At 39.7% G+C, this 70,477-nt stretch overlaps 6 protein-coding genes across 10 annotated transcripts in view; 3 read left to right on the forward strand and 3 right to left on the reverse strand.

Moving 5' to 3' along the window:
* The first annotated feature begins 15,907 nt into the window (after window positions 1-15,907).
* On the forward strand, window positions 15,908-19,379 carry glulb (glutamate-ammonia ligase (glutamine synthase) b). Its single transcript, XM_028586939.1, has 7 exons — window positions 15,908-16,107; window positions 16,525-16,705; window positions 16,820-16,981; window positions 17,067-17,213; window positions 17,967-18,094; window positions 18,234-18,433; window positions 18,554-19,379. Exons 2-7 carry the CDS (start codon window positions 16,540-16,542, stop codon window positions 18,870-18,872), a joined length of 1,122 nt encoding a protein of 373 aa, XP_028442740.1. The 5' UTR covers window positions 15,908-16,107; window positions 16,525-16,539; the 3' UTR covers window positions 18,873-19,379.
* A 12,071-nt stretch (window positions 19,380-31,450) lies between these two features.
* znf648 (zinc finger protein 648) lies at window positions 31,451-34,978 on the forward strand. Of its 3 annotated transcripts, none has more exons than XM_028587926.1 (4): window positions 31,451-31,466; window positions 32,183-32,300; window positions 32,428-32,493; window positions 32,834-34,978. In XM_028587926.1, exon 4 carries the CDS (start codon window positions 32,914-32,916, stop codon window positions 34,414-34,416), a length of 1,503 nt encoding a protein of 500 aa, XP_028443727.1. In that variant the 5' UTR covers window positions 31,451-31,466; window positions 32,183-32,300; window positions 32,428-32,493; window positions 32,834-32,913; the 3' UTR covers window positions 34,417-34,978. The 3 variants fall into 3 exon arrangements, with proteins under 3 accessions (XP_028443727.1, XP_028443725.1, XP_028443726.1); XM_028587924.1 differs by lacking the exon at window positions 31,451-31,466 and adding an exon at window positions 31,905-32,103 and having other exon boundaries at window positions 32,167-32,300; XM_028587925.1 differs by lacking the exon at window positions 31,451-31,466 and adding an exon at window positions 31,905-32,103.
* Window positions 34,979-41,619: 6,641 nt separating this feature from the next.
* Window positions 41,620-55,661, reverse strand: sec16b (SEC16 homolog B, endoplasmic reticulum export factor). Its single transcript, XM_028587721.1, has 25 exons — window positions 55,596-55,661; window positions 54,762-55,506; window positions 54,050-54,147; window positions 53,858-53,960; window positions 52,628-52,842; window positions 52,385-52,536; window positions 52,210-52,271; window positions 51,419-51,557; window positions 51,069-51,299; window positions 48,407-48,504; window positions 46,495-46,576; window positions 46,255-46,372; window positions 46,055-46,166; window positions 45,749-45,854; window positions 45,511-45,648; window positions 45,272-45,385; window positions 44,054-44,138; window positions 43,736-43,904; window positions 43,458-43,618; window positions 43,320-43,348; window positions 42,990-43,097; window positions 42,825-42,917; window positions 42,629-42,743; window positions 42,130-42,179; window positions 41,620-42,044 (listed from the first exon to the last, which is right to left on the reverse strand). Exons 2-24 carry the CDS (start codon window positions 55,040-55,042, stop codon window positions 42,163-42,165), a joined length of 2,826 nt encoding a protein of 941 aa, XP_028443522.1. The 5' UTR covers window positions 55,043-55,506; window positions 55,596-55,661; the 3' UTR covers window positions 41,620-42,044; window positions 42,130-42,162.
* A 913-nt stretch (window positions 55,662-56,574) lies between these two features.
* gadd45ab (growth arrest and DNA-damage-inducible, alpha, b) lies at window positions 56,575-58,770 on the forward strand. Of its 2 annotated transcripts, none has more exons than XM_028587378.1 (4): window positions 56,575-56,762; window positions 57,317-57,418; window positions 57,528-57,735; window positions 57,973-58,770. In XM_028587378.1, the coding sequence occupies exons 1-4, from the start codon at window positions 56,713-56,715 to the stop codon at window positions 58,084-58,086; spliced, it is 474 nt and encodes a 157-aa protein (XP_028443179.1). In that variant the 5' UTR covers window positions 56,575-56,712; the 3' UTR covers window positions 58,087-58,770. The 2 variants fall into 2 exon arrangements, with proteins under 2 accessions (XP_028443179.1, XP_028443180.1); XM_028587379.1 differs by lacking the exon at window positions 56,575-56,762 and adding an exon at window positions 56,803-56,901.
* Window positions 58,771-61,504: 2,734 nt separating this feature from the next.
* On the reverse strand, window positions 61,505-64,245 carry gng12b (guanine nucleotide binding protein (G protein), gamma 12b). 2 transcript variants are annotated; one of them, XM_028587906.1, is made up of 3 exons: window positions 64,046-64,245; window positions 62,557-62,677; window positions 61,505-62,471 (listed from the first exon to the last, which is right to left on the reverse strand). In XM_028587906.1, the coding sequence occupies exons 1-3, from the start codon at window positions 64,048-64,050 to the stop codon at window positions 62,346-62,348; spliced, it is 252 nt and encodes an 83-aa protein (XP_028443707.1). In that variant the 5' UTR covers window positions 64,051-64,245; the 3' UTR covers window positions 61,505-62,345. The 2 variants fall into 2 exon arrangements, with proteins under 2 accessions (XP_028443707.1, XP_028443706.1); XM_028587905.1 differs by lacking the exon at window positions 64,046-64,245 and having other exon boundaries at window positions 62,557-62,782.
* Window positions 64,246-70,476: 6,231 nt separating this feature from the next.
* LOC114561589 (uncharacterized) overlaps window position 70,477 on the reverse strand; it is a 3,054-nt gene continuing 3,053 nt past the window's right edge. The window contains exon 7 of the mRNA XM_028587649.1: window position 70,477. This exon is cut by the window's right edge and continues 128 nt beyond it. Within this exon, the coding sequence (XP_028443450.1) occupies window position 70,477 (1 nt within the window).

A 70,477-nucleotide genomic window follows, 5' to 3' on the forward strand; every position in this document is an offset into this window, starting at 1 on the left:
ACTAGGGCTGGGCAACGGTTAAAAGTTTTAATCGCGATTAATTGCATGATTTCTCTGATTAATTGCATTGTTATACGCAAAATCCAATGAATTCAAAAGTAGTGTATAGCACAATTTTATTTTAAATGTTCTGCCATATGAACAAAAGTGCCATAACATTTGTTCTGCAAACACTTAACATCAGCATTTTGTTTATACAGTAGCAGTTAAATCAAATATTTAGTGTAAATCTCAACTTAAACAATGTAATCAAAGCAAATACAAAATTAAAGCTTATTGCCACTGCCAGGGCATTCATGTTATCCTGTTTGTTATATATATAAAATAAAACTGCCCACAAAATCCTGAGCCACAATCATAACATTAAAACAGACAATTTCTGAGATAACAGCAGAATTTTGTTTTTTTCTTTTATCAAGGAGTAGCATAACCAGTCTATGTTCAGTACCAAATGTAAAGTTGTCGCTTTTGCGGTCCTCTCCTTTTCATACAACTCGTGTATTCTGCTTGTGATGGTGCATCTTGTAAAATCTCTTACCTGCCGTCATTTGTTGCGATTCTCAGAATGTTTCTCAGACCGAAGTCCTCCACAACACTAATGAGCCTGCAGTCTGTAGCTATCCACTTCGCTACGGCATTTGTTAGCTTCTCTTGCCTTTGTTTATCTATACTTCTCCCACACGCTGCATCTAACGTAGTCTGCCGAAGCCTTTGTTTGTTTCGTTGAATGATTTGCTGGTATCAACGGTGTCTATTGCATGTAGGTGATATTTCAGACTGGAAGTACTCTGGTGATAAGAAAATTCAACTTTGCAGTGGTTACAAATAACTTTGGTTCTGATGACTGCGCCGTCTGGAAGAACTTTAAAATGAAAATGGCCATGCAAAAGTACTGTACCCTTCTCCATGTTTGTTGGTTTGTTTATCCGCTTTTCCTTTCCATTTCCTGTAAGCGCGGCAGATGTCAGCACCAAGGGGGTAAGCTTTGCTTCAGAACTCGAACCTCGTATGGCGCCATTTTGATGCTACAAAGCAATCACCCGTTAGCATTCCACTGACTGCCATTCATTTTGACGTCACTTTGACAGCGAATAACTTTACATCTGAAGCGTTTAAAGACTCTATTTGTCCATTGTTTATTTCTAAAGAAACACAACAATGTATAAACGGCTCCATTACCTTGTACCTCACATTATGGCTCCGTAGCAGACGTTTTTGTAAAAATAGGCTAACAACTGTGTCATAACCAAGCGACTTACTGTCGCATAGTAGGGGAATTACCATATAGTACAGGAGAAGCTCGCAGGCAGTTTCGACTGTGCCCATGTTATCTCCTTACATATACCTACACTCTCCGTCTCTGCAAGATTGGGAATGATTGAGATTTCTCTTGGCACAGCTACCAGAAGACTTCCAACTTTCAGACAGGTTGCTCACGTCACATTTACGTCTCTGTCAGTTGGAGGCTGCGCAGTAACGCTCAGCGCTCACCGGAAAAGTGCTTCTAACATCCTTCACTGGTCTCCGTCTAGAGCAACGGGCTCTGTTGGTCCATTTTATATATGTCAATGACATAGACTTTTTCAAAATAAAAGCCTGTGAGCAACAGACTTTTACAATAATAAAAGAGATACTAAAAACGGCGTTAATGCGTGATAAAATAATTGTCAGAATTAATTAATTAATGAGTTAACACGATAACGTGGAAATGTGGAAAAAGTGAAGCACTGTGAATGCTTTCCGTATGCACTGTATGAAGCTGGAGCCAGGACATAGTTAACCTAGCTTAGTAAAAATACTGGAAGCAAAGGGAAACAGCTACCCTGGCTATGTCCAAAGGTAAAAAACGCAACCACTAAAAGTTTACAGGGATTGTTCTGATGGACAATTTCTTGGTCGGGAGCATTGACTTGCTAGCGTTTTGTCGTCAATTTGAGGTTGCCAGGTGGAGGTTTTTATCCTCCCTTTAGTTATCTGAGCATAGCATAAAGACTAACTCCTTACTGTAGTTTTTCATATTTAACTGACAGATATGAGAGTGGTAGGCTGTACATTTTCCCATCTAACTATAGGCAAAAAAAGCAAATAAAAAAGCGAATAAGCATATTTCCCCAAACTGTTCCTTTTAATACAGAAATTTGCAAAACACAACAGAAACATTGTAATTGTACCAAGTGCAGTCAGGATGATCCAGTGTATCTTCGCCATGTGTACAGTAATTCTACCTAACTAGAGCTAATTGTACTGCCATTTAAGCACTGCACTACCAGCATGCTGCCTGTGCCTGGCTGCCTTATTACAGGCAAAGGCCGAGCAGATCGGCAGAAAATGTCTGGAAGCCCACAGGGTCTCTACATATTAATGAACTTCTCCTCACACGGGAATAGCGGAAGCATCTCCTTTTCTTTTTCCCTCCCTCCTTTATTATGCTCGTTTGTTTAATTAAAAAGAGTGTTTTAGGGAAATGAGCTGCTGTCGACTGCCTCTGGGGTGGTTCCCACCAGGAAGTGGGCTGCTGACATTTAGATGGAGTAGCTGGGTGACATTGATCAGACCTGAGACCTGCTAAAAATTGTATTGTTTTTAGCCATGTACACCTCATTAGTTGGCTTATAATTTGATGGTCTGATTATTTAGAAATGTAGGAGACATAATACTAAAAGCTTTTTTGTCATGAAGCAACTATAGGATTTTTGCAGGAGAAATATAGCCCAGCTACATAAAAAAATGGCCTGAGGCAGCTTTTAAATTCAAGCCACACAGTCCTTGATCGTTAATAAGAGCGAGGTTTCAGATAAGCTCATCTCTTCTGTAACAATAACATGAGTAAACAGGACTTCATATGGCAAGAATCATCTCTCCGTTATAGCTTCCAATTTCTCCATTCGACAGAAATGAGCCCGAGTTAAACAGATAGTAGACATCCAGCTTTTTTATTTCCAGTATATAACAGTGACAGGTTTGTGGAGAAGACGACCACGTTTGAATCCCTGTTTAATTGCTTTTCAACAGTGGTAACAAAGGAGTAATTTAGACCACATACAATAGCATTCTCAGCTGGCCTGCCCTAGTTATTTCAGAAAGAAACTTTTAATTCAAAGTGCTGTGTAGATTAATTTTCTGATATGTTAAACATTGTTCTGCATACTAATTGACACCATTTTTTATTGTGTAAAGCAAGTCTTTTCATGAAGGCGTAATTAAAAGGGTTGGTGAGGCTTTTATGGTACACGTTAGAACAGAAATTAGCCAATTACCTTTTCTGTTTGAGGGGTGAAATGACCATCACTGTGCTCTCATTTATGTTGCCCACTTAATGGTTTTTTAAATCCCCCCAAATTTAGTATTCCAAGCCAAAAGACAGAGACAAGAGAGCACATTACCAAGCCAATATATGTCCTCATACATGAATTATTGTAAAACACAACTTTACATTTCTCTCAGAGCGTGGCAGCACAATATGTTTTTTCTATATGTTGTAAAGGAAATAAAATCCATGATGTTATTCATCTTATTTTATCATCACTCACGTCACAGCAAAGCACAAAAACTTTTCTGCATGTTGGGATGTGTATATTATGTTTTTGGCTCTCATCAGTCTTTCAGAGGAGTAAGAATACTGTATGGACTACAGGTGGAGTGATTGTGCCACCCTGTGGAAGAAATTATTACAACATGTCAAGAAGTGTGTTTTTCATATTGTTACTTCACTTAGATGTTTGACTGTGCAGAATTATGTACGTGTGAGTTTGTTTTCACATTCATCTGCTGAAGGTGTTCACCTTGGTGCGACCCCTGGCCCATGCAGTCTACAAGTCAAACTGTCAAGACACAAGGACAAGGCACCTTGTATGGCAGCCTTGGCCACCAGTGTGTGAATAGGGTGAATGGTGCCTGTAGTGTAAAGTGCTTTGAGCAGTCGTTAAGACTAGAAAAGTGATATATAAATGCAGTCCATTTACCTTAATTCTCAGTTTGACACCCGGACGTGCAACTGGTTTTGAGCCAGTCATGGTCCAAATATGGAACTGAAGTGTGATGGGAACTTTAAACCCATACATTAAGAATGGACTTAATGGAAGTAGGAGACATCTTGTCGCAGAAACTAACACACATCATCCGGTTCCTCCCAGGAGGCCTACTGAGTGTGAGCTAACCACTGATAGTTCTGTCAGCACTATTGCTGTTGAGCCATTTTGGCTCAGCCACCTCCATGTTTGCTGGTGATGTCAGAGGCGAGAGCCGTATGCAGGCAATCCTGGCCCCGACCCTGGATATCGTATATAGCCCTTTCAAAAGCAAAACATTTTTAATTTTGTTATCTTTAGGTATCTACTTAAGTCAGACATCATGTTAGTTACTTTACAATGCCTCCCTGTTTGATGACCTTGTACTTTGTACATCAAACACTGTGAGGCCCAATGCAATATAGACCATCTGCTGTCAGAGTCAGATATGCTGTATATATGGGTGATACGTTCATGGAAAAACTTCATGAATTAATTCAGACACACATGGAGAATATGACAAGGAGCACTGAAGCTAGTCAGGGTGCTTAGAGTAATAAACCTTACTGTACTAAGACACTTTGTGTTCTTTACTTTGTTTTTCTAAAAGTTGAGACCAGGGGCCTGTTTCACAAAAGCAGAATATATAAATCCAGGATAACTGATAAAGCGAGGCTTGACCTAGTCTAATCTGTGCATCCTGGCTTGGTGCGTTTCACGAAGGCCAAGCCAGGCTGAGGAGGAGCGACTAGGTCGAGCCAGGCTGAACTAATTCAGATAGATGCGCGTCCACGGATTTCCTCAAAAGACCGCGAGGTCGAGCACAGATTTACTGATGCCAAAATGGAGAATACGCATTGTACATAGACTACTTTATACAGAGTGAGCAGCAGCTTCTTGTGGAAGTATGATGACGTGAAACACATTATTTGAATAAAAAGAAAATAACACGGCCGCTGTAGTGAAACAGCGAGAGAAAGCGCAGCAGACGATCACGGACCGACTGAATGCGTAAGCAGCCTAAATATATACATTAACTGACCACTGCTCTGAATGGAAACCGTCATAATCCTACCATTCAATGATTAGGCTACTAATCATTTGCACAAATTAACAATTGTACGCTTTGCCTTAAAAGTAAGCAGAAGATAACTCAAGAAATTTACCATGAAGATCTATTTTCTAAAACGCTAGAATATGAAGCGTAAATATCTCTTTCACTCTGTTCCTCCCTCTCTCTCATTGGCTAAAATATTAATTTCCTAAGTAATATTAACTTCCACTACTCGCTTTTAATGCAAAGTGTACAGGTGTTCGTTTTTGCAAATGACAAATGACACATTGAATGGTTTCATTTAAGAGCAATAGTTCATAAATGTATATTTTTAGACTATCATTTAGTCGGTCCGCTATTATCTGTCACGCTTTTTCTCGCGTTTTTTTATTTTTTATAGAGGACGAGTTTCCTTCTCTACATATTATATGCCTTGCTCCCTGGTATATATGGACATAGAAAATAAAGACACTGAAAAAATTGAACTGTAAAATCTAGAAACTATAAAGATAATAAAGTGATAAATTCCATGCACACTATAAACATGAATGGAACAGAGTATATTCATCAGTTATTTCCCCCCCGGCAAAATATAAGGTCAAAAACCATTAAGGTGTCCTCTCCCTGTTGTTACATGAATGTACAGTAGCCTACATCACTAGATAGTTACTGGTCCAGTGAACTACGTCTATAATTTGGGAGGATTGTACAGCTAGGATATGTTCTTAAAATTGTACAATCCTCCCAAATTATAGTCCCAGTTTACTGGACAACACAAATTGTGTGCTAAGAATGCCAAATATAATGCACATGGAAGCAGAACAAACATGATCCTTATTGTTAAAGAATAAAAAAAGAAATGATACACTAAAATAATTTAAGGTGCATTGGGGAACTATAGAAATGTACAGCATTGTATGGATTGCCCTTAGTAACAGACTTCATTTAAAACTCATTTGAAATTTTATTAGCCTTTTCTAATTATCTCAACAACTGCCATAATATATTCATCAAAGTTCTTACAACAATATGAACAGCAGTCTTCATACAGCAATATAACAGTAATAATGACAAATTTATAATTATAAAAAAAAAATAATGGTCACAACTTTAAATAATAACAGTACTTAAATGAACAGCAATATGCACCTGTTGTATTTTAATCCAGGTTGATAAGAAAAGGGTAAAACCACTGCTGAGTGAACAGAAAAGGTTCCAGGATTAAATAAATCCTGGCTGTTAGCCTGGTCAGGACCAGGCTAGCTGCACAGAATAAATCTCCATGGTGATTTATGTGCCTCTGCTTTTGTGAAACCGAGTCAAGCCTAAATTCATCCAGGATAACCAGGAAATCCCGGCTTAATCCCTTATCTTGGTTTTGTGAAACAGGCCCCTGGACACAAACTAGCAGGGCGAGGAACACAAACTCACACAGGTAGGACAAAAGACACAAAAGAATCTGACAAGACGCAAAGGGGAACACATAGGCTAAATAAACTAGGTAACGAGCAAAAACAGGAAAGGGCAGGGGAACAGGTGGAGCACATTAGACAATCACACAGGCGGGAAAACACAGAAAGAAAACTGACTATCACAATAAAACAGGAAGCAGAACATAAAAAACAAGACTGAAAATCACTCAATGACAAGGAGACAAACCCCACAGTACAAAAACAATTCATAGGGACATACATTAAACAGAAGTACACAAATAGGGAAAAAGAACCTAATACGAAAACAGGATTACACATAACAGGGAACAGAAATACAAAGCAAAACACCGAAACCATGACAAAATGTTCCAATTAATGATCCAGGCAGCACATTCTCGTCTCCCTCCTTCATTTTACTGTCAAATGGTGGCTAGAACGGCTCTCACTCAAAGTTCAATATGGAGTGGATTAATCTGCGTTATTTTATTTCTTTTTTATAAATTGATCGAAATTAACGCGTTATTTTGACAGCCCTAATATAAAGACAAACGATTACATGTAAAAATATAGTGCCCTTTTTGGTCTTGATTGCAATATATTTTTTTATATGTAGGATATCAATATATAAACATATATGGTATATGCATATATGGTAATATATTGGAAAATATAAATATTAAATCACATATATGGGAATATATTGCCCAATATATCACATGGGATTTTTCAATGTACTGCAATATATTTTGGTTTCGTAAGGGTAGGTTTGGTTGCAGTGCTTCATATGCAGGATAAATGAGGTATTTTGCCATTTGGGTGTGTGCGTTTGTGAGTTGTGTTAAGTATGTTGATAAAACCAGGCTAGTTTGCACAATTGTGTTTTAGCAATTGGAAAAAACTGTAAATTGCAGTGCGTTTGCCACTGTCGGCCACCGTACTCAACAGCACACAAAGCTAACAAGCAATTGTCTGCTCGTCTGCATTTTAGCCACTAGATGTCACTGCCTGACCATATATATCTTGTTGCTATCCAACATATGTTGGTGTAAGGAGACTGAAAGGTTTTATAGTTTTAGATAATTATGTAATTGAGCATGTACCTTTGATTTGAAGCATTTTGTGAACAGCATGTGATACAAAGTTCTATTTATGAAACAAAACTGGCCAGAGAGCTGAGTGACTAATAGCCTGTAGGAAGACTTGCCTTTCTGGGACTTTAGGAGAATGCTGTAGGTCTGCATAGACAGTTTGTTAGATGAAATATACAGACATGGACCCCTTTGCCTGTGAAATACTCCGGAATCTCCTGCCAAAGGCTCAGCACCTGCAGTGAGGCCTTCAATCAACTAAAAGCAAAGGACACAACCAGACAAGTTGTCTGCATGTCACCATAGTGAAAATGGTGGGTTGACAGAAAGGAACAAACAAAGGGTTTTATCCTGGTGTGTAGAATATCTGCCCCTGAAAAGGGGCTCAGCCTGAAACCATCTCTCTCGTGAGCTTATCCAATTCCGCAAAGTGCCATGGCATTATACGCGCTCAGAGTCTGGCTACACTCTCCAAAGCAAAAAAATAAGAAGGCCTTACACAGTACACAGAGTTGGAGCACATGTTTTTGGTAACACTTTACAATAAGGTACACAAAAAAATAGGTAGTTAATGATTAGTTACTGTTTTTGAAAGGGTAGTTACCCTTTTTCAGAAGGGTAGTTACCCTTTTTCAGAAGGGTAACGAATGGTTAGTTACCTTTTTTCAAAAGGGTAGTTACCCTTTTTCAAAAGGTTAGTTACCCCTTTTCAAAAGAGTAGTTACCCTTTTTCAAAAGGGTAGTTACCCATTTTCAGAAGGGTAGTTACCCTTTTTGAAAAGGGTAGTTACCCTTTTTCAGAAAGGTAGTTACCCTTTTTGAAAAGGGTAGTTACCCTTATTCAGAAGAGTAACGAATGGTTAGTTACCCTTTTTCAGAAGGGTAGTTACCCTTTTTGAAAAGGGTAGTTACCTTTTTTTCAGAAGGGTAATTACCCTTTTTCAGAAGGGTAGTTACCCTTTTTCAGAAGGGTAGTTACCCTCTTTCAGAAGGGTAACAAATGGTTAGTTACCCTTTTTCAGAAGGGTAGTTACCCTTTTTGAAAAGGGTAGTTACCCTTTTTCAGAAGGGTAACAAATGGTTAGTTACCCTTTTTCAGAAGGGTAGTTACCCTTTTTGTAAAGGGTAGTTACCCTTTTTCAGAAGGGTAGTTACCCTTTTTGAAAAGGGTAGTTACACTTTTTCAGAAGGGTAGTTACCCTTTTTCAGAAGGGTAGTTATCCTTTTTCAGAAGGGTAACGAATGGTTGGTTACCCTTTTTCAGAAGGGTAGTTACCCTTTTTGAAAAGGGTAGTTACCTTTTTTCAGAAGGTTAGTTACCCTTTTTGAAAAGGGTAGTTACCCTTTTTCAGAAGGGTAGTTACCCTTTTTCAAAAGGTTAGTTACCCTTTTTCAAAAGAGTAGTTACCCTTTTTCAAAAGGGTAGTGACCCTTTTTCCGTTGTTTGCAAAACTTTCCTCCGCTCCGTTAGCTAACGTCTAGGTATTTGTTGTGCTAACGGCTAGTTAGCCTGCCTGCTAGCGGGATGTAAAGCGGACCACTCAGGATTTTGCCTCCTTGGAATTCTATTCTATATTTTGGTAGCAGTAACGGGCTATCCACAGCTTGCTAACACAAGCAGGAGCACCTGCATTGTAATTCGACTTGTGAAAAGGGATCGGTTTTAGGAGAAGGCCTCCATCAACGTTGCTACTAGCTAAACTAGCAAGCTACACGATGCCCTCTCTCAGCTGTTCACCTGGCTGTGACTCGTGCCTCCTGTTCAGCCAGAAGATAGTGAAACTTGAAGCCAGAATATCGACTCTCCACCAGATCAAGGCAAGTGAACAGTTCCTCAACTCCATTATCCTTGGAAGTTCCCCTCACACACACACTGTCGGATGTCTTGATTCCACTGTGCCCTGCAATACTCTCACCCCACCACGCACTAATACAACCTCTGTCCCTGTTGTCTCTCCTCGGCTTCTGCCGAGGACCCAGCCAGCTCTGCTTACCAGCTCCACTCCACACCAGCCTGAGCCATTGCGTGTAAGCAAGCACCAGAGCAGGCGGTCAGGACAACGCTCAGCCCCAGCCCAACCCCTACAACTAGAAAATCGCTACAGCATTCTGATGAACGACGAGGAGTTCCCTTCTTTGCCACGTCCCCACGCAGCTCATACTGGTCTATCCACACAGTCGACGCGCCCATTGAGGGCGGACTCTCCCCCCTCGGACTCATCAACCTCCACGCTGGTCATCGGAAGCTCCATGGTAAGGGACCTCCACATTCCCCCTTTACCTAGCGGTCCCTCCAAGGTCTACTGCTTCCCCAGTGCCAAGGTCCGTGACATCCAGCACAAACTTCCCGGCATCCTCGCCCGCCATGCCAAGGTCGACAACATCATCGTGCATGTGGGCACAAACGACATCAGAGAGAGACGGTCGATAGCACTCCAGAAAGACTTCACTACTCTCCTCTCTACCCTGATGGGCACAGGTAAACGGATTGTCATCTCTGGGCCTCTACCTACCTACAGGAAGGGTGCGGAGAGATGGTCCAGACTGTTCTGGCTCCACACCTGGCTGGAACCACTCTGCAATTCCCTGAGCATTCCCTATCTCGACAACTTCAACTTGTTCTGGGAAATGCCCCGCCTGCTGAAGCATGTTGGTCTCCACCCAAACCGACACGGAGCCAGGCTGCTGTCTGACAACATAACAACCACACTGAAAGGCAAGTATTGACATTCTGTTGAAAATATCACAGATTCATGTCCCCCAGGTATTGATCCTGATAGCACTATACAAGTGGATGAATCTGAAAATGTTTTCTGCAGGATAACATGTAGTACTAGTATTATTCCAGTAACATGTAGTACTAGTGCTATTCCAGTAACATGTAGTACTAGTACTAGTCCAATTATAATCAACAACAGACCATACAAAGTGGTGAAGCCCCTAAGTAATAAGAAGTTGACTGCAAACATAGTCAATTTAGCATCCAGTTCACGCCAGCCACAGCCTGTCCCAAAAGAAAATGAGACGGTGTCTGTTCCTCGACTAAGATCAGTTAAATCAAAGGTAACCAAGAGAGGGCCAATACTTAACAACCTAATTGGAATTAAAACTAGCACTGCAATGATAGAAAAGGATAGGAAAATTAGATGTGGATTACTAAATATCAGATCTCTGTCTTCTAAAACAGTACTAATAAATTAATTGATCTATTCTGTCTTACTGAAACCTGGCTGGGCCATGAAGAATATATTAGTCTAAATGAAGCGACTCCTCCCAGTCATATTAATACTCAAATTCCTAGAGGCTCAGGCCGAGGAGGGGAAGTTGCAGCCATATTTGATTCAAGCCTGGTAATTAATCCTAAACCTAAACTAAATTATAACTCTTTTGAAAGCCTTGTTCTTAATCTTCAACATCCAACACGGAAATCAGTACAGCCAATTATATTCGTTGTTGTGTACCGAGCTCCAGGTCCGTGTTCTGAATTTTTATCTGAATTCTCAGAGTTTTTATTACAGTGTAGTCCTTAAATCAGACAAAGTACTTATTGTAGGTGATTTTAATATCCATGTGGACGTTGACAGCAATAGCCTTACTACTGCTTTCAACTCACTACTAGATTCTATTGGCTTCAGTCAGAGTGTGCATGAGGCCACGCACTGTTTTAACCACACCCTCGACCTCGTGCTGGCATATGGTATCAAAATTGAAGATGTATTAGTATTCCCGCAAAATCCTTTATTATCAGACCACTTCTTAATTACTTTCGAATTCTTAATACCCGATTATACGAAATTAGATAAAAGCTACTATACTAGATGCCTATCTGACAGTGCTATAGCTAAATTTAAGGAAGACATTCCAACAGCAATAAACTCATTACCTTGTTTTAATACAACAGAGGACCTTTATGTAAACTTTAGTCCCTCTCAAATCGACAATTGTGTAGATGGTATTACGGCCTGCCTACGGACTACTTTAGACTCTGTTGCTCCACTCAAAAAGAAGAAGATGAAGCAAAGGAAACTAACACCTTGGTATAACTCCCAAACTCGTAAATTAAAGCAAAACTCGCGAAAACTTGAAAGCAAATGGCGCTCCACCAAAATGGAAGAGTCTCGTTTGGACTGGCAAGACAGTCTGAAAACCTATAGGACGGCCCTCAGAAATGCCAGATCAGACTATTACTCATCATTAATAGAAGAAAACAAGAACAACCCAAGGTTTCTTTTCAGCACTGTAGCCAGGCTGACAGATAGTCATAGCTCTACTGAGCCATCTATTCCTCTAGCTCTGAGTAGTGATGACTTCATGAGCTTCTTTAATAATAAAATTATAACAATTAGAGATAAAATTCATCACCTTCTGAAAAAGGGTAACTACCCTTTTCAAAAAGGGTAACTACCCTTCTGAAAAAGGGTAACTACCCTTTTGTAAAAGGGTAACTACCCTTCTGAAAAAGGGTAACTACCCTTTTCAAAAAGGGTAACTACCCTTCTGAAAAAGGGTAACTACCCTTTTGTAAAAGGGTAACTACCCTTCTGAAAAAGGGTAACTAACCATTCGTTACCCTTCTGAAAAAGGGTAACTACCCTTTTGAAAAAGGGTAACTACCCTTCTGAAAAAGGGTAACTAACCATTCGTTACCCTTCTGAAAAAGGGTAACTACCCTTCTGAAAAAGGGTAACTACCCTTTTCAAAAAGGGTAACTACCCTTCTCAAAAAGGGTAACTACCCTTTCAAAAACAGTAACTCATCATTAACTACCTATTTTTTGTGTACCTTATTGTAAAGTGTTACCGTGTTTTTCATAGAAAATATTGTAGCTAGTGTAGCTATTCTCATTAACAACCTTACACTTATAAAGTGCTGCACTTTTTCTTTGACCACTCTGTCTGCCAACATTGTGGCGGTTTGTTAAGGAGCCCAAAAGCATGGAGGATTTGTTTTGAATACAGGGGCAGCATATCTCCTGCCAGAGGGCAGAATCAGAATCAGGTTTATAGGCCAAGTAAGTATAAACACATACAGGGACTTTGACCTCAGCTTTTTGTTGCTCTCAATGTACATACACAGAAATACACATACTGCTAAAATCAAGGACAACAAATCTGAACAAGGTGAACTATAAACCTTAAACTACTATTTACAGATATGTTTGTATATAAAGAGTGAATACATACATATGCACATGCACATAAACATCCATACATACACACATGTAAACGAACAGCACTATGCGGACAGTAATACAATAGGGCAATGCAAAAGTGCAAATTGTGCTGGAATAAATAAAGCATTGTATTTCTTGCCTCAAAAGTAAAGATCTTTCGTCTGACAGCAGCGCTCTGGAGTGCTTCTAGTTTGAAGATAGATTTGTTGGGCATCACTGTATGTCTTGCTTTTATACAGGTGATTCTTCTTTCCTTCCTTGCAATGCATTTGTGGTCAAGTTTGTGCATGTTTTCCTCCACTGTAAAAGGTTTCATAATGTGTTGGTTGGTTATTTGGGAGCTATCTGATGTTAAAATATTGAGAGAAGTGAAGACCTTTCTCAGGTTGAGAGATGGCATTGTATAGCAAAGACAATCTGTAATAATTAGAATTTTACAAGCAAATGAATACCTAATTTTGAATTATATATTTGTTTTTTGTTTTTTTATATTCCATCCAAACCCTCTTTGAACATTTTAATTAAAACGATCTTCTGGAAAGAAGTCGTTCTCAGACAAAAGTCGTTCTCAGACAGAAATTCTATGATTTTAACACAATATTCAAACCTCAGACCTGCCCTGCTTAAGCAACCTTGGGTAACTGATCGTTGTGTTGCTGTGCAGGGTGACACGTGAAAACATATCGTGCCATCTTTTCATAATCTCTATAGCTGTTGTCATGCAAGACTTACAATTAAAAGCTTATTGTTGTTCAACCAGCTCTAAATGTACAAACTTGTTTTAGAGGTGTCAGTCTGCTTTCTGGTAGAAAAGCCTGGATCTCAGCCAAGGTTTCCTGACTAATCCTGTTTGGAAATGTCCTTGTACAACTGCCAAATATAATGATAAGTTCACTACCTAATTCCCTGTTCAAGTCTGGTACATGTGGTAAATATGTCATAAACAAAGCATTTGTGCCAAATACATTCAGCAATAAAGACTTACAAATGAATATATATATATAATAATAATATATATATGTTAGCTTAACTCCACTATAGCGTTGCCTGGGTATACTATATCAAATACTATACATTTAGTATAGTATTGTATAATAGAATGGTGGAAGGTGACTGTACATTTACTCTACATGTTCGTGGAAGATGTATAGTACTTTGCTTTAGTATTTTCGTTTTATGCTACAACTTTCTACTTCTAAAATATCACAATCCAAAGTGATATTTTGTAGTTTTATCTTGACTGCATTTATTTGAGACTTATAATTACTTGTTACTTTGATTATGTGTTTTACATATATATAAGATACAAAATATATGTTCAGATTTTAAAATATGATGTATTATTACTGATTAAACTGACCAACATTAAATAAAGAAGTTAAGATTAACTCAAGCTCAAACAGCCACAACATTACATGCTGCTTACATGTTATATCAGTAATAATCATCCAGTCATAAAGTATATACAACAATATTTTAACACTGGCAGGGGCCATTCAGCTGCACCATGACACATTTTACTTTTGATTCTTTAAGTAGCCTACATTTTGAACTGGTTGCAGTTCCACTCTGGTTCCACAGGCGAGTGCAGAATACCCTTCAATATACCCCTCAAAATCCACTTTTCTCAGGATATAATTTTTTTGTCTAGTAATTTGAACGTTGCATTCGAAAGGGGAGGCTAAGAAAATACATACTGCTGGGTGTTATATATTTTTAATACAATATATGTTTAATATACGTTTTAAATGTCAATGACGTCATACACATCGTACAGCCAGAGATACTATTTTACGGCAAGCTCTGAGCCTTTTTTCTCTCGAGGCATCGACAACACAGCTGACAGGTAAGCTCTCCCTGTCAATACACATGCTAGAAAGAGGTTTGCTAATGTTTTAAAGATCATGCCGAAATATTCACGCTGACATTCTGGTTCTGCTTCGGATGCCGTCAAGCGGAATCTCCAATCGTAATCAGTCCTTCACTGACCAATCAGCATTCATTAGCAGAACGCTAGCGTGTTATGGGCAACAATGACTCAACCTGTAAGAAATAGAAACTTTCGACCTATAATCCATGTTGAACTTGCAAAAACTACAATCAAATCTGAGATTTCTCAACGACAATCAGGCAAAAGAGACAAATTTAGCTATCTAGCTCCATAGAGTCCCATTCATTTTGCAGTGGACCACGATCACCCCCAGTGGAACTCTGGTGGAACTGCAACCAAATTCGGTACAACAGGGCTGAATAGGGAGTGGAAAGGCTTTCCGTAGACAGGCTTTGTATTCACTCTGACATTCTGGTTCCGCTTCAGATGTCATCAAGTGGGATCTCTGGTCGTAATCAGTGCTTCACTGACCAATCAGCATTCATTAGCAGAATGCTAGCGTGTTATGGGCAACAAAAACTCAACCTGTAAGAAATCAAAAGGACATAAGTAGACCTACTCGTTCATTCAACTTTCGAACCTATAATCCATGTTGAATTTGCAATCAAATCTGAGATTTGACAACGGCAATCAGGCAAAAGAGACAAATTTAGCCATCTACTGTAGCTCCACAGAGTCCCATTCATTTTGCACTCGCCTGCAATCACCCCCAGTTGAACTCTGGTGGAACTGCAACCAAATTCGTTACAATGGGGCTAAAGAGTGAAATGGCTCTCCTTAGACCGGCTCTGGTTTGGTTTTAATACTGGTTGGACATTTTTGTCAGTTGATGCATATGTTGTCATGAAATATGTATAACTTACTTAAAACAGCTCTTGTGTTATGTGCATTTTTCAGGTGTTTTCAGTTCAGTTTTCAAGTGATTTTTCACATTTTATTTTGCTAATGTAAATCTGACACTTTTAACATGCACAATTTGCATTTATCAATTTACAGTAGTTTTACCTTTACGTTAAGTGTTTGCTGACATTTTAAAACATAATCTTTAACGCTGTCCTGTCTTTTCTATTGATTTGAACTTCTGGGAACAAATTGTTCTGTTTATAAGAATCATGTTTTATAAGAATCAGGTTTACGTCACTAGAGGGCGCACCACGTGTTTTTCACTCTTAGTGAAAATGTGTCTCTTTCTCTCTGTCTGTGTCACATTTAAATCCTGTTTGTTTTGTTCTCGCTGTTTGATTTGCTCTCGCTGACTTGCTCTGCGGGGTTTCACCTCAGTGACGGACTGATCACGTTTTTGTTCGGCCAATCGGAAGCGGCGGAGATGCTCAGCAGCGCTATAAATCCAACATGAAAACAGCGAAGGAAGCAGGAATGAAAAACAATAGATACCTTCACAAAGACCACGCATCCAGAGGCTCTTATAGTCTTTTGATATTTTCTTACACTTAACATAAGGTAAGAGCTTTTTATCTTCTGCTGGATTTATTCCTACACGGATAAATTGTTTTCTATTTGTGTGCTTCTGAAATTTTCCCTTTGTTCTAGGCTACCTGTTTGTTATGTCAATGTGTGGATGTTGACTTTACTCTAACGTTACCATAAATGCTGTGTAATGTAACGAATGTTGATTTCCACTAATCCTGTCTCATATGAGCATCAGATGATTAAGCAGGTTGTAGGCTGGAGCTGTTATTCGTTCAAAATGTTAATTTTCCTTGTCAAAAACATTTAATTGAACCTTTTCTGTGTCAGCTTTTTTGTGCTTTTCCGTGACACCCTTTCTTGATGTACACAGTATCTGTGTATGTGCATTGAGATATAGTGGCTCCGCTGTGCTTATCAAGGCTATCGTCTCTTCTCTTCACTCTGTAGGATTTGGTCAAGAAAATGGCCACCTCAGCAAGTTCAAAACTGAACAAAGCTGTTAAACAGCAGTACATGAACCTCCCTCAGGGGGATAAGGCCCAAGCCATGTACATCTGGATAGATGGCTCTGGAGAGGGACTGCGCTGCAAGACCAGAACTTTGGATTCTGAACCCAAGACGATTGAGGGTAAGATCTGGCTCCAACGTGAACAACTCTTCCACATCCGCTTGCAGTAAAACATGATATTTTTAAGACTTAGAGTAGAGTAGATAATTGATTTCAGTTGTTTTTCTGTGTCAGATCTTCCTGAGTGGAACTTTGATGGCTCCAGCACCTACCAGTCAGAGGGCTCCAACAGTGACATGTTCCTGATCCCTGCAGCCATGTTCAGGGACCCGTTCAGAAAAGACCCCAACAAGCTGGTGCTCTGTGAGGTGCTCAAGTACAACCGCAAGCCAGCAGGTAAGCAGATAAGAACAAACCTGAAAGTGGTTGCAGTTAAAGCTGTTATGTATTTCAGCTATACTCACTATTGTTGTTCCAACAGAGACCAATCTGCGCCAAACCTGTAAACAGATCATGAGCATGGTGGAGAATAACCATCCATGGTTTGGAATGGAGCAGGAGTACACTCTCCTGAGCACGGATGGACACCCCTTTGGCTGGCCCTCCAACGGCTTCCCAGGTCCACAAGGTTAGTATTGGTTCTCTTGCTTGTCTTAACTTACATGCACATTTTATTCAGGTTTTTGTCCTTATTCTGAAAAAGACAATATTTTGAAAAGTTGTTTACATGACACTACTATTCCTGTTTACATGCAGCTGTGCTGTGCACAATAGAATTTTTACAAAGTTTTCCACCAGTGGCAGATTTGTTCAACCATATGAACACAACAGCCTCTCTATTTCCTTCCATCAACCACCTTCTTGAAAATTTTGGTTTTATAGTTTTTAAAAGTAGGTGTGTTTCTTCTTACGACCATAGATACAGGCTTTTCTTTTGGTCATTCGTCTCTACACCAGCCTTGCCAACTGTTGGCTGGTTGGTTGGTGAACAACAACCATAGCAACGCACAGAGCTGACCATAACCCGTAAACTGTCGCAAACTGCGGTAAATGCCCTGATTGAGACTCTTATTCCAAATGCGCATTTGGCGGGCTCGGTGACACTGTGACCTGCTCTGTACGTGTCAAAAGAATGCTTCTAATACCAGCATGTCCCATATATCTTAATCGGAAATGTTATATTCAGAAAGGCATTATTCGGAATATCCAAACGGAATATTCTGTTTATTTGACCTGTATCAAATTCGGAATATTGTCAGATTCAGAAAAATAGTGGAATATAAGTGTGCTTGTAAACCTACTCGGTTTATTTAAATATAATACATTAGCAATCTTAAAGGTCAGATCAGTGAAAATATTTGGTTACCTTCCACCTCATTAGGGCCTTATTACTGTGGAGTGGGAGCAGATAAGGCATATGGGCGAGACATAGTGGAGGCGCACTACAGAGCCTGTCTGTACGCTGGTGTTGACATCTGTGGCACCAATGCTGAAGTCATGCCAGCTCAGGTATTGTCCCTTTTTGTCTTGTTATTTTTGTGTTATCTCACTTTCATTTGTTGTCAAATTGTGGAATACCAGATGATGATGATGATGATGATGATAATGAATTAATTATGTCAATAATCTAGTCCCTGATGTGTTTCAGTGGGAGTTCCAGGTTGGGCCTTGTGAAGGAATCAACATGGGGGACCATCTGTGGGTTGCTCGCTTCATCCTTCACAGAGTGTGTGAGGATTTTGGTGTGGTGGTCTCTTTTGACCCCAAACCAATTTCAGGGAACTGGAATGGCGCCGGTTGCCACACCAACTTCAGCACAAAGGAGATGCGAGAGGATGGCGGACTGAAGTAAGAATGCATTTTTGTTGTTTCAGTTTAATAAATAACTGGTATGATATTTTATTTTTCTTTTTTTTTTTTTTATTTGGGATTTTGAGTGTTTTCTAATTCCTTTTTTTTTCTTTACAGAATCATTGAGGAGTCGATCGAAAGGCTGGCAAAGAGACACATGTATCACATCCGTGCCTACGATCCCAAAGGCGGGCTCGACAATGCCAGACGTCTCACCGGCCATCACGAAACCTCGAGCATAGACGAGTTTTCGGCTGGTGTGGCCAATCGTGGTGCCAGCATCCGCATCCCTCGCTCGGTAGGGCAGGACAAGAAGGGCTACTTTGAGGACCGCCGTCCATCGGCCAACTGCGACCCTTACATAGTTACAGAGGCGCTAGTGCGCACATGTTTACTCAAGGAAGAAGGAGAGGAGCCCACAGATCACAGCAAATGAGCGGTCTTAAGACCAAGTGTCATTACCAGTACTGTATTTAGCCATCTTCTTTCAAGACTTGGATTGATCTTTACCATTTTTTTTTTTAAATTTTTACTTGACAGATGAAATAATAATTGAGGTATTCTTTGTGCATTCAGTTGTATACAGCAAGTCTTTACCTCTGGCTCAAACACTGCCAACACATTTTTATCATGGTGTCATGATATCTGATAACATGTATAGAATGACATTATTGTAATGTATTTAACTGGTACTAATGGAAAAACTGTCTGTAGATCTTGTAACTCTAACCCAAAGGATCCCAAAGGCATTTGAATGTTTTTAGTAGTCTTGGCCTGTCACAATGGTGGTTTTATCATGTTGTGGATAGATACAGTAAGGTCACTATGTAAGGCAACATAGCCAATCTACTTTTGTCTTTTATTTTATTTTTTAATGATGCATGTCTGTTTTTCACTTGTTATTGTCAAAAAATAAACTCCTAACATTTTAGATCTAACTTAACTCCAGTTTATTCCCACATGTACCCAGACTGTCAGCTGATATGAATCTCTGAAATGTGACCAGCGTTAAGGGAAAATGCACTGTAATGTTCAACAAATGGATGTTAATTAAGACATGGGAACATCCACATCCTCCCTCTATTTCAAACAGCTAAACAGACCAAATGGCTGCTTCAATAGAAATTCAACATGACGTCAAACCTTAAATGCTTAATTTGTCATTTTGTGAAGGCAGTGACAACATGCATGTGAGCGCACTGACTTTGCTGACTACTTGGGGCTTGCTCCTTTTATAGTGCAGGTCAATGAAAACAAAGTGTGTGTAACTGTCTTTATGTTGTTTTGACACAGTCCTTGATGACCTATGGACTAGCTCTTAAAGTAGGCCAGGAAAGTAAAGGATGGGAAGTTCCTTCCAAAATAACCTGAAAACCCTTGTAGAAGGATGGTTCATTTTGAGCAGTTAGTTGTACAGTGTACTGTATTACTCACCATATTGCATTAGCAACTTAAAGAAGTTCCGGTAACCAATATTGTTTGATAATTAGAGTACACAGTTTCACAGTTCAGAAGAAAAACTAACTTGATGATTAAACTTTGTAACACTGATAAGCCGACCAGATACCATTTGCAGTGGACAAACCCCGACTTCAAAGGCAATCTAAGCCATGAACTCCCCAAATACAGGTTGTTAAATGCCCAACCAGAGAGGAGAATACTTTGGACCATTGTTACAATACAATCAGCAGTGTCCAAAATGCACTGGGACACTGACCATGCCATGGTCCACCTGTTTCCTGCATATAGTCGGAAAGCTCTGTTTACATGTTGTGAGGACATTTAAGCAGTGGGAACAGTTAAGCTATGGAAGATATTCAGGCATGCTTGGACTGCACAGACTGGCAGGTTTTCAGGAACAATGTGGATGGATACACAAAGGCTGTGACTTCAAGCAACAGGGTGAATTATAATAATGACAAACACTGGTTCACAGCTAAGCTCAGACAGCTGAGGTTGCCCAAGGCAGAGTTTCTGACTGGGACAGGTTTAACAAGGTGAGACATGCTAAAAGACTCCAACAGCAGTTGTCAACAAACGACTGCTTCTAGATGGGTCACAAGACAGATCATTGACAGAAATGAAAGCAAAAAAGTTGATTAAATCACTGGTTTTAACTAATAATATTGTATTTTATATTTAATAAATGTGTGTTTGAGTGATTTATCATTTAGGCAATTAGCCTAAATTTAACATAAATGATTGTGTGTGCTTGAGAATTTATTTTAGTCTGTGGGCCATGAACTGGGATCACAGGTGTCAGTAAGGTGACAGTGTGGTCGAGAGAGGCTCTCTAGTAGTTCTATCTCATCATCATGTCTTTTCTAAGTGTCCTTAAGGGAGACATGGAACCTCTACTCACAAAAACTAGACATAGTTTTTATGCAAGTAGCCAGCAAAGAAAAGAGTTGTGGTCTCATGTTCATTAGGAAACATATAATTTGTATAGAGCTCTATATGAGCTATATGAGGGGACAAACGAGCTAACAAAAGTAGCAAACAAACACATAAGAAAGGGGAGATCCTTACATCTTAAAAGTATTTAGCCCAAAGTGGCCCCAGTATTAGTTTTGTCACGATCCTACAAAATTATACCATGACCGAGACCTTACAGTGCAATGCTCTATTAAATCTGGTTTTATAAGATACCTAGTTTGAGGTTCATGAGGTACACCTGGGGCTTGAAAGGTATTCTGTAAATCTCAAGTTAGTTATCTAATCACTTCTTTCAATGAAGCTGCAGGTGTGTTTGTTGTTTAAGGACAAATTTAGGGAATGCACACCACTGGGCAGACATTTTGCCAGTACTTCTCAATACTACTACTACAACTACTACTAATCACAGGTGAGGTGTTTTGCAACCAAAACTAAAGTAATTTGGCTTTAATCCAAGTAAAGTGCAAAGTTTGGTCAGCCAAACGTATTCCAGTTTTCTTTCCCTGAAAGTGCTATATAATAATTATATTAATAAATCTATATTTTCTCTTTTTGATTTAGCATGGATGCCCTGAACTGATGTCACTGTGCCAGAAGTGGTATTTGCTTGCAGTGATGTAGTGGCAGCAGTGTGAGAACAGACCAAATTCGATTTGGCTCGTAATTTAGTGCCAAACGAAGATGTCCAAATCACATTGCTTTGCCTTCGTTAAATGATGTCCACAAGCTGAGCTCAGAAACTGTTAATGCATGTAAATTCCACTTGCAAAATCACAGATATTCAGTCAGTGGCTCAGTTTTTTTTTTTGTTGGTATATAATAAAAAGACATTAGAAGAGTCACTTTTACTACAAACAAACTATTGACTGAGGATATCAGCACATACTGTAGTGATACCTAAGGAGGTGGACATACAGTTGGAATGCCTTTTTCTTAGTACTGCATATTTACTCTGTTGCACAACCTTATTGAAATGTTCCTATTGCATTACAAGTAGAGCCCCTCCTCAATTTCTCCTGTTATCTGATCCCATTGTACTGTCTGTACAGAGGGATGTGAAAGTGTGTGAATGAACCGCTTTGGCAACAATATGAGGATATACATTACTATTTTAGATAAGATAACATGGGCAGATGAATTGGAAAAGAGGAGGTCTCATGAAGAAAACCATTATGCCTAGAGTCGTTTCCATGGCAGTGAAGTCCAAATTCAGGCAATCTGGTGCCGGCGGGCGGGGGTGGGACCCCATACCAGCTGTAACATAACAACAGGCAGGTCTAGTGAGAATATGTTTAGTGCACAAAGTTCAAACTGCAACTGTGGTTCTTAAAAATCTCCTAAAAAGCCAGTGTAACAAATATCAAGACACTTGCTTGATATTTGTGTGTCCTTTTCGTCACACAACACAGACTATTCATCGTAAATAATGACGCATTGGAACTGCAATTTAATTAGAGGCTCTAGACTTAATCAGATATCAGAGTCCAAACAGTAAATGAAGCACCATCCTTTGCTGCGTTAACTCTAATCTCATCTCATAAATGCAGTCAGAGATACTATCACTGTTGACAACAGATTGGCTGTGTTTCTGTCCCACCCTCCCTCTCATCTTCACCCCACCCCCCATCCAAAGCCTTCTTCCCTGTGGCGGTGGGTTTGGGGACATGTAGTGAAAACTGTCACAGCATTGCTGGCCTGATGGTCGGAAACTTGAGCAGCTGTGAAAGCAGAGCCGTCCAGTGAGACAGAAAGGTTAGAGAACCCTGGATGGAGGAGCATTGATGGAGATCAGACCACCACCAATTGTGACAAACATCATCAACATGTGAAACAAACACATCCCGGTTGTATGATTAGAACTGTCCTGACTGCCATGATTAAATCTGATCTTAAAGCTCAGATCTTACTAGTAGATTAAATATAGTTTATAAAATACTTTCTCCAGATGGATAATGGGAACCAACAAGGTTCAATTTGGTTTATATCCAAATTCATTACAAAAAAATCTCAGTAATGTTTGGACAAGGAGCTTCCTTGTGTGATTGTGTGTGTGTCCTATTATGACAGTACTGCAGCACGTGCACCACAGCTGACTCAATAAGAAACATGATAATGTGTGAAAGGCCTAAGAATAAGCTCAATGCATGTCATGTGAACAGACACGCATCTCAATTCATAGGATTCTTGGGATAAATAACTGCTTCTGCTTTACATTTAAAGGTACAATATGTAACATTTCTGCATCAAAATGTCTAAAAAACGACTATACCTATTGTGTTGAGTTGTGTACTTACACTATACCAAATGTTTCCAACAATTTTCAAACCCAGAGAAATCTGTAATTTTATTTCTGGGCATGGGACGTTTCGTTTAGTCGCCTGTCAGTGGCGTCATATAACCTTTGACCCGTCTAGTTGCTCTAACTTCCGTCAAAACATGTGAACCCAGAAGATACGTTCGAGAGTAATTGTAAATCATTCAATGTCACAGAAAGAGTTATACTCAGTAATCCTAATACTGCTTTTTTCTGCCACATGGCATCATTTTGTCATTAATGCATATGCCACTTTGCAACACAGTAATACATCAGAGACCTTATTTATTGATACATTTCAATATCGATCAAGCCAGCTTAGTTACTACAATGTGCTGGTTGACAAGTAGCTGTATGTTAGCTGTATAGATAGACAACTAATCTAATGCTTATTTAGCCAGGTAGCACACCGCGTTCTGTCTGCATCACTCTTGCGGCGCTAAGAGACTTCAGTCTGGATGAGAGCTGACAACAGCCCGGGACATATAGTTAACGTTAGCCCCCAGCCAGCTAGCAGCCAGCCACTATCATTCCAGCAATCCAAACCCGGCCAGCACTTAACTCTAGCACCGGGTGCTAACGGCGCTAACGGCAGTTGAACCATCGGGAAACAGACCATATCAGACCCAGGCACGTGAGTCAGAACAGAGGCCATCTGTAATGTTACGTCTCTGTCTACGTCTAACATTACCGATGTTCGTGCCAAAAATCTCCTCCTTGCCGAATTTTTTCCCCCTTCGCGTTTAGCTGTCTTTACAGTTAAATTGACCTGACAAAAGGTGGGTTAGGTTCCAAAATGATTAGTTAAGAAGACAAAAAAGTGAAGGGGGAGATAATTCCCAGGCAGCTGGGAGATCTTATGCTGCTGCGGCCATCAGACGTACCTGTCCCGTGGATTCTGCCAGCCATCCCCTCCCACACCCATCTCTCAGCTTCATTGATTAATGTTTCGACAAACCCCTTTCGCCCCGGTGTTGAAAACATCCAAAAGGTGACATTGACATGTGAAATATATTGTGGTTTTAACTGCTGGCTAATGTTAGCTTGCTTGCTTACTAGCTAACTGGTCAGTTAGCAATACGCTACAAATCGAATAAAGTAAAACATAATTATGTTGGGGAAACTGAAGCTATTATTAGAATAAATGTTACTAAACGTAACGTGAATAAACTTGAATGGGTAAATTTGTCCGTGAACAGATGCATTCTAATCGCCGATGGTTTTTAACAATGAAAACTACAACTCCCATAATTCCACACATCTTCACAACGTCATCAAAAGTCCGTGTTTATCATCCATTGTTTTAATTGAGAGATTGAGTGGCAGAAAATGACATACTGTACGTTTAAATTGCCATGATACACACTTCACATCTGGGGATAGAAAAAACAAGTTCTAAAAGAATAGTTCATAATTTGGGAAATATGTTTATTTGATTTTTTACCAAGAGTTAGATGAGAAGGTCGATACCACTTTCATGTCTGTGGGCCAAATATGAAGCTTCAGCCAAGAGGCTAGCTTAGCATAAAGACTGGAAGCAAGGGGAAACAGACGCAACTTCAGACAGACAACAAGACTTTAGGAAGTTACTGTCGAGCACATGTTCCCGAAAAAAACCCGCAACTTGTCATTTTTACATTTCAGTTATTAAACAAAGTATTAAATGTATTTTTTAAGTTTTACAGTGCATTGCCATTTTCATACTAACAAGGAAGATGTGGCATGTTAATTAATGGTGCTGGTCGGTGGATTATATTTTTTGTTGGGCAAGATTCAGGCTACTTGTTTCACCATTTACAATGTTTATGCTAAATTAAGTTACCGGCTGCTGGCTGTAGCTTCATATTTAGTGGACAGAAAGCAAACACTTACCAAAATGTTTTTTTTTTATATAGGTCTGTTATGGTTCAAATGGATAGTGTTTCTGTCATCTCAAACATTTTACCATTTTACTTTGGGTTGACAGGAAAATAAGAGAGAAAGACCCAAGTGCTTTACGGCTAATACCCCCCCCCCCCCATATCATACTATGGGATCATACTGTATGTGTTCTGCTTCATGCTTGAATAGCATACTGTGGTAAGCTGCACTAAATATCAGTGCAAACATAAGAAGTTGTAAACATGGGTCAAAGCTTACTTGTTCTTCTCCTCTGTGTTTGACTGACAAGAGCAGGCTAGAAACCACTTCCCTGAAAGTTTCCCACTTATTCTGTTTTGCTCTTTTCCCTGGTGTCAGGTTGCTAAAGCCCAAAGCGGGGACAAAACATTCTCTCTTTTAGTCTCTGTTTTAGTCTTTAGTCATGTGTCTGTTACTCAAGTGCATTTTGTTCTTTTAGATAAAGATTGCAAAGACATTGCCCAGATGCTTTGCATTGTTTTAGGGAGCCTTTTGTATTTACTTCACATAACAAACAAGTCTTTGCCCTGCAGGACCAACTAATCAGCAGTAAACTCCTCTTTAGCTATCATTGTTTTTTTCACAACATCAATCAATCATGTGGGGTTGATAGGTTTTAAGCAAAAATAACACAAAGCAAGTTGTTTTCATAATGGATTTGTTTACTTGGACTTTCCTTTGAGTTGTCCTCTCATTGTCTGTTCTCCTCCCCCGTTGTCAAATCTGATCCTGAAGTTTACAAGCCCCCATTCTGTGACCTTCAGGAACCATGAGTGCAACACCACCCCCATCCTCCAGTCACAAAGATGGAATTTCACAAAGGTCACACAAGTAAGCACAGGGGTGAACAAAAAACATAGTAGGATAACATAAAAACACCTCAATCTGTAGCTCTGGAGAAAATGTACTGTCACAGTTGTACCTTTTGAATTTCTTTGTAGCAACAATAAAAATAAAAGTTTTTTCTAAGAGAGGGGACTCTTAGCTATGCTAGCATACAGAGTGGAAGCAGAGGGAGACAAGCAGCTGGCTCCATACAAAATCGAAATAATAAAATAAAGCTACCTAATAAAACAACTTTGCAACTGGATGCTTAGCAAAGCAAATCCAAAGTCACTGCATCAGGCCAAGAAATAGTCCCACACATAACCTACTACCTTTTGTTCTGATTAAACAAACAAAATATAAGTGTTAATTCATTAGCTTTAATGCTTTTGGTAGGTGGATGTTTTTCCTTGGGACAGAGTCATGCTGGCTATTTCCACCTGCTAACCTTACTCCTCTCCTACCTGTAGCATTATATTTAACTGATGCTTCCCTTAGCAATAAAGTGAATAAGCATATGAATGTTAACATCTCAATATAATCCACAAACCTGGTTGTGAGTAGTTTCATGTAGGAACTATTTTCTTTCTACCAAACTTTTTATTTAAAGTATCACTGCGCAGAAGGAAGCACACTCACGAATGAGAGGCATGTGGCTCGACATTGCTACATTTTTGGATATTAGTTTATAGTTCACTGATACTGCTAGCTCGGCTGAGCTAGCTAACATTACAGCTCAGCCAAGGAGGATGCCAAATAATGTTTACATCTCGTGCTGCAACAAGGATGAGCCTTTTCATCCATGTGCAATTATACGGTTGGGGGGGTGTAGTTTGGTATAAAGAAAGCAGTTCCAACATGAAACTGCTCAAAACCAGGTCTAGATTGGGTCATGATTTCTGGAAGGAGACATTGCTGTTGAGTTTGTCAAATGTATTTTTGTTTGGCCCTTTGAGCACCACAAGCCGAGTTCCATGTACCATTATTTGAGAGAAGACAGACATCTCTTCGATCTATATCTGCAACACTAGGCAACTCAGACCAAAACAATCTATATTGTTAAATAGCACTACAGATGAGAGAAAAATATGTACTTTTGATTTTAGGGTGAACTGTTCTTTGAAAAAGGCCCCAAATTAGATCTGGTAAAAAAAATAAAAAATAAAAAAGCATAATACTGTAGTAGCTGTAGGTACAATCTAGTCAAACAGCCTTTTAAAAGACAAGAGGACAAAGAGGCCATGAGTTATATTGGCTGCTTCAATATGGAGGTGAATGAAATAAGCAGATTTGAAGTCTCCTAATGCGCTAAATTGATAATTGGTATCCTGATGATGCATGTTAGGGACGTTATAAGATCAAAGTCCCATCATTCATTTAACTCACTTCCACAGTTCTGATAATTTGCCAAAAACAGCAAAGAAAAGCATAAAAATGGCACTTTCAAGAGGGAGACTACCCATCAACTAGGATCCAGCAGTTTAAGATAATATGTTAACACTTTCCACTACACTGAACACTCTGAGGCTCACTTTTCCTTTGAGGTCAGAAGGATTATCTGATACTTTTCTTTGCTGGCATGTTCTTCTGCAGTGCTTTGGCGCAACAGTTCCTTATACTAAATTTAGACTATGCATTAAAGTTGTCAGTTCTGCACGTCACTGACAGTGCCAAGCTTGTTTGCTCTCTCCTAGATATGATATAAACTGAACAAGTCATTATGGGCAGCATAAGAAGAGGACCAATTTTTCTGCAGGCTGGTAATCACTGACACAAACAGTTATCTCTCTCAACACTGTCTTTGATATGGGAAAATGAAAATGAAGTCCCCCTCATCTTTACTGTATCTCACTATCTGTGTCATAAATATGGGAATTCCACCCTTAATAAGTCTTTAAGTCATTTCATTTGTAGTGCTGCCTTTTTGGAATTAAAGTGTTTCTTTTATTTTGTCCACCTTCTATACTTCTTCTACATCAGGTATGCATTAAGAGTATGATGTGGGTCAATGTTCTGGAGGGTACAACTTATGCAACTGGATGCTTAGCAAATTCAACCATAACCACAGCCGGAGAACTTGTGTTCTGTGGAAAATTCCAAGATGTGGTATGTTCTCAATTAAGGCGGTCTACTCCTCCATGAAATTTAAGAACCACCCCTAGAATGACTCTGCACTTTTTCTGTGCAGTTTGCCAGTGGGTTACATGCATATCGATGAAATATTCATTCATGTCCAACTTTCTAGCAAATCATGTTTAAAAATATATTTGTGTTAGTTGATGGTCCTTACAGATTGCATGTATCCTACTAACTCACATTCATGCTGAGTTCAGTCAGGTTGAATATAAATAATGTAATGATGTAAAGCAATATTTTAAATGAATAGACATTTGTTTAAAGCTCAAACTTAAAAAACTTAACATAAGCAAGCATGTATTTGTCTTCTTTCTCCTGAAAGGTATACTTCACCAATTAGCATTAAGCTTTGTATCAGTAGAAACCCAGTAGTATTTTTGAATGACCGTGCTTCCCTCCCTCATGTCCCCTTGAGACGATAGATCTCTGTATTGTGTGTCTGGAAAAAAACCCTCTGATGACATAAAAATCTTCATTTTGTGTCATCGGAGGTATTCTCGGCCAGATGCTATAGACTACAGCCAGCTAGTTCCGCATGGTTTCAACCCGCCCATAGGAGGTGGAACTGTCACTACCTGATGCGAGTCGAGTTTCAGCCATCTTGAAGCTAAGCTAACAGGTTCTCTCTTTTCAGTAGCAACCTTGCAATTATATGAATTCAAACTACCGCACATGTGTACCACTGGGATACATTGCTACAGATCGGAGAATATGCAAGAAACTTTATTACAGACGGAATACTCGACACACTACGCAAGTTTTGCCTGCTACACAGACAAGCACCTCAGCCTGCAGTGACGCTTGATGCCGCTAGCTGGGGAAGGGGACATCGAAAGCGGTGTGCGAGAAAGCGGAAACAGGAATCAGGAGTTCGAGCTAGGTGGAAAGCTAATGCTAGCCGGCCACCTGTCCCATCCATCCTGCTTGCAAATGTCTGCTCATTAGACAACAAACTGGACTACATCCAACTTCAACGAAACTCCCAACGCAAGTTCAGAGACTGCTGTGTTTTTGTTTTCGTGGAAACATGGCTGAACAACAATGGACCGGAATCTGCTATCCAGCTACCAGGCCTGCTAGCCTTCCGAGCTGATGGAGATGCTGCTCTGTCGCCAGGTAAAGCCCGAGACACACCAAGCCGATAATTGGACAGTCTGGCGAGGTCAGTGACTCGAGTCTGTTCGGTGTGTTCCGTGCCGTCATCCGTCCAAGGGGCCATCAGCCTTAATTTTGGCCGATTTGACATGTAATCGACGGGGCGGGCACTGCCGGCAGTCAGACTCAAATGACCCTTCTGATTGGTAGAGTGCTAACCCGAAAACAGGGAAAATCTCAGTTTCATTGCTTTGGTGTGTTCCAAGGCACCTTTTTACCCAACTCGGGGAGACTGATTAGTCCAACTGCCTTTTCTGCCGAGGGTCAGCCGTCTGCTCGGTGTGTCTGGGCCTTTAGACTCATGGAGGTGGGCTGTGTTAACACGGACTGGTGCAGAAATGCGGTGCTTGTATCCAACTACTGCTCACCGCTGGTGGGGTTTGTGACTGTTAAATACCAACCATTCTACATTTCCACGCAAATTCACGGCTGTGTTTTTACTCGTTGTTTACATCTTACCAAATGCTAATGCTACCAATGCGTTAGCTGAACTTTACGGAGCTATCAGTGAGCTCCAAAGCACACATCTGGATGGACTATTTATTGTTGCTGGTGATTATAACCACGCAAATCTCAAGGTCTCTTATATTCTAACTTCACCTCACATGAACCTAACTTATAACAATCAGTGCTCTGTTACAAGTCTACTTATGCCCTGTCTTTTGTTGTCTTAAATGCTCTATTTTAAGTAGTAATTGCACTTTATGTATAGTCTATAATGTGTGTGCATTAAATGTAGCCTGTCTCGTATTTCGTTTTTATATAATGTCGTTTTTATATAATGTCGTTTTTATATATTTTAAGTGTGTAACTTGTGTGTAAGTGTGTAACCACTTGAGCCATGGTGAAATGTTCTTTTGTTTCACTATATGCAGTGAATATGGTTGAAATGACAATAAAAACCCACTTGACTTGACTGCACTCTGTAACCGGTAGGCGTAGCTTGGGAGTCGCCTCATAGGGAAGCAAAGCAAGTGCATTCTGGGAGTTGAAAGTCTTTCATCCACATGAGCCAAAAATAAATTTCTGGCTTTTCTCGGTATAGAAGGCACCAACTTCTAAAATTATTTGACATTTCTACTACATAAATGACCCAATTTGAATACATAGAATACATAATCTTTCCAGCGGTGACATATCCCTTTAACTTCTTTGATGATGATCATGAGAGAAAAACACTGTCCTGACTGGGGTAGGGAAAAAACACAAACACCCAGTAAACTAACAAACCACAATCTTTCTAATCCCAACAGGGACTTCCTGGGTGATGCTCCTTAAACATGTTGTTAGTACAGCATCAGCATCCGGGTTCATTTTTTGTGCTTGCCCCTAAAGACACTTGCGTAACAGCCACCATGGTTTTGTTGTGACAGCTTCCAGTTGACGAACACAAAGACGCAAGGTCATAAACATTTCCACTCCCTCTGACCAAGCAAAAAGGCACAGTTATATAACATAACATAATGTTGGCCAACCATTATTTTACTTTATACTGTATTCTAGAGCATATTTTCAATTTCACCAACCCACAAATGTCAATATTTAGCTTTTCATTTTTTGATAATATGCATTATTTGCATGGGATTAGCTAACACAGGGGACATATTCAATATTTCTGAAAGCTTACATTAGAAATTTACCTGTATGTATGTGGTGTTGCTATGTGGGAAACAATGAGTCGACAAACACAAAACATAGCTTTGTGAAGGTGATTTAGTAAGTGTCCAATTTCAATCTGCTGCCCTGTCCTAAAATGCAGCAAATGCAGACCGGCACTGTCCATTTAAGTACGACATTAGTCTCACGAGAACTTTTCAATCACCTAACATGCAGCCTGCTCAAGTCCAGTCTGTCATTACAGTGTAAAAGACCACTGTCAAAAGACAAGGATTTTGCCTAATTAGTGATGAACATTCTAAGAGAAATTCAGGAAAGGAACAATATAAGAAAATCAAGATTTCTCTAAACTGATGAAGGCATTGTCTGTTTTTGAGAATACAAGTAGTAGTAAAGATTGAGTATACCACAGTGCATGACCAGTACATTCTCCTCACTGAATGCAACATGATTTTGAATAGTTCCCAAAGGAATACGAGGTCACCTACTGACGAAAAACTGAATTACAACTTATTTATCATCTAAGAACAAGAGCTGCACAGTGCTCTTAAAACCAGTCAGGCTCACACGTAATTAAAGCTATTACTCATTTAGTTTTTTCAGTCACACCCTGGACATATACAACTAATAGCCTTCTTTAAAAATAAGGTAATTACGAGACCCTCTGTTTCCATGAAAAGAGATAGAATAAAGGAGCTGATAGGCCTACATGTGTTTTACTCTCCTTTTTCAAATACGGAATTGATAACATTCTGTTATTCTTAAAATCCACACAATACGATGTATATCCAAAATAAAATAGTCCTCTGCCGTTTTTTTTTTTTTTAATGAAGCCGGTGATTTACCACAGTCCTATCTCATAATACATCCATGCACAGTCCGTGAGCGTGTGTTCATAAAAATAGCAAGAAAAGAGCGACACGTTGAGGACTAAATAAAAAATGCACACAAACATTAAATAGAAATGAATGTTCTTGGCTGTCATCCAAAACGCATCATTAGTTTGATACTGAATTTCATTATCACTGTATATCACTGTAAGCAGTATGACGCGCTAAACACGTTAGGTCATAGGATATTTCTGGCATTTGTTTTAATTGTCTAAATTCATTAACGCACGTGTGACCTTGTAACCTATTTAAATATCAGTGCCCGGCCAACCTGCTAACACGGCAAAGTAGCCTTTTTGTGTGTTTATTTTGGGAACGTCAGTTTTGTTGTCCTGCCTTTTAAAAGTTGAAGAGTAGTCAGGGATACAAGTATCTCACTAAACGGCTACGTTACTGTAAGTACCCAAACCCAAAAGTTTGAAAACAATAGTATTCAGTCTGAGATTGAGTTCTTGTAGTTCTTGTCTCTTGTAGGCTTACTTACTGACCTTGAAACCTACTCAACATCCTTGCAAACAGACGGTAGCCTATGCTAAGTCAGTGAAAGGTTAGTCTCGCATTGCCAGACCTCCACAGCGCTGCAGAGTGAAAGGTAAGCTGAGCCAGATAAGATTTCATTGTTGTTGCTGATTAGCAGGATAGATGCTGACTCAGAGATGGCTGCTGCTGCTGCCAATCCCCGCCTGTTAACTCCACTGCACATTTCTCATATATACTAGACCCGGGGCTGGTAGTCAATCTCTGTGGCATTTCTGGATCTGACCTGCTCTGAAGGAGACTGCAGGGTGAGTAGTCATAAGTAAAATGTTTTCAATTTGTTAAGTTTGTGAAGTCTGAGTGTGTTTTTATTTTTATAGAAAGATAAGAAAAAGCTATAAAGCCCATGTGTAAGTTTAGGAATTCACTTGGCATATGACTACCAGGTACAACTTTATTTGAAAGATATACCCAAGGTCCTGGTGAATACAGCAAGAAAGGAATTGTAATTGTGGCTATTATGAAGAAATTACAACTATTTGAAAAAAATGATATGACCATCACTGACTTTTTTTTATTTAAGTTATGATAAAGACCCATTGGGCTTAGATGTGGATGGTAATAGTGCTCTATGTATTTCATTTTCAGGTCTTTAAGGCATAGTGTCCGGAATTCCCTGATCACCTTAAAATTCATGCAGATGATTTCCTGCCCCACTACACGTAGCCATGGCTGATGAAATCTCCCCAAGGATGTCTGACAGGGAAGGTGTTGAAAAGATAAGTAATAGGAAACACCAAGAAAGCAATTGTGTCACTCCTTCTCTCCCAGATGGACAGATCTTAATTAACACTCACCATGTGAAAACTGACACTTCATTTGGCGGTATTTGTGGTATGAACCTACTTTCAGAGAGCAGTGACACTGGAATCCTTTATCTGAACCCCCAAACACCAAACTGGTCTCTCGTGGAGAAGTTTGCTGAGCTTTCACCAGGAGAAGGAACAGGATTTAAAGACGACAAAGACCCCAGCAGTCAAAGATTTTTACAATGCACTAAACCTATTGACAATAAACAAAAGCACAATAAAATATATGGATCTAATGAAGTTCTCTTGGAAACTGCACAAAGGAAGGAAAGTAACTGCTCTCTATACCTCAAGAGCCATAACATACAAAGCAATTTCTCAGCCAGACATAGGGCATCTAAACTCAAAGAGGTAAATGTGGAAGAATATTCTCCAGGTGGAGGTGGGAACAAGGCCAAAAAGAAGAATGTAAACAGTCCTGTTAAGAAATTACTTAAAACGTGTGAAGATGACAAGATCTCTCGACTTTTGGTAGCAATGAAAAAACGCGGTGGAGTTGACAAAGAGCACCGTCCCTTCAATTGCACACACTGCAACTGGGCTTTTAAGAAGCTCTCCAACCTACAGAGTCACTTGCAAACACACTCTGGCCTCAAGCCACACGTGTGTGATATTTGTGGCAAGGCTTACTCTCATCAGGGCACACTGCAGCAACACAAACATCTACACACAGGTGACAGACCATATCACTGCCCCTTCTGTGTCAAGACCTATATCTGGTCCTCAGATTACCGCAAGCATATCCGCACACACACTGGTGAAAAGCCCTACGTCTGTGACACTTGTGGCAAGGATTTCATTCGCTCCTCTGACTTGCGAAAGCATGAGCGGAACATGCATACCAATAACAAGCCCTTCCCATGCACGCACTGTGGAAAGACCTTCAATAAACCTTTCTCCCTGAAGCGTCATGAGCGTAAGCATTTGGGAGAAAGGCCATTCTCCTGCCCTGACTGTGGGAAAACCTTTACTCTGGCTAGTCGTATGGCAGAGCACCAAAAGATCCACGCAGGAGTGCGTCCGTACGTCTGCATGGTTTGCTCCAAGTGTTTCACGAAGTCGTCCAACTTGACCGAGCACGAGGCCATTCACACTGGAGCGCGGCCCTATAAGTGTACAGGGTGTGGCGTGGCGTTTGCCATGGCTTCTCGCCTTGTTCGTCACCAGTATGTCCACAATAAAGAGAAGCCCCACAACTGCACAGGATGCAGCAAGAACTTTAGCGACCTAGACACATTGAAGCTTCACCAAGAGCAAACCTGTGCTGGGAGGATCTTTGTCTGTGTGAAGTGTGATAAATCTTTCCAGTGTGCCGCAAAGCTTGCACAGCATATGCTGAACCACATGGGCACCAATGTCTAAATCAGTTTAAAAGTACTATGCACTCCATTTGCAATAGTGTTTAAATTATCAGTTTTAGACAAGGCACATCCTTTCAAAGTCATAGGGCACCAGTTTATTTATGTAAAGGTATGAATGGTATGTGCCGTAAGAGTTTTAAAACTTGTTCAGTCTCATTCCCCATGGTGCTTGGTTTCCATGAGAATGTTGTGGGATAAAAATTGCCACCAGTTGGGGTCAGTTCTGAATGCTGCTGCACTTTTTCTTGAAACAAAAGCAGCTATCACTGCAAAAGTGCTCTAACATGGCCATAAGCCAGTGGTACCTCCTGAGACACATTATTGTGACCACATTAATAGACCAGTTTAATGGTTTAGGGAAGCTAGCTAATCAGTCAGTCAGTTTTTTTATGGTGCTTTCTATTCATTATTATGTTTGGAAATACAGCTATTTCCATGTAGGAGGATATCTTTAAATATGTTTATTATGTATTAATATATTTATAATACATATATTTAATAATTGCCAAGCACAATAAACAGTTATGGTTTGGAAGATGGTCTTTTAAACTTGTGGGAGAATGTAGGAGCTTATGTTGTACCTGTAGTGTTAAATTAAATTAATGTCAATCTCAATAAACATGTTTGGTGTTTCAAAATCAACTCTTTTATTTTTATTTATGTTTATGACTAATTATGTTTGCTCTTGAAGGAATCAATAAGGACTAGGGCTGTACAGAAAAGGTTGATGCTTCATTCATAACTTGGACACATATTCTAAATCAACATTCGAATGCTGCGCAGCTTTTTTTCATTAAAGTTAACTGGAACATTTTGATTGCCTAAGATTGTCTTGTTCAGCGTTCTGCCAACCAAGCTAGCTAGCTACCATTAGCGTTAACTGGTATTTTAAAGAAAAGTTACCTGCCAACATGGTAATGGCAGATTACCAAACCCAATGCTTGGGTTCAAGAGTTTGATCTGATTGGTTGATTTGGCCCATCTATCTATATAGACAGATGGTTTATCCAATCAGCTAACCAGTATTTTCCCCCCTCCCAAAAGTTCTCCAACGGAAAGTTCCCAGATGGATATTCGTAAGCAAATACGAAGCAGAGTCAGGTTAAAAGAAATTGGCTAAATGGCTGAAATTGCACAAGTGATGGAAATTGTTAGATAAAGGTTATGGATAAACGGTTAAAAATGTACATTATCCACTATTATATAAAGAACAGTGTTATACATTTGAAACAAACACTGGGAAATGATGAAGAGATGCGTAAGTTCCTCTAAGGTTGGGAACCACTGGTGTAGATGGATAGTCGCTCCGTGTTGCTGGCATCAGTGGTCAAATGCCTCATACATAAATGGTTATTGGGGTCAATTAAGAGATCCCTTCCCCCAAATACGGTATGTCCTGCATCCACTGGTCATTGCTGTCAGCTTTTACAAAGCACATCTCAACGGTCACTCGCTGCAATTTGAATTACTATGCCAGTCGATCCAGAGTATTTCTGTTTCTAATATGGAACATGATGGTAAGCAGGCTGTGGGGGTTTGAAAGGTCATGCTTTAAAAATAAATGTTGGCAGAGGGGGTCTCATGTGAAGCTTCTAACTTGACATAAAGACACTGTTAATAGTAGGTGGTGTGATATCTCCACTTTGGTTCTAGTGAAGTCAGTGGTCCTACAAACACAAACAATTTAAATGTTTTTTAAACATTTTCCAAACATTTACAACTCCAGAGTGTTGTGAAGTTCAAATAGTCAAAATGTATTATAAGAAGATGCAGTAATTTCCAAAATTCACAATATGTTTTATATAACAAAATATTCTGCTTAATCATTTTTGTTGCCATTTTTAAAAACAACATATTCACTGCTGTCAAAAAACTGTTTGCTCGCCTGCATGCTGCACACAAAGGGAGATACACACCGTCTTTAATGGAGACATCTAGCAGCAATCTAACAGCAACATATATTACATTTATATAACCACTATAAAAAAGTTAAGTTTCTACATGTAACTTAAAGGAAAGCATTGATATTAATGACACCGGTGGCTGTTAAATGAACTACATGCCAACCTTGCTTGAGGGACAGAGACTTAGCAATGCGTATTCACGACACTGTCTGTACATTAAAATAGCCGTGAAGTTTTTTTTTGGGTGTCCGTGATTTTGTCTTAAAGTTTGACCCTCTTGTGTTTTCAATTCATTAAAGTTGATTGGAACATTTTGATTGCCTAAGAATTCTTGTTCAGCGTTCTGCCAACCAAGCTAGATAGCTTCCATTAGCATTAACTGGTATTTTAAAGAAAAGTTACCTGCCAACATGGCAATGGAAGATTGCCAAACCCAATGCTTCAAATTGGCAGTCCACAAACCAATGTGCTACTAACCCTGCTACTATGTCCATTATTTTTTACAATCTATGATCTCTAGTCAGTATTTCACTTTTTGGAGGGATTGTTTTGCCATTTAGATCTGTCTTCCAAAAAGCTATCCATTCTAAATGTGTTTATGCTTGGACACATTATTGGCAGGCGGTAAGCGTCAACTCACATCCTGGCTATGTGTTTGCTGAATTCCAGGTCAGTGCATGTGTCCCACTCACACTTGGCTACTGCAGAGTAATCATAAAAGAAGATGGCACCTGCCATGTTGTCACTTAAGTGTCAACTGGCTGGGTGTGAAGGACATGTTGGTATTTCCTGGCAGAGGTCTTTCCCAATCCCTCTTCCCCTCACGCTGTGGTATAATCCATTTTGGCAGCATGGCAACTCCTTTATTTTCTTTAGGTCCAACATTCCACTTTACAGATGCTAAACATAATCAAATATGTTCACATTGTGCCATAATTTACCAGGCCTGCAAAGTCAGGCTGCAAATACTACTTATTTAGCTTGGAAGATTAAAGTAGCTTCTGAGAGGCTAATAAATGACCACAGCATTGGCTTACATTTATATTTTTAATTATTAGATAAATGTGTTTAAGTGTACATTAGATCTTGAAAAGATAATGGCTGGATTTATACTTCTAAATAAAATATAATACATGTAGCTTATTCTCTCTAAGCATACAGTATAACATGGATACTGATGGAGTAGTGAGAGTCTGATGATGTACTCGGTGGGCAGTTAAAAATTGCATCTAAATATTGACAGTCTAACAGGTACAAAAAATTAACCTTATTTACTATTATATAATGAACAATGTTATACATTTGAAACAAACATTGGGAAATGATGAAGATGCGTAAGTTCCTCTAAGGTTGGGAACCACTGGTGTAGATGGATAGTCGCTCCGTGTTGCTGGCATCAGTGGTCAAATGCCTCATACATAAATGGTTATTGGGGTCAATTAAGATATCCCTTCCCCAAATACGGTATGTCCTGCATCCACTGGTCATTTCCCTGCTGTCAGCTTTTACAAAGCACATCTCAGCGGTCACTCGCTGCAATTTGAGTTACTATGCCAGTCGATCCAGAGTATTTCTGTTTCTAATATGGAACATGATGGTAAGCAGGCTGTGGGGGTTTGAAAGGTCATCCTTTAAAATAAATGTTGGCAGAGGGGGTCTCATGTGAAGCTTCTCACTTGACATAAAGACACTGTTAATAGTAGGTGGTGTGATATCTCCACTTTGGTTCTAGTGAAGTCAGTGGTCCTACAAACACAAACAATTTAAATGTTTTTAAACATTTTCCAAACATTTACAACTCCAGAGTGTTGTGAAGTTCAAATAGTCAAAATGTATTATAAGAAGATGCAGTAATTTCCAAAATTCACAATATGTTTTATATAACAAAATATTCTGCTTAATCATTTTTGTTGCCATTTTTAAAAACAACATATTCACTGCTGTCAAAAAACTGTTTGCTCGCCTGCATGCTGCACACAAAGGGAGATACACACCGTCTTTAATGGAGACATCTAGCAGCAATCTAACAGCAACATATATTACATTTATATAACCACTATAAAAAAGTTAAGTTTCTACATGTAACTTAAAGGAAAGCATTGATATTAATGACACCGGTGGCTGTTAAATGAACTACATGCCAACCTTGCTTGAGGGACAGAGACTTAGCAATGCGTATTCACGACACTGTCTGTACATTAAAATAGCCGTGAAGTTTTTTTTTGGGTGTCCGTGATTTTGTCTTAAAGTTTGACCCTCTTGTGTTTTCAATTCATTAAAGTTGATTGGAACATTTTGATTGCCTAAGAATTCTTGTTCAGCGTTCTGCCAACCAAGCTAGATAGCTTCCATTAGCATTAACTGGTATTTTAAAGAAAAGTTACCTGCCAACATGGCAATGGAAGATTGCCAAACCCAATGCTTCAAATTGGCAGTCCACAAACCAATGTGCTACTAACCCTGCTACTATGTCCATTATTTTTTACAATCTATGATCTCTAGTCAGTATTTCACTTTTTGGAGGGATTGTTTTGCCATTTAGATCTGTCTTCCAAAAAGCTATCCATTCTAAATGTGTTTATGCTTGGACACATTATTGGCAGGCGGTAAGCGTCAACTCACATCCTGGCTATGTGTTTGCTGAATTCCAGGTCAGTGCATGTGTCCCACTCACACTTGGCTACTGCAGAGTAATCATAAAAGAAGATGGCACCTGCCATGTTGTCACTTAAGTGTCAACTGGCTGGGTGTGAAGGACATGTTGGGTATTTCCTGGCAGAGGTCTTTCCCAATCCCTCTTCCCCCTCACGCTGTGGTATAATCCATTTTGGCAGCATGGCAACTCCTTTATTTTCTTTAGGTCCAACATTCCACTTTACAGATGCTAAACATAATCAAATATGTTCACATTGTGCCATAATTTACCAGGCCTGCAAAGTCAGGCTGCAAATACTACTTATTTAGCTTGGAAGATTAAAGTAGCTTCTGCGAGGCTAATAAATGACCACAGCATTGGCTTACATTTATATTTTTAATTATTAGATAAATGTGTTTAAGTGTACATTAGATCTTGAAAAGATAATGGCTGGATTTATACTTCTAAATAAAATATAATACATGTAGCTTATTCTCTCTAAGCATACAGTATAACATGGATACTGATGGAGTAGTGAGAGTCTGATGATGTACTCGGTGGGCAGTTAAAAAATTGCATCTAAATATTGACAGTCTAACAGGTACAAAAAAATTAACCTTATTTACTATTATATAATGAACAATGTTATACATTTGAAACAAACATTGGGAAATGATGAAGATGCGTAAGTTCCTCTAAGGTTGGGAACCACTGGTGTAGATGGATAGTCGCTCCGTGTTGCTGGCATCAGTGGTCAAATGCCTCATACATAAATGGTTATTGGGGTCAATTAAGATATCCCTTCCCCCAAATACGGTATGTCCTGCATCCACTGGTCATTTCCCTGCTGTCAGCTTTTACAAAGCACATCTCAGCGGTCACTCGCTGCAATTTGAGTTACTATGCCAGTCGATCCAGAGTATTTCTGTTTCTAATATGGAACATGATGGTAAGCAGGCTGTGGGGGTTTGAAAGGTCATCCTTTAAAAATAAATGTTGGCAGAGGGGGTCTCATGTGAAGCTTCTCACTTGACATAAAGACACTGTTAATAGTAGGTGGTGTGATATCTCCACTTTGGTTCTAGTGAAGTCAGTGGTCCTACAAACACAAACAATTTAAATGTTTTTTAAACATTTTCCAAACATTTACAACTCCAGAGTGTTGTGAAGTTCAAATAGTCAAAATGTATTATAAGAAGATGCAGTAATTTCCAAAATTCACAATATGTTTTATATAACAAAATATTCTGCTTAATCATTTTTGTTGCCATTTTTAAAAACAACATATTCACTGCTGTCAAAAAACTGTTTGCTCGCCTGCATGCTGCACACAAAGGGAGATACACACCGTCTTTAATGGAGACATCTAGCAGCAATCTAACAGCAACATATATTACATTTATATAACCACTATAAAAAAGTTAAGTTTCTACATGTAACTTAAAGGAAAGCATTGATATTAATGACACCGGTGGCTGTTAAATGAACTACATGCCAACCTTGCTTGAGGGACAGAGACTTAGCAATGCGTATTCACGACACTGTCTGTACATTAAAATAGCCGTGAAGTTTTTTTTTGGGTGTCCGTGATTTTGTCTTAAAGTTTGACCCTCTTGTGTTTTCAATTCATTAAAGTTGATTGGAACATTTTGATTGCCTAAGAATTCTTGTTCAGCGTTCTGCCAACCAAGCTAGATAGCTTCCATTAGCATTAACTGGTATTTTAAAGAAAAGTTACCTGCCAACATGGCAATGGAAGATTGCCAAACCCAATGCTTCAAATTGGCAGTCCACAAACCAATGTGCTACTAACCCTGCTACTATGTCCATTATTTTTTACAATCTATGATCTCTAGTCAGTATTTCACTTTTTGAGGGATTGTTTTGCCATTTAGATCTGTCTTCCAAAAAGCTATCCATTCTAAATGTGTTTATGCTTGGACACATTATTGGCAGGCGGTAAGGCGTCAACTCACATCCTGGCTATGTGTTTGCTGAATTCCAGGTCAGTGCATGTGTCCCACTCACACTTGGCTACTGCAGAGTAATCATAAAAGAAGATGGCACCTGCCATGTTGTCACTTAAGTGTCAACTGGCTGGGTGTGAAGGACATGTTGGGTATTTCCTGGCAGAGGTCTTTCCCAATCCCTCTTCCCCTCACGCTGTGGTATAATCCATTTTGGCAGCATGGCAACTCCTTTATTTTCTTTAGGTCCAACATTCCACTTTACAGATGCTAAACATAATCAAATATGTTCACATTGTGCCATAATTTACCAGGCCTGCAAAGTCAGGCTGCAAATACTACTTATTTAGCTTGGAAGATTAAAGTAGCTTCTGCGAGGCTAATAAATGACCACAGCATTGGCTTACATTTATATTTTTAATTATTAGATAAATGTGTTTAAGTGTACATTAGATCTTGAAAAGATAATGGCTGGATTTATACTTCTAAATAAAATATAATACATGTAGCTTATTCTCTCTAAGCATACAGTATAACATGGATACTGATGGAGTAGTGAGAGTCTGATGATGTACTCGGTGGGCAGTTAAAAAATTGCATCTAAATATTGACAGTCTAACAGGTACGAAAAAAAATTAACCTTATTTACTATTATATAATGAACAATGTTATACATTTTTGAAACAAACATTGGGAAATGATGAAGATGCGTAAGTTCCTCTAAGGTTGGGAACCACTGGTGTAGATGGATAGTCGCTCCGTGTTGCTGGCATCAGTGGTCAAATGCCTCATACATAAATGGTTATTGGGGTCAATTAAGATATCCCTTCCCCCAAATACGGTATGTCCTGCATCCACTGGTCATTTCCCTGCTGTCAGCTTTTACAAAGCACATCTCAGCGGTCACTCGCTGCAATTTGAGTTACTATGCCAGTCGATCCAGAGTATTTCTGTTTCTAATATGGAACATGATGGTAAGCAGGCTGTGGGGGTTTGAAAGGTCATCCTTTAAAAATAAATGTTGGCAGAGGGGGTCTCACGTGAAGCTCTCACTTGACATAAAGACACTGTTAATAGTAGGTGGTGTGATATCTCCACTTTGGTTCTAGTGAAGTCAGTGGTCCTACAAACACAAACAATTTAATGTTTTTTAATGTGAATCCTTTAAAGAACTTTAATATATATTTATTTTTAGGTGAGTTATTTACCTGTGGCACAGGCTAGTGGTCTTGACAGGGCTTCTACCCCAGCTGCTGGCCTATGAAGAAGATATGGATATTTAAAGAAAACTATCACATTTGCATAGCTTAATGTAGGTTAAATGGCATTAGTGGCAGCCAAGCCACTGCAATTTTCAACTGCATATCATGACTGTATCCCAATTGCACATGCTTGTCAGCAACACAGAAGGAACCCAGCTCCTCTTTAAGGGTCAGTGACCTGATCATATCATATCCCATTTGCATGGCTTAATGTAGGTAAAACGTCATCAGTGGCAGCCAAGCCACTGCAATGTTTTAAATTACAAGCTGCATATCATGACTGTATTTTATCCCAAATGTAAAATTGGACACACTTGTTAGCGAACACAGCTCCTCTAAAAGGGTCAGTGATCTCAGAAATCCCACATAAAAGGCTATATGAAGAACTTGGAACTTGGCAACATATTTATGAATAGGATAGTTGAAGTCAACAAAAAACATCCACCTGCTTTTGTTGAAAAGGGGTTGATCCCAGCAGAGGAATGTTGGGATGGAAACATGCCAGGAGAGGAAATCGCAGGTAGTGGAGGAGGACAGAAGCTAGCAGTCGGTGGTAGCTCCTATCAAAACATAAAAATATATGTATCTTATGTCACCAAATAAAAACTGAACAGTATAATGTATATTTACTTGACCCTTACCATCTGAGCTGGGCTACTCTGCTCAGGAGTCTCCTTTTGAACATACTGAGGTTTTGATTTGAACCAACCACTAAACCATCCTGCCTTGGTGTTCTGCATAAAACAGAAAACAAATGAGACCCATATCAAACAAATAGCATACAGGTGTCAGAATGACCCACCCACCTGTTTAGGAGGCTCGTTGGTCTGCTCAGAGGCCTCTAAAACTTGCGGGATGCTCGGCTGGCATTGCGCCTGCTGACTGAAGTTGACTTCCAGCATCCGAACCCCTATCTTCAAAGGCAAATACAGACAATGACACACATCCAGGTGAATTTATTTTAAAAACATTTACCAGCTCTATACGCTTGAAAAGGATCAAGTCTTGTGAAGAACTTAATTGTAGCAATATAAATCTATAAAAGGATGACAAAAGTGACATAAAACCAGGAGGTTGCCATATTTATGTTGTTGCTTTTGTTTGAATCAGTACAGAATATTACAAAGATTTCTCACTGTGCCTGCTTCAGAGGATGAGCCAGCCCCTGTAGAAGCAATGATATCAAAATATCACAAACAAGCTGACTCCCCACAGCCCATGGTAAATATCTGAATAAAACAAGGAAAGAATGCTGTCTAACACTGGATTCTCACCCTCTGCTGCTGATGGCAGATTACTCAACTGACAATGTGGCGTGGCAGTTGTGATTTCAGCAGTATCTACGTTACGATAACTCAAGTCTTGACTCGTAGCCACGCTGGGTGTTGGGGGAGCATAAACCAGCGTTACTGGCATTGGGGAATTGGCAGATGGCCTAGACAAGCAACAGGGAGATCACAGTGACATAAGTCTATTAGGACTGGATATCACATGTGCAATAACAGGTTTCATCTATGTGGTTGACAGAAATTGATAAGACATGTTGCTGCACCTTTTGTACCAGTCCTGAGTTTTGCTAACATCCCAGGACAACGTGCTAATTTCCTCAGTAATTCGTTGAACTTGATGCTCAAGTTTTTCTTGATCCCCAGTGCCTCTGTAATAAAGGAGTTCAGGCTCTGGACTCTGGATGTCATGGTTTAGGTCATCAAAGTCTGATTCTGTAAAACAATAAAAACATTCAGAAGTTCAGAAGTATCCTTAGAATATTCATTAGATGAACAAGAAAGCAGTGTGAGAATACACTGTTTTTAGTGTGAAACAAGCCACACAGTGCATCATTTTAAGTAATGAGAGAATTAAAAATGACCTAAGAACACTTTGCTGTCCTCACGTGCCAAAGTACTTCCCTTTTGAGGTGGCTGGTATGTTTCAGTACAATCGTAACTCCCCGTCTGAGTAAAAAAAGAAATGTAGACATCACTTATATAGAAAAACAAGAATCTACAGTGACTCTGTGATGTTGTACTTGGGCATAACTATACTGTACTTGCAAGCATGCTAATATGCTAATGCTTACATGCTGATGTTTAGTAGGTATGTTTACCATGTTTACTATCTTATTTTAGTATGTTCTGCATGTTTAATAATGTCACATTTAGTTATTTTCCAGTCTTTTTATTTCAATTTTAAATATTAAAATGAAGGGGGCTTGGCTATCTCACAGATTCAGGCAGAAGCAACTAGCTAGTCATAACTGTGATCCCTGATGCGGAGTTGGAGCCAGGAAATATATTTCATCCAAAATTTCAGGACGTCAAAGGGCTAATTTTAACTAAATCTGTCAGTGTCTCCTCACAAGACTCACGCGGCAGGACACTCAATTTAGGTGACCTATGTCCCTGAGAAAGCACATATAGTTGGGTTGATTTGGCTGACAAGAGGGTCAGGTAGGTGAGTGAGTGAGTGAGTGAGTGAGTGAGTGAGTGAGTGATGTAAAAGGACCACATATGAAAGTGGCCCAAATCTGAATTGAAAAGATCAGATTCCATGGGATTTGTGCTGTTCATAATGTTATAAATGTCACATATGAGCAAATAAATCAGAATTGGGCCACTTTTGCCTGCAGTGTGAATGTAGCCGAAGTGCCAGCTACCGTGGATAAAAAAATAGATAGAAGAAAAGCCTTTTGAAAGCAAAATCAATTTTCAAACAGAAACAGGTCCCAGTAACCAGTAGCTGGCATAGCATAGGCCTACACATGTAGCATTTGGGGAGGGAATTGTGCGCAATTATTCCCCACAAATGTGAGGCTACAAATGACTTATTCTGAACACATAATACATACTGCTCTGTACTGATCTATGGACAGAGAATTTCAGGCGCAAACAGAAATATAAGATCTAATCCATTCGTTACTACGTACAGAACCAGACAATATTGGCCCAATTCAAGCCATTAAAGTAGCTTTGGTTTATCCAACCACTTAAGATTCCTGTTAATCTTGCATTTCTGTTTAGCTAAAACATTTAAAAATGTTCCTTAGGATTATACATTTTTCTGAAATAAAAGCCATGGAGAAGCTAACCTGTAAACTGTGGTGCCTAGCACGAAGCTGTTTCAGCCAGTCAGGTTCCTGCTCGGCTCCGCTAACACCTGCTTCACTGAACTGACCCTCAGAGTGTCTCAGCCTGTCTGACAGCTGCAGGAAAAAGGACACACATATACAGTATTTCTGTACAATTTAATTGATAGACACTGAGTACTTTTGATTACAGTACTCAAATGTATAAGACACCATAGGTATGTGTGTATGTGTGGGAATACCTTAATAACCTCTCCAGTCAGCACAAAGAAAGGCTCCCTCTGTCTGAGGATTGCCTGTCCTACCACCTCGCAGTAGTGAAAGGTCTGAGATGCAAGCCCACAGTCTAGCAGTCGACAGGCATACAGAAACTTATACACCTGAACACAACGCAGCAATATTTAGCATCGCATGCCTCTTTATCAGATTTATTTAAATAGGACTGCAAATGAGAATAATACAATTTTAAAAAAAAGCTACCTGAAAGGATGGTATTGAAAGGCATTTGCCCCCAAGTGTCTGGCAGTACTCATACAATTCAGTGCACTGGATGGCAAGGTTTGTGGCAAAGTATTCAAAGGATTGCCTGAAGGAGAGGAGAGAATACAGCAAACCAGTCATAAGAAAGATCACCTCAGCAAACACAATAACATAAGAAGATTTAAAGACATTTACCTGCTTTGCCTAGAGGTCATTTCATATACTTATATTTCTTTCATGGAAATGGCAGAATTGATTTATGACTATTGAACTGATGAATGGCATCAAGGAGCAAGCACAGCTCACCTGTGGCTGCTGCCTAGAAGCACAAGTCTTTCTGCCTTCTGTGTGAATACCCCAAAGGGATAACTGGCTGTCAGGTAGCACACATGGGCGGCATGTATAAGGCCTTTGGAGGCTGCACAAGGAAGAACAATACAAAACAACCACCTCGTATATCTGTGCAGAAATAACACTACAACCTCAACCTGTCAATGCGTCCATACCGAGTGTGTCTCCCATAGTGACGATGGCCTTCTGTTGGATGGCAGGATCTCCTGTCTCATTGGAGAGCATAACAGCTAGATGGGGCCTCCAGTCTCCCCATTTCTCATTTCCACAGCACTGGGCACAGAGCATCACTATCAAGACACTTATTGGCTAATAATATACAGAGTGACGTTTTTACAATAATTGCAATTGTGTTGATTGGGATGTGTGAAGAGTTTATGTTCTGAATGTTTTACCATGGCTACAGCAGGGATTCTCCCAGTCAGCAGGTGGAAGAGAGTCTGGAGGGGATCACTGGCTGTTAGCTGGCCTGTAAACCTGCCAAAGAGCTGCTTGTCTCATTGCAAATCTTAAAGTGATGGTTCGGAGTAATTTCACCCTAGGGTCCTTTGCACCATGACCTCGAGCCAAACACCCCCCAAGAAGCTTTTTTCACCTGGGTCGAACATTGGGAGAGTTGGCGTAGAGTAGCGTTATCAGCTGAATAGCTTATTAGCGCAGGGGCTAATGGACCCACGTTTGTATCTCGTAAATGACCCCACTAATAATGCCCGAAATGATACCAAACTTCTACACTAGTACAAATAGGTTATGTACTAATAAAACGATGGATTGGAAAGTTTGTAAGTACACCAGAAGTTTATGAACACTTGCCTGCTCTCTTCTGCTCTCTGTTGCTGCTGCTGCTGCTGCTGCTGCTGCTGCTGCTGCTACCTGCAGTTAGACAAGTGCTTAGGGCCATCTACAAATTACTACACCAAAAAGAGATACAACAAAAATATTTATTAATTTAATGATTAAATAAGGTAATGTCTCCAAACTTACTTTAGTTATTACTTGTCTCCTGCTAGTTAAACTACAGCACTTAGTTAAGAAAAAAAGTTAAATTAAAAAATATTTTTGTTGCATCTCTTTTTGGTGTTGTAATTTGTAGACGGCCCTAAGCACTCGTCTTACAGCAGCAACAACAACAGCAGAGAGCAGAAGCCAGCAGGCAAGTGTTATTTACATAAACTTCTGGTGTACTTACAAACTTTCCAATCCATTGTTTTATGAGTACATAACCTATTTGTACTACAGTAGACGTTTGGTATCATTTCGGGCATTATTAGTGGGGTCATTTACGAGATACAAACGTGGGTCCATTAGCCCCTGCGCTAAGCTATTCTGCTTCTGGGGGGCTGTTTGGCTCGAGGTCATGGTGCAAAGGACACTAGGGTGAAATTACTCCGAACCATCACTTTAACCAAGGCTTTATTACGTGCTAGAAGAAGAGCTACTGTACTAAAAGCCATCACAGTTAAAGAGAATCCATGTTGCTACTCTGTACAGAACTGCTACGGCATGCTGATGTCAATCATAAATGAAAAAAAAGCCTGATTATCTACCTTGAACTTGATAGCTGATGTTAGCAATGAAATGGTACCAAAATAACGTAAAACTATTATTACACTGGAAGGAACACTCATGGACAAAGTCGTACTTCTTGGAAAGTAATACTCAGTTGGTTGTCATATATAATTTCACCGCTAGATGGGAGAAATTCTTACACAATGTAGCTTTAAAACATCTTATTGTATGTCAAGCAAGATGATGTACACTCTCTGGTGAAGTGTTAATGCTCTATTTGTAATCTGTGAGTCTTCCTCCCTTAATTCTGACTGCAGGCAAATGCACTTTTCTTCAATTGGAGGTGCAATTACTTCCATAAAAATGTCAATAAGACTTTTGTCCAAAAAAATGGCATGATCATTTTACATTCCACAAATTGTTTAAGGCCACGCTAGCAGCTACTTATGCCCCACCATGCCAAAATGCTTCATGGACTTGCTGCATTCCTGGAGGCTTGGCTAAAACATACACAGGAAACTGATGATATACTCCTAATACAATTGACAGAAATAGTTTCCATTTTATTGTAGCTGTAAAACAAGTTTAAAGCATGTCATAAGAGCTCCCTCTGACTGCTCATAAGCATCTGTTCAGCACAGTGGTGTAGGATCTGTTGTCCATTAAAACATATCATAAGAGCATATTATAAGAGCTCCCTCTGACTGCTCAAAATCATCTCTCAATTACTGCTCACGTGTAGAGTTATATACAGATTTCTTGCAGCTGTCATGTCTTAGATCACTTTGCTTCTTTTACCTGTTCAGCACAGTGGTGTAGGATCTGTTGTCCATTTTGCTGGCCAGAAAAAGTGCATGTCCCCACAGGCCGCTGCTCATAGCTGACTCCAAGGCCTCCTGGAAATCCAGTGGGACAAACACTCAGATCCCAACACAGTATGACAACCATGGTAACTGTGATGAAGATGTAACACAAAGGTTTGGAGCACTCCATTGCGTGCGTGATAAACTATTTAATGATATGCAGCTTACTATTGGAATATATAGACCAAATCACCGTGACTAACACAAAAATAACCTCAAGGTAGACAAATGGGCATTGATATGAATAGTGGAGATGTGCAGCAACAATTTTGGCGCCCTAGTGATGGCATCAGATAAAGATTATGCAGTAAGGTTGTGCTGCTGTTGAAATTACATTCACATTTTGGATTTTAAAAATTACAAATATGGAGAGCCACTTAGCACAGACCTTTAAAGAGAAAGAGAGAGAGAGAGAGAGAGAGAGAGAGAGAGAGAGAGACGTGTGTGTTCCATGTCACCCAACAGATATAACTATAGGCCTAGCCTGTCTGACAGCTAATGGTAAAACAAAATCTATTAATGATTCCATGGTAAACCAGAGTTATTGCATTATTTATGTTTTCCAGATTATTGTCATTTATTGTACATGCTACTTTATATTTTCCAGTTTTCAGCTCAGCAACCTGGGTTTTGCATATTCTAAGCTAGCCGTAAACCCCCATTTGGCTGCTACATTCCCAGTGTTAGCAAACGCTAGCTAGTCTGTTAACATGAATACTTGCAAGCCTCCAAGCACAGACGTCACACTTTAAATCCTACCTGTTGCCTTTCACCATCCACTTATTTAACTGCTGTTGCATCCCTTGACATGCTATCTCTTTTTCCCTCTTTCTTTTTCTATTTTTAGCCCCCAAGAGCTTTTTTGCTTTATCCATCTTTTTCCATAGACGACAACTCACTACTGTACGGATCCCACTATGGCTACGCCAAGACCCGGGTTCCCTCTTCTACAGTATGTCAAAATTCTATTATGGAATCTTATGAGATAGGGCGCCTACTCAAGCCTGTTAGTCCTCTACAATGTTATATAATAACATTTAGGAAATGCAGAAATGATTTAGAAATGCACAAAAGCAGCTACATACAGAAAATACCAAAAAATAATTTGTAAATCTTTTTTTTTTTACCATTGCTTTGGCGCCCCCATGGTGCTGTGCCCTTATGCGCTGCATATAGCGCATACCCACTTTTTGCGCCACTGATTTCAGCCTTAACTGTAGTGAACTGAAGTTCCTGCTGTGCTAATTTTCTGTACCATTTTGCTTTGCTAGCATCTTCAATAAACCAAAACATCTCACCGCTGGTCAGACTGACTGCTTGCTTGGGTTGTGTCATTTTCTTTAGTTTGTGGCCCAACAGCTAAATTAGGTCTAGGCCCAATGTTAATAAAGGTTTTGAAATATGAAAGCATCAAACATGCATTTTAGATGAATGAGATGAGAGTGTAAATCACATTGTCCCCTGTTTGCTCAGCACTGTTAATTGTATGTACAGGGGTTTTCTACTCGGAAGTTATTGTAAACATTGTGATCGGGTCTATACTGTATAATTTATATCCTGCCCTGGAGAGTAGAACATTTATATTCTGGCATTCGCTGAGATTACTAGTGGTGAAAAGTAAGTAAGTACACTTAGATAAGTACTGGGGCACGTTCAATCCCAGTTTCTGGGTTGAAAGACATGTTTCATCGGAACGGTTTGAAACAATGTGCAATGGGCTTTGAGGTATGTTTTCTCTCATTTAGTATGTGTGTCAGAGATGTTATCCATTCAGCAGCGACATGTAAACTCATGGTAATAAAAGGCGCACACAGCAGGGGGTTCAACGCACCACTGTTTCAGTTTAAATAAACGGTTTTGTCGGGGCTGAACGTGTCCCTGAACTGTAAGTACAAGTTTGCGGTACCTGTATTTAACTTGTATTTTCCTTATACTTCTACTTGTATGTTTTACCCTACTACATTTATTTAACAGTTGTAGTTACTGGAGACTTTTCAGATTAGACTTTTACATTAAAAACATATGACAAGCTTTGAAACACAATCCATTATTAAAGATTAGACCAGTGGTTCCCAGTTTTTGGCTAGTGACCCCTTTAAAAGCAGACAAAAGCAGTGTCTAGTGGGGGTTCCATTCCTTGTCGTGCGTCAGATGTCAATGAGTTGTTAGCAGTCCCACCAAAGTGACGTTACTTGCCCCTCTTAACTTCTCCCATGGTTTAATTTAAATTTAAGGCTTTAGGTTGAGAAACCGCAGGACTAACCTTCCTTAGTCTACATAAATTAGTTAAAACTAGCACCTTGACCACCTACAACCGTAAAATGCTGCTTACACAGCTGCAATCCAAATTCAGTTTTCTGTAGAATGAGTACTTTACGTTTACTTTTGATACTTTAAGTACATTTAGGAATAATTCTGTACTTTTACTTAAAGCTATAGTGCATAGTTTCTTCCGCCCCCATGAGGAATTCTAAGTAATGACAACAAGACTCGGCGCGTCCACACGATACAAGCCTTCTGTGACCGCGCTACTTCAGAAGGGAACTAAAAAAAAAAAAAAAAACGTCAAATGAATATAGAGTTCAAAAGGTACAAACCTTCTTTCTTCCAGCAAGCAGCAGTTGAGTGTAGCGTTGCAGCGTGGTCTCAGAGGTCTCAGAACTCAAGCTGCTCCAGTTTCCTGTGAGCAGGTCATCTCCTGTGCGAGGTGGTGCTTCAGCAGTTGTGCCCTCACTGAAGTCAATGAGTGTTGGAGCATCTGACTCCCAGCTTCCATCTGAATGTGAGCCCTGCATCAGCAGCTCTGCGATATCTGAGCCAACTATTTGCTGAAACAATGGAAACGTAGTGATAATTGTAATAAAAACATGATAATTACTTTGATGCCTGTTTGATGCAAATGTGAACTATTTCCACATATAATAATAACAAGACATGACCCACTTACTCCATTCTGTCTGCAGAGCAAGATGAGTAAATTCCACAAGAGGGCAGCAGAACTCTTATCATGCTGGTTGTCACCACTCATGCAGGCGCCTGCCCTCTGGTGGGCAAACTCTATAGCATCTACTTTGTGCAAATCTTCCCTTCAAAAACATGAAAAGAACCGAATTCAAACAACATTCAAACATTGAATTTTACATATAATCGTTATTAATGTCTCACAAGACTAATAATACTTTTAGATTTGACATTCAGCAGAATGTATTGATGGTAGGGAAATTGCATCAATCATTTTGTTTGGATCAGAGATCTTCAACAGGGGGTCTGGGACTCCTATGGGGTCCTCAGAGTCAATGCAGGGGGGTTTCTTTTTAAATTAAAAAGTCCTAAAATGAATGCAACACATTATTAGCAAATATAAATCCCCACTGATGATAGGCTTACTGACCTATAGGTAAGGTAGTCACTATGATACACAGATACAGTAATCCTAAGGATTCACTGTGTATGTTTAACATTAAAACAACAATTATTAGGCTATTTAATAGCTTAGTATTCTATGCAAAAAGGTATGTATAAAGGCTTGAGGCCGCCCTACACATTATTGTAGGTCAGTTTAATATGCAACTTCATTTTATAAAATATATGTAGTTGGGGGTTCCTGCTGTCTCTCTTTCAGTTAAGGGGTCCTTGAAAACATTGAAGACCCCTGGTTTAGATTATTTAGTGGTGAGAATTTCTGTATCAGAATTGCACAACAAATGACAAAGCCAACACCAAATACCTGACAAGTACCTGATTAAGGGCCCTGGGAAGCTTCTCATCTCCTGCTGTTCCTTTGTCTCACCCAGAATTATCTGTGCAGACATAAAGAAAAACGAATCTCTTTCATTCTTATTCAAGAATACAGTACTAGTGGTTCAGAAAAAGAAAATCTTATATTATCAACACAGGCTAGTGTTGAACTTACTTCCAGACTGTGGATTTCCAGCTGGCTGACGTTCTCCTGTGTGGACAAGCGTGGCGTGACCCGTATCAGTTGGCCTGCTGGCCCAAAGCTGACAACCGCATGAGGGATTGAGTACTTCAGAGGAGCTGCCATCTGATGCATCGGTCGATGCTCTGAGGAGATAAGAAGCACAGAAGAGAATGCATCATGATAAATACTCAGTAAAGTGGACCTGAGAGAAAACAGCTTGACCTGTACGCTCACCTGCATCAGATGTGTGAACAGATTGTATGACAGGCTCGCTGTGTTCAGCTCCATTGATGTACTGACTTAGTTCATAGCTGCTGGAGGATAACCCTGAGTTTTTGGAACTTTCTAATGTCGCCGGGTAATAAGAGGAAACCTCTTCATTGTCTCTGGAGGGATTATCCTCGTAGTCATTGAGGTAATGCTGGGAGTTGTCTCTGCCTTGGTCATACCTGAAAGAATGAAAGCAACAGTAAAAAAAACTTACATTGGCTTCCTGTTGGATTTTGCATTGATTTTAAAAATTCCCCCATACATTTTAAGGCATTAACCTGTCCATGCATTATCATGATTTCATGCATGACTTCATTCATGAAAAAGCATGAATTCATGCATGACTTAATGCAAAAAACAATACATTAATTAATGCATCAGTTAAGGTATTTGAATCATCATGATTTCTGATTTATGACCAGTCACAGCAGTGTACATATATTCTGAAGAATTGCAGTGTTGTAAATCATGGTTAACTAAACATTACTTCTTCATTACTTCATCATGTTTGTGGCCCTTCAAATAAAGTGCTGACTTGGTCCATCTTTAACATTGATAAATAAGATATGATTAATGGTGGCATAACATATAATGTATTAAGAATTAAAGGAGTGGGTTGGTAATATGATACTGAGGTCACTACATTGACACAAAATACAGTATACTGCAGATTGATTTTTATAGTTGCTTTATTCACAACAACATAAGTCACCTGAATAGTAATGCATGAGAACAATGCTCACCCAAGTGGGATATTTATGAATTTTTACTTTTTACTAACTTCTAAGTGTCTGAACACCAGAAATGTCTTTTTTTGTTATTTATTTCAGGGGTCACAAAGATGATTGTTGCATATGCCACCATAAATCATATCTTATTTATGAATGCTAAAGATGGACCAGGTAAGCACTTAATTTAAGGGCCACAAACATGATGAAATAATGAAGAAGTAATATTTATATATAATATAATATTGCTTTTTCATGCATGAAGTCAAGATAATTCATGTACCATTATTATAGTGTTACCTTTTAACTTCTCTTAAATCTTTAAAAAATAATAATTTTATAGAAGGTTTTGGTGACTACTTAACATGTTTCTTCTGTTTTACCACTGCAGCCCTGCAACAATAATACATCTATTTGATCAGTTTTTTACTGTCAGTTACAGATCAATAAAAGGGTTGCAGCTTACCTGTAGTCCTCAGTGTAGGAGCTCCCTGAATGTCCCAGCTTGTATGTATTGTCATGATAAGGGCCCGTTCTCAAAGAGTCTTGGGGACCCCACTGGCCAGTATCTTAATGATAACAAATATCATGTTATTTCTTTTTACCAAGAAATAGTGTGTAGTACACTGCTAATAAGAGTTATTTTGTATCACTGTACCTTGTTGTCCATGATGTCCTCTATAGTAGTCATGGTCATAATAACCATAGTTGTCTCTGTAGTCCCAGTGGCTCTGGGGTGGATAGTCATATCCATGCCTGGAAATGAAAGCCTCTGGTTTCATTTTTGATTTGATTGCTTGATGTTGCACACATTCTTTAAAATACAAAACAATACACCATAAAACACAACATATGTCTTTCACATTGAAAGAGAAAGAGTGTGTGCTGGAGAGGTCAGAAACCCGGGTCACTAAAACTCAGTTTATGATAAAAATAGAACACTAAATTGTGAAACTAGAATACAAAAAAATATACAGTTTAAAATTGTATTTATCATTGCATTGATTAATTTTCTTCCTGTGCGGAAAAAAACTGTTCTTCTTTTCCACCTTCTTCCTGTAACCAACCTCATGGTAAGAGGAGTCTGTATCCCAGCATGCACCTAATGTGCTACGTACTTGAACCTTTTGCAGCACCACGCTGTATATATACGTATCATACTATGAATAGTTTGTGTTTGTCTTGTACAGCATGATTAGCCTACGTACACTCAAATTATTATTAAAATCTTACAGTGACTTTGGCACAATCCATATACTGTATTTAGGATAATTAGTGTGAGGTAACACCAAAGAACATTTATACAAAACTCTTCAATTTAAGCAATAGGTTTCAGAGAGCTGTATGCACAGTCCCATTACTGTACACACCTGGACTGGGGTCTTTGGTGTTCCGGACGGCCATAGCCATAAGGATACTGCTGAGTGTTGTGAGGATACTGCTCTGGTCTGGCAGGAGGACTGGTGAAGTGAGCCCTGTAGTGGGCATCCGCCTGAGCCCAGTGCCTGTCCCTCACTCTGGGGTTCTGTGGTGGGTAGGTCTGGTCCCTCTCCTGCTGAGAATACCTGTAGTAGTCCTCTCTGTCTCTTGTTCTGTGGGAGTGACGGCCAGAGTTGGGCAGGATGGGATCTCTGTTAACACTCTGATCCATGATGACCCCTTCACACAAGATCAGCCCTCCCTGTTAAGGTAGGAAATTCTGTCTCCAAGAAATCCTTATTTCAAAGTAAAATCCACACAGTAACAATGTGTTTTGTTTAGGTTCTTTCAGTTCGTACATGCCAGATGCAGTCAAAGTACATCCACGGCTGCCACATCATTTCACAGGAAACACATCAGCTGATAACAAGTCAGCATGATAACAAGAGGATAAAGTTCACAAAATACCGTGACCCATATAACAATGTGTTGTTACTGCAAAGGAACCAGTGCTAGAGAGTGTAAATGATCCCGATGAGAGAGAGAAAAAAACCGTACTAAATCTAAATCACACCATTCAGGGTATGAATCCTTCATCTCCGTTATATAGCCTATCCCAGCGTGAGTATTCTCAGGGAGCTGAGAGTAAACAGTGGAGCACGCCCTGAGGAGTTTGACAGCTGCAGTCCAACAAGGCTGGAAAAAAAGGAAATCACGTCCATCTTCAGAATTAGCACAGAAAAAAATACTGTCAGAACTTTTTGTGTTATTTACACACGACTAACCGTGTCCTCGGATTGTAAAGTACATGTAAAAAGAACAACTTTGAAGTGTTGAGTGTTGCCACGTTGCCGGTAGAGAAGATGCAGCGGACCGCCACAGTCGGTGTTTTAGAGTTGGGGTTAAGCTGGTCTCCGGTCTGTTTTAGTGATGTTCCTGGGAACATGGGCAAAATAAAACTGATTTCTAGTCAGCGGTGAAAACTTCGAAGCTGAACGTTTTTGTTACATTCCCACCAGAGGCGCTCTAACTCATAAAGGCTTATTGAGATACGCTGCCATTCAAGTCCTCAACGGTCTGACTCTACACTTGTTCATGTCAATTATTTTTTTCCCATTCATTTTGTATCAGCCTCTGAATAAATGAATACAATATATGGCATTTATGTTAGATTTACAGTGGGCTACACTACTCTTACACTCTCTCTCTCTACAGGCCTACTCACAATACAATATTAAAAATTACAATCATTTTTTCCTGGATTCTCATGTGCCATAGCCTATGACTTTTTCACAGCAGGTATTTTGACTTTTGTCTCCCTCCTTGATTTCATTTGTCTAAATTTGCTCTTCATGTTTAAAAAAAAAGATGAAGAGAACAGGGAGCATCACAGTTACACAGACTCGTCTACTCCTTACTTATCCGTAGCCTACGTTGTCACAAGATGAAAGAGAAGGAATGCTAAACATAAAATGAGAAAATATCGCATCAGCAGCTGATATGGAACTGCAATAGCCTGTAGCCTAGTATAATTTAAAATTATGCTACTTCTTATGGCTCACTGACTTCTCTTTGTGTGTGCCGGTGCATTGAATACACTCTAAAACTGCTATAATATCCTAATCAGAACTATTATTTTGTGATTAACTGTGGCACGTGTTTACTACCTTTCCCAGTAAACTGCCCTGTCACAGTCACAGGGTGTCGCTATATTCACAAAGATTAGATGAAATTGAAAACTGTATTTCCATGGGACCAATGGGACCGGTTTATGCAAATAAGTTGTGGGGACAGCGGGTTTTACTACTAGAAACGTTAGACTTGCCGGGCATACGGTGAGAATCTCAGCATACAGAAGCAGTCAGTTTCGCTCTGGGTATTTTACAACACCAAGCCGCTCGGATGTGCAATATGACTTTTGAAGAAACCAGTGGAGAGAATTCTTCAGAAAGGTTAGCTCGTGTTGTTTAACTTCTTGCATTTCCCTTCGCTTTTGCCTTTGTAGTTCTAGCTTGTTTTAGATGTATACTTCACGACTAGAACCGTTTATGACCTTAACCTGGACACATTTTATGTTACTGTCTATGTCAAGTAAGGTTTCTTTCATATTGTCAGCTCTGGCTGTCATTTAGCGATAGTTTGTCCATATAGTCTAACGTTACTGTAACGTTAGCTAGTTAACACAAGTGCAACAGTATAGTCGCTCTAACGTTAGGTTAACGCTAAAGCTAAAGCTAGAGTAAGCTTAGCGTTAACCTAACTAGTTGTGCTAGCTAGTTGTTTAATTAGCTCAATGCTACGTGTTTAATATTTCGTTGTCAAATCTGTACTATGATGCAGAAATGTTCATATTGTTGTGTCTTAACACATTTCAGTCTGTGCATATCATTACTGAATAATATCGACATATACATCTGAAATAGCAGTTAGCTATCGCATTGACCGTGTTCTTGTATGTTTTGCTGGCTGATATTTAAATACATGTATCAAATGTCTATTTCCTCAGGATGGAATCGGTGCCTAAAGCATTAGAGGAGGTCCTGAGCTCTGCATTGCCTCAGGGTTGCATCACCGTTGGAGTTTATGAGGCAGCAAAGTCACTAAATGCGTAAGTTAACAATATGATTATACTGTAGCGTTAGCTCTTAGTTAATTAATCTTATGAGAAACGTGAGACATATTTCCTTTTCCTTACAACTCGTTATTGTCTTTGCTAGGGATCCAGACAATGTAGTGTTGTGTCTATTGGCCACAGACGATGAGGAGGATGTGGCTCTCCAGATTCATTTCACCTTGATCCAGGCATTCTGCTGTGAGAATGACATCAACATCCTGCGGGTGAGCAACATGAGGCGTCTGGCAGAAATACTCGGAGGAATGAAATCCGGAGGGGAGCCCATTGACCTGCACTGTGTTTTAGTTACTGTAAGTGTCATTACTCATGTCTGCTGTTTACTATAGTACTGCTGCATATTGCTCACTTCCCTTCAGACTGGAAAGAGAGTTGTTTTGCCTTAGTTAGTGTCCTTTTTAGTACCGAGTTCATTGTCTTTACTTGCAAGGAACGGTTGCTAACAATGGTTGTGCAATCAGAATAATTTCAGTCTGTTTGCACATTTCATAAATCAGCAGATGGTAACTACTTTGTTCTTTCTTCTGCAGAATCCCCAGTCATCACTGTGGAAGGACCCAGCACTAAGCAAAGTGACCAGATTCTGCAGAGAAAGCCGTTGTTTGGATCAGTGGGTGCCTGTTATCAACCTGCCCGACCGATGAAACTGCTTGGAATATTAATGTTTTTTGTGCATTGGGGAAAAAGTAACTGCACAAGGCCCGTGTTAATGTCTGTGTTGGACTCCTTCGGAAAGTGCCCCAGAGAGAGAGCGAGAGACGGGAGGGGCAGAAAAAAGAACACAAGCAGCAAAATGTTCCAACAAATTTCCCAGGTCATGGTGAACTCGTGTGCCAAGAAAGAGTGACTCAGCAGTCTGTGTTCCAGGATTTCCAATGTATGACAGCGCCTTTCTCTGCCAAGAAAGAAGCCTTTACAGGAAACTGAACCATGTGAGCAGACAAGCACACGTGATGGTGAGCACAAGCCAGAACTGGGTCAAAGCAGACAGAGAGGCTCGGTTGACAAGACTCCAAAAACTGGACCATGCTGGAGTGGACCAGTCATAGCTCTCAGCTTGAAGAATTCCTCATGAAAATTCGACCAAATCCTAGCATTTCTTCAACAGCACATGTATGTAATCGTATTCAAGACTTCATGTCACTTTGATAATTTAAAAGGGAAAGTTTTCAGTTTATTGTTATTATTTTAAGGGCAATGTTTGTTTAGATTTGTCCACTAATTATTGCGTTGATGTGTTATTAATTTAATGAATCTATTTATTGTGCATAGTTCATTGAATTCTGCCTTGTTAAATTGAATGAAATAAACAAAAAACCAACAGTTTACAGGGTGGTTTTGCCTTAATGATTTTGCAGGTATACTACAGGTTTAGCATGCTTGTAGGAAGTCACACAGTGTCCTGAACAGTGCATGCCTCCTGCGCCCATAGCTTGCACATAGGAAGCTTAACATGTTGCCTCACAGGGTTTGGATTTTATTTTGTCATGTCACTGCCTGGGCAGGTTAAAGAAGGAACATGACCTTTCTAACAGTTCTGCAGCGTGCATCTCTTGGACCAAAAGCATGATAATGTTAGAATGATTACCAATTTTTTCAAAGATATGTTATTTACAACTTGACATAGAACTTTGTTCCAGGCTAAATCTGCTACAAGAGGTGGTGGAAAGTTGCAATGCACCACTGGAAATACTATTTACTTACAAGACAAAGTCCTGCATTTAAAAATCTACTTAAGTAGAAGTACAAAAGTATTTGCATCAAAATATTCTTAAAGTACTGAAATTAAAAGTACACAATATGCAGAACGGCCCATATTATATTTTTAGATTATAATTTCATATGAATTAACTGTTGCAGCTGGCTAATTTGATCTAAACCTATAATATTATTATAATATACTATCATATTTCATATGTTGATAATATTTTGTATTAATCTGAATCTGCAAAGTAACTAAAGTTATCAAATAAAAAAGTAGTGGAGTAAAGAGTACAGTATTTGCCTCTGATACGTAGTGGAGTAGAGGTATAAAGTAGTAGAAAATGGAAGTACTCATCTCAAAACTGTACTTGAGTAAAGGTACATAAATCAGCTTTTCTCCTGCATGGGAATGTTACCTTTTGCACATATTGAGTAGTTACATACAGAGAAGCAACGCCCTGCTGTGATGCTCCTATGCACAGAGTAGTCAGGATCCGGTATAGGAGACTGCACTACTCAGTATGACAAGATGTGCATGAACTTCCACGATAACCTTCGAAGTCACTGTGACTTCTAATGTGACTATTATCACCACTGTTCATCACGCCCCCAACCGGCCCGTCAGACACCGCCTACCAAGAGTCTGGGTCTGCCGAGGTTTCTTCCTAAAAGGGAGTTTTTTCTTGCCACTGTCGCAATAGCCACTGCTAATGCTTGCTCTTGAGGGAATTACTGTAATTGTTGGGGTTTTGGAATTTATAGAGTGTGGTCTAGACCTACTCTATCTGTAAAGTGTCTCAAGATATCTTTTGTTATGATTTGATACTATAAATAAAATTGAATTGAATTGAATAGAAGGAGCATTCCCATTGTAGTATTCTAAGTGGGATGGTGATCATTGTGTCATTATTCAAGGCCTTTTCCACCTACACAATCAGAGCTAAATTTACTGCTAGGTGGATTAAAAATAGCAGAGGAAAGGAAAAAAAACATATTGAAGACCCATTTCAGACTATGCAAAAAGAGAAAACCAGAAATTATTGGTGCTTGCGCAGAGTGGGGAGGGACAAAGCCTTCTACACAGAGGGTCACAAGACAATAGATGCATGAGTCAGGGCTATTCAGGTCTCCATTGCTAGAGCTATACAGTACTTTAGCTTCATGGCAAACATAGCCCTGTGAATAGAGGTGTTCCCCCTGACCACTGACAATAGTCACACTTTTAATTGCTACAGAGATGTCAGTGTGTAGCCGGGAATATTAAGAGGACAACAATCTTCTCCCAGTGGTCCTATCAGGTGGTGGAAAACAGTTGGGAGGGAAAAGTATGTCAAAATGAAGGACTGACTGGAAGACTGGAGAATAGTGTGGGGTGTGACAGAGTGGCCTGAGGGTTTGTGTTAAATTGACCGAAGTTAAAGGGGTGCAGTTTGCAAATGTGATAAAATGTGCTCAAAGCATAAACATGCAGCTCTACACTCCACTGAACTGATGTTAGAGTCCCTTCAGCTCCACAGTCTACGGCAGAACAATAGTTTTGTTTTTTCAATGACACTGAGGTTTTGCTGCTGTCTTTTTCAGAGTAGTTGGCAATCAGCAGAACTGAAACATTTTTAGAGCCAACTGCACACTGGACTGCACACAAAACATGACAAAGTAAAGCTTTCATGTCACACAGGGAGGGGCCACTAAAAGTAGGTGAGATATAAGAGATACTGGATTAATGGCTTATCCCAGCGCTTCTCCACTGCACTGACAGGTTATACAATCACTGCAAACGATGCTGCTACAAAGCCAGCGCTATCCATCATCTGACTCAAGTGAGGGTTACATCAATGTAGGCCAACAAATCTGGCCTGACCTGGATGTAACATCAAACCTGAGGAGACTGAGAAAGGAGAGAAAGGACTGCTCAAAGCTGCATAACAGACTGATCAGGGTTCAGGGGCACATAACTTCCACTGACAAATTAGAGCAAACAAGAATGTTTATGTGCATCTGACCTGATACATATAGACACTCATCCTCTTGTTTGAACACGGGGACCTGTGAATCCAACAAAGGAATGACAATTGGTTAACAATAGGACAAAAATGGACTAATGAGTGCAAATTAGGTCAGAGTAGTTACTGTAGGTATCTCTCTCGCAGTTTAAGCAGGGAAGTGTTACTACCCACAAAATATAGACTATATGTCATGAATTCCAGCAGAAAGCATGCTATATTTAATAGGTAGATACTGAGGTTGAGTATACACTCTGTGTACTGTATGTATACACTCATACATAGTGCACTACAATAATATATATGGACATATGAGATATATCTAAATGCAATTTATTATTGAAAATGAGTCATTTTGAAATATTTTGTCATACACACAACAGCCTATAGTATGAGATTTCACAGTATAAGAAAACAGTACTTATGTGATTAAAAGGTAGTCGTGAGGTTGAAGCCAGATCACTTCATTATTAAGACCATGGCTGGTAAAATTTCAAATTAGTTGCTTATGTTTTGCATGAGCACCAACACAAAGTAAATAAAGTCACAGCTACCCACTGCCAGTCATAGGTTCTCATAATAAAATCAGAGGAAGTTTTAGAGCAGTTGTTAACATGGAATGTTTCAAACTAACATTGTCATCTGGTGTAACCAGGTTTCAAATTGCCTGTACAGTAATAAGCATAAGCTTTGCAGATAGAACATAGTGACATTAGGAGCAGGAGCTGTGCATCAATGGCAATGGACCTCCACTCTTTCTATTTGTCTCCATGTAATGGACAGCACAGTTAACCCGTCCGGCGACAGGATATTATTATCTCTGGTGCTCATTATCAGTAGCACCAACCTACAACAACTGTTTCCTGAAGCAAGCCTGATGAAAGTAAGAGGTGAAAGCGTAAAGCCTAAATCTGATTGGACCAATGATTGAGGGGGCTTGTTTATGTGTGCTGTGATAATTAGAGAGTCAGGAACTCTCCCATCGATGGCACAGCTCCTTTCAGGCCACAAATTCTTTGCTGTAACTGCTATCTGACTGCAAAGCAGAGAGGAATACAGTCCTTGAACTTTAGCAGGCATGCAAAAAGGTACAGGGGAAACACTGGCCTTAAGATAAGTTGTAAATAGTATTACTATCAGCTTTTTTTTTATTCCACATAAATCCAAAGGAAAGCAGCAAGAGTTCAGGTATTCCCCTACAAAAAAGTGCAAGGCTTCTTGTCTTTGAAAGGGTTTTCTGAAGCGGGGATGCCCATGAGCAGCAGGTCATTCTTGGCATGTTCTCCACAGTAGCACATCAGGTCTGATAAAGCCTTGGACACCTGTAAAAAAATCAGTCCACATGCTGATCTACCTTGACATACAGAAGTCACTCAGAATGGTGTGAATAACTGATTATAAAAGCACCTTTATCCTCTCGATGCTGGCCTCTATCCTCATCTGCTGCACCATCCGCCTGGCCTGAGCTATGCTACTAGAGCTCTGCATTTTTGATGACAATGCAGCTTTTGGACAGCTGTGCACAAACCTGGATTGGAACAAAATACACTTACTGTACATGCATTAATTAGTGTGGAGATGCAGTTGGTATTTGCACAGAGGAAACCAACGAAGCCACAGTGTAATACATCTATTTAAATGATTCCTGGCAACAAGATGTTCCTGTAGGATGTAGGAATTAAACACAAAGGCCATGCTGCTGAGAATACCACTTCCTTCAAAGTCAAAATAATTTAATCCTTTTAGAAACTAACGCCCTGTGATATGTTGAACTGAGCTGAGCAGACGCTCAGCTCAGTTCAACATATCACAGGGCCGTTAGCATGCTTTCCCTACTCGCAGATTTTGTTGTTTTGTTAATTTTTCCAGGATATTTGTGCTTCTTCCAGAGAAGTAAGTAGTCTACATAGTTAAATGTTTTCTTCCACTTAGTCCAGTTATGAACAACATAGATCAAAGACTTGTAGCTGCGTTGTAGTTGTTAAAATAGTGTAGTGATGTAATGCGATGATGCAATGTGACAATTGAGAGTCTGCACAGCATGTGTATTTTAAAAAGTGGCGGTGCGAATGCAAACAGAACTAAAGCCCTTACGGTAGCTATGTAGTTCTAGAGGGATCTCCCCAGTGGGCAGTTCCTCTCAAGGAGTCCCCAGAACAGTTTTGTCCAAAAATGCCCAATAAATCAATCAATCAAATGTAGCACTTTCCAATTAAAGGCACACTATGCAAGATTTGTACCTTAATATAACAGCTTCAAAGTCATTTAAATAGTAAACAAACTCGTAGTAGGGCGAATCACCCCGATAGCAAAGCAGGGGAGGGACGCCTCTGAGAAAAAAAATGCAGGTTTGGTAGGTGGCACCCTGCCAAATCTCGTGAGAATCACGAATTGCTTTACTACTGTCAGTTCTGCGAACATCCCCTACACCCACCAGAACCTTTTGGACATCGGCGACCAGCACCAGATATCTATTTTGAGTGTCTTTCATTAAACACACAACATCCCAGACAACATAGCGAGACCGCCGGGCTCTTTGTGGATTGTTGTCAGGTCTAAGAGGCGGCGCAGACGGAGGAGGGAGAGGAATAGCGGGGCAGCAGGTCCGGTGTTATGCTAAAGCTAACATAGCACACAAGCCACCTCTACCGAGCCTGTATCTCTCCAATGCCAGATCCCTGGTGCATAAAACGGGTGACTTGGAATTACTCTTTTTTTTCTACCGAGAGAGCTAACAGTAGTGATCGTTACGGCTGTGTGTATTCCACATGATGCCAATGTAAACACGGCGCTCTCTCTCCTGCTGGACACCATAAATGAACAGTAGCAGGCCCAACGTGACGGTGTTCACATAATTGCAGGAGACTTTAATAAGGCCAACTTGAAGAGTACTCACGACATTTTATCAACATGTCAAGTAAACTTGCTTGCGTTCTATGTCGTATGTTGTTGCGCTTGCTGGTTGTATGTCATGTTTTACCACCACCTGCCTATACTTTGTATATATAAAGTTGAATCTCATCTATCTAATTTACGAAGTTGTTGATTCATCCATTGTTGATAATAGGACCAGTCCTACAGGCGGGAGGGCATCAGGCCGTGAGTGCAGAGACGTGCGAGTGGTATTTACGACAGTAACGTTTAATGCAAGTACTCCACAGCGACTCTAGGGGTAGCTGTTTTACAAAAACGGAAACTGCATAGTGTGCCTTTAAAAGAACACATAAATAACACGTAGCAGCAAAACAATTAAACAGCATTAAAACAATATAAAAGCAGCAACATAAAACAACAAGTTAAAAGGTTTGTTTCTGAAGGACGCAGAAAGGATGGTGTGCTATGGTTGGCTATAATATAATGAGTAGAGGTGGGTTTTCAATCTAGATTTAAAAATGTCAACTGAGTGAGCTTCTTTAAAGTGGACATTCAATTATGCTTTTTCGTATTTTCTGTCACATCTACAATGTTAGAATGTTAGATTTTCATGTTATGCGTGGCCAAATAATGAGGTAAATGTATTTAAGAGAAACCCCCGTGAGCTTTAATGTCAGATTTCCAACTGAACACTCCGTTTTTTTCTACTCTCGGCTAAGTGTTACGCAACTCTAAGCCGGCCTGCTATGATTGATCATCTGCTCCAGGTAGACAGGACTGGAGTGGTTTTTTTTTTACTACTCTACTGCGGTGGTGTTAACATTGTCGCATGTAGCTACATGCTAACGGCAGTAAAATGTAATCTTGGCTGCAAGTGTTGTTAAATTCTGCCCAATTCAAGGTCACATTACTTCAAAACATTCCCGGTTATGTAATATTTGGTTAAAAAGCCTTTATCTGCGATAGAAAGTGCTGCTATATTCTATTATGGCGCTTATCCACTGCTAGTGCTAGCTCTACTCGGCTCGGCTCGGCTCGACTTGGCCGCAGATTTAGCAAGCGTGGATGGTTGTCATAGCGACGCCGCAGGAAACTGCCGTGACCTAACGCAACACACACATAACGTAGAGTGTTGTTTTTGATTCTTGTCATGTGGCTGTTTGCCATAGCCAGAAGTAAAGTCGAGGCAAGTCGAGCAGGTACCATGTAATGGAAAAACGCCATTAGTGTCCACTGCTAACTATAGTAGCTATATGCTAACAGCAGTAAAAGTTGTCATCTTGGCTGCCAATTAGTTAAATTCTCCCCAATTTCAGGTCGCATTTCTGCTGAAACATGTCCGATTGGGTAATGTTTAGTTCAGAAGCCTTTATCTGCTATGTTTGATGGTAGAAAGTGTTTCTTCGTTCCATTACAATCTAAAGTTAGCCTAGTGCTAAATATTAAGTAGCTGCATGCTAACGCAAGATAGCTGTAATCTTGGTGGCAATACTGGTCATTTCTACTGGGACATGTCCAGTTGTGTAGTTTTTTTTATTTGGTTTAGAAGCCTTTATTATTTTTCACGGTACAAAGCCCTGCTATAACGTTATACTACATTGCAGTAGCTCCAGCTTCAACTAGTGATACAACAGCGAGGCTGTGGCGGAGCTCCGATTCCAGAAACACTCTGGCCAATCAGAGCAGACTGGGCTTTGTCAGGATACACATATGCTCATACACACTGCAAAAACTGTGACCAGTAGTTACTTAAAAGAATGATGGCAACAAAGTGACATGTAATATAATAGAATAAATTTGAATTACTACTACATTGATTGAAAATAGTTAAATAAATTAACTTAAACAATAAAATTAAGTACATAATAATAAAAGTAACAGTTAAAATATGTTGGATTTAGTAAGTATCTGAGCAAAAATAATTTAGATTTACTAAATATCTGGTGGTAATTAATTTAGATTTACTATATATCTGGTGGTAATTGATTTAGATGTACTAATTATCTGGATAAAAAATATTTGGATTCAAAGGCAGCACGGTAGCTCAGTGGTAAGCACTTCTGCCTCACAGCAAGAAGGTTCTGGCTTCGAACGCAGGTCGTCTCAGGCCTTTCTATGTGGTGTGTGCATGTTCTCCCCGTGTTTGCGTGGGTTTCTTCCGGGTGCTCTGGTTTCTTTCCACCATAAAGACATGCATGCTAGGCAACTAGGACTACAGTTGAAAATTGTCCAACTGGCTAACACTGGTGCATTTACAGAAATGTTCATTAATGTGCATTGTCCTAATCAAATAAATAAATAAACCATTTCTAAAGGGATTCATATTAACTCATGTTTTTGCACATTATTGCTTAATTTGCACTATGATTCTTAATTATCAGTACCTAAACTAATTTAAATTCAATGCATAGGACAACAATAAAGTACAGATAGGTGCTAAATTTAAACAAAGACCAGAATAATGTGTACAATAGGGATACAATGTACACAGGCCATCTATGTGTCATTCAGGTTAATTTAACAGTATTTTATCTGTGCTTATTTTTCTAAATTATTAAGACTGTAAACAAAATAATAGACATATCATATTGTTGTAATGCATTTCTTGAGAGAAAGACAACTAAGATAACTTTTGAATTCTGCCATTGGGGAAATCAGATTGAGAAGGCAAACCTTTAGGAACACCTATTGTTGCGGTAGTACAAAAAATTACCTTAATGAAAACAACATATGTTGGGCCAATGATCACTTGACTCAACAAAACTCCGTAGCTTGCCAAGAATTACTGGGACTATAGTTATCACTGTATTTTGTTTGCCCTTCCCATGATATACTAGGTGGGAGAGATCACATTCTTTAAATTTAAAAATGTATTTAGGCTACGTTCACACCGCAAGTCTTAATGCTTAATTCAGATTTTTTGCTCAGATCCGATTTGTTGTTTGGCTTTTCATATTACCTTTTAAAATGTGTCCAACTGTTTGAAGTTTCGAACTGACCCGCATGCGCAGAAGAACAATAACAATGACATCAGATGCAGCACGCTGTTAGACTAAAGTTAGGGAGGTTATGGAGAAAGTAAGCATTTTCGCTTTTATTTAAAAATGTTTGTGTAATGGCAGCCGTAACATTAATGAGCACGTGCTGAGGAGAAGAATGAAGCTTTAAGGCTCTTCACCTTCCTTTGACACTGCAGCCACGTTCTCCTGTGTCCCCGTTCTTCCATTTTGTTTGCTATTTTTCCAAAACGGAGTGATTACGGTATGATCCTTCTAGTTTTGATTGAATGCTTCAGTCAGAGTGTGCATGAGGCCACGCACTGTTTTAACCACACCCTCGACCTCGTGCTGGCATATGTTATCAAAATTGAAGATGTATTAGTATTCCCACAAAATCCTTTATTATCAGACCACTTCTTAATTACTTTCGAATTCTTAATACCCGATTATACAAAATTAGATAAAAACTTCTATACTATATGCCTATCTGACAGTGCTATAGCTAAATTTAAGGAAGACATTCCAACAGCACTAAACTCATTACCTTGTTTTAATACAACAGAGGACCTTTATGTAAACTTTAGTCCCTCTCAAATTGACAATTGTATAGATGGTGTTACGGCCTGCCTACGGACTACTTTAGACTCTGTTGCTCCACTCAAAAAGAAGAAGATGAAGCAAAGGAAACTAGCACCTAGGTATAACTCCCAAACTCGTAAATTAAAGCAAAACTTGCGAAAACTTGAAAGTAAATGGTGCTCCACCAAACTGGAAGAGTCTCGTTTGGACTGGCAAGACAGTCTGAAAACCTATAGGACGGCCCTCAGAAATGCCAGATCAGACTATTACTCATCATTAATAGAAGAAAACAAGAACAACCTAAGGTTTCTTTTCAGCACTGTAGCCAGGCTGACAGATAGTCACAGCTCTACTGAGCCATCTATTCCTCTCTGAGTAGTGATGACTTCATGAGCTTCTTTAATGATAAAATTATAACAATTAGAGATAAAATTCATCACCTTTTGCCCTCAACTTAACTTCTAATGGTTCACCTTTCAACGCAGGACTGCTAGAAAGAACGACTAGACCTGACATATACTTAGACTGCTTTTATCCCATAGACCTTCAACAATTAATGTTAAAGGTATCTTCAGCTAAGCCATCTACCAGTCTCTTAGACCCCATCCCAACGAGGCTACTCAAAGAAGCATTACCCGTGGTTAACACCTCTCTAATAGATATGATCAATATGTCTTTATTAACAGGTCATGTACCGCAGTCATTTAAAGTAGCTGTGATAAAACCTCTTCTGAAAAAACCCACCCTCGATCCTGAGGTCTTAGCAAACTATAGACCTATATCTAACCTTCCCTTTCTCTCCAAGATCCTTGAGAAGGTAGTTGCTAATCAGTTATGTGATTTTCTCCATAGCAACAGTTTATTTGAAGACTTTCAATCAGGATTTAGAAAGAATCATAGCACAGAGACGGCACTGGTGAAAATTACTAACGACGTTCTAACTGCTGCAGACAAAGGACTTGTCTCCATACTTGTTTTATTAGATCTTAGTGCTGCTTTTGACACTATTGACCATACAATCCTGTTACAGAGATTGGAACACTTAGTCGTAATTAAAGGAATTTTTGTATGCATCCTGTCCCAGAACTGCTTGTTACTAACCTAGCTCTGGGGAGTTTACTCCCCGGAGTCCTTACGTTTCTTCTTCACAGAGCCATGCTCTGCAATTCCCTGCAATGTCCAGCCGCGTTCGGCTGCGTCCGCCGCATCCACCCATGCTCTGCAGCGCCACGTTTCATCCCGCAACGTCCTGCTGTGACATGAACTACAACGACTACCTTCAACGTCACTGTTCCACTATCTTTAATGTGACTATTATTTGCCACTGTTCATCACACCCCCAACCGGCCCCGTCAGACACCGCCTACCAAGAGTCTGGGTCTGCCGAGGTTTCTTCCTAAAGGGAGTTTTTCCTCGCCACTGTCGCAATAGCTACTGCTAATGCTTGCTCTTGAGGGAATTACTGTAATTGTTGGGGCTTTGTAAATTATAAAGTGTGGTCTAGACCCACTCTATCTGTAAAGGGTCTCGAGATAACTCTGTTATGATTTGATACTATAAATAAAATTGAATTGAATTGAATTGAATTGAAGTATCTCCCCATACACTAATTAAGTCTAACACCTCACTCTCCCTCCATTGACTTGCTGCATTACTGTTCTCCATTTGGTAGGCCTAGTCAAGTTTTAAATTTTACCGTCTGTGTCTAGGGCTAACTCCCGCCGGTGCATAATTGTGACAAATGTCAATGTAGATTAACGTAAAAGTTGCATCAAATCCGCCTTGGTTGTTCACACTGTAGCCGCATTGAAAAATCGGTCGGGGCTACTGGCGGACGCCACTCCTTGCGAAGTTACTGAGTTCAATGATACCTCACACAAGATTCTATGTCATACAGTTCATTAGCTATGAGAGGGGGCGTGGCCAAAGCATAGGGGTCGGGGCAAACCTTTACCAATAAAAAAGGAAGTCTGCTAAATTCATTGATACCTCACATAAGACTCTACTTTAAACGGGTCATAAGTTATAAAAAAGGGTCGTGGCTACAGCATAGGGGGCGGGTCAAACCATCAACAATCAAAAAGAAACTCTCTGCTGAGTTCAATGATACCTCACACAAGACTCTACCTTAAATGGGTCACCAGTTTATGAAAGGGGCGTGGCTTAAGCATAAGGGGCAGACCAAACCATCACCAATGAAGAAGGAAGTCTCTGCTGAGTTCAATGATACCTCACACAAGACTCTACCTTAAATTGTTCAAATGTTATGAAAGGGGGCGTGACCTGAGTAAGTGGACATGGTTAATGTATAGGCGGCGGCTCAGTATCACATGTAGACCACACATTATAGTTTATATAAGTTTGATGTAAATTGGATGATGTTTGTCATATTGGGCTGATTTCCTGTTGCCAATGGGGGGTGCTATGACCAAAAGTCAATATTATATATAAAATGATGTTTTTTGTACGTCTTGACATGCTACATATGTGTACCAAGTTTCGTGAGTCTACGTTAAATGTGCTGCAAGGGCTAAAAAAAATTTTTGTAGGTGGCGCTAGCGAGCCATTTTTGTGCGCCTATTCCCGAAACCTTTAAAATATGTAAATTTTCACCAGAATTGATGCGACTGCCAATTTTGGTGAGTTTTTGAGTATGTTAAGCCCCTCAAAACGGCGATTAATTTGCCAGAAGAAAGGAAAGGAAGAATTCCTTCAGTTTCAATAGGGCCTTCGCCGCTGTTGGCACTCGGGGCCCTAAAATTCTGATCTGAGCAAGATTTGAGTGTTCACACTACTTTTGAAGAAGTCTGACCTGGTTACTTGACCCCAAAAAAAAATCAGATTTGGGCCACTTTTGCCTGCAGTCTGAATAGCCT

This window comes from Perca flavescens, chromosome 9 (genome assembly GCF_004354835.1).
Source record: "Perca flavescens isolate YP-PL-M2 chromosome 9, PFLA_1.0, whole genome shotgun sequence".
Lineage (NCBI taxonomy): Eukaryota > Metazoa > Chordata > Actinopteri > Perciformes > Percidae > Perca > Perca flavescens.

Excerpts from the sequence above, each read along its gene's own strand:
- glulb (XM_028586939.1), top strand. The coding sequence starts at position 16,540 with ATGGCCACCTCAGCAAGTTCAAAACTGAACAAAGCTGTTAAACAGCAG. Across the intron at positions 16,706-16,819 it reads TGAACCCAAGACGATTGAGG|ATCTTCCTGAGTGGAACTTT; the intron begins GTAAGATCTGGC and ends TTTCTGTGTCAG. Across the intron at positions 18,434-18,553 it reads CGAGAGGATGGCGGACTGAA|AATCATTGAGGAGTCGATCG; the intron begins GTAAGAATGCAT and ends TTTTCTTTACAG.
- znf648 (XM_028587926.1), top strand. The coding sequence starts at position 32,914 with ATGGCTGATGAAATCTCCCCAAGGATGTCTGACAGGGAAGGTGTTGAA.
- sec16b (XM_028587721.1), bottom strand. The coding sequence starts at position 55,042 with ATGGATCAGAGTGTTAACAGAGATCCCATCCTGCCCAACTCTGGCCGT. Across the intron at positions 52,843-53,857 it reads TCCTACACTGAGGACTACAG|GTATGACCAAGGCAGAGACA; the intron begins GTAAGCTGCAAC and ends TCATTCTTTCAG. Across the intron at positions 48,505-51,068 it reads TGCTTGCTGGAAGAAAGAAG|GAGGCCTTGGAGTCAGCTAT; the intron begins GTTTGTACCTTT and ends CTGGATTTCCAG.
- gadd45ab (XM_028587378.1), top strand. The coding sequence starts at position 56,713 with ATGTGCAATATGACTTTTGAAGAAACCAGTGGAGAGAATTCTTCAGAA. Across the intron at positions 56,763-57,316 it reads GGAGAGAATTCTTCAGAAAG|GATGGAATCGGTGCCTAAAG; the intron begins GTTAGCTCGTGT and ends CTATTTCCTCAG. Across the intron at positions 57,419-57,527 it reads GCAGCAAAGTCACTAAATGC|GGATCCAGACAATGTAGTGT; the intron begins GTAAGTTAACAA and ends TGTCTTTGCTAG.
- gng12b (XM_028587905.1), bottom strand. The coding sequence starts at position 62,709 with ATGTACAGTAAGTGTATTTTGTTCCAATCCAGGTTTGTGCACAGCTGT. Across the intron at positions 62,472-62,556 it reads CCAGCATCGAGAGGATAAAG|GTGTCCAAGGCTTTATCAGA; the intron begins GTGCTTTTATAA and ends ATTTTTTTACAG.